Source organism: Mus musculus, chromosome Y, assembly GCF_000001635.26.
Source record: "Mus musculus strain C57BL/6J chromosome Y, GRCm38.p6 C57BL/6J".
Lineage (NCBI taxonomy): Eukaryota > Metazoa > Chordata > Mammalia > Rodentia > Muridae > Mus > Mus musculus.
Genome location: NC_000087.7, coordinates 15,343,042 through 15,415,130, shown reverse-complemented (window position 1 = coordinate 15,415,130; position 72,089 = coordinate 15,343,042).

Here is a 72,089-nt window from a genome sequence, read left to right as displayed (position 1 = left end):
ACTTCTCCCTACCATGCTTCCTCAAGAACTTTACTTCCTCAGGAACTCAGCTTCCTGGCCACCACAAAGCATACTGAGTAACAGGGTTTGGACAGCAGGAAAACAATCTTAGCCAAGCCCATTGCAGATTGGCCCTGTTTACACATTTCTACAAAGGGTGAGAGAGGATTTATCAGTCATCTGTCATCACAGTAGCAAAAAGGAGGTAGTATTATAGCTTCCACTACTACTAAGAGTTTTTCCATTTTTCAAATTTGCAGTGCTAACTTGAAAGTAAGAAAAAAAAAACATCAAAGAAGTCTCTCCTACTTTGTTTTAGTTGAAGGGACTGTCGTGTGTAATTCTAAATTGTTTTATTTATTACCTAACATGTTTTTGCACATTTGTATTTTTACAACATTCATGTCTCGTGTTTATACAACATGCATGTCTGGTGCTCTTAGAAACTAGAATAGGATGGCAAAATCCCCTGGATCTTGAATTAAACATTGTTGTGAGCCATTATGTGTGTCCTAGGAACTAAACCTTGGTTCTGTCCAAGAGCAACAAGTGCTCTTAATGTCTAAGTCATCTTTCATTCCCTGCCCTGTGTGTGTGTTTTAAAGTATGTTGGAACATTTCTCTTGATAGATGTTTAATTTTACTATACAGTGGAGATAATAAAAATATGACACTTTTTTAATATTTTCTATTTCCAGAAAATAAATAAAAACACCATAATTTGAATAGATTGTGTAAATCGTAAAAAGAGTTTCAGCAAAAAACGATGTGTATACATTTCAGTATATGTGTGCATAAGGAGGTCAGAAATAGACAACTGTTTTATCCTTAATTAAATTCCCACTATTTTTTTTTTAACGAGACAGGGTTTCTCTGTATAGATCTGTTTGTCCTGGAACTCACCCTTTATACCAGGGTGGCCACAAACTCAGAGATTTCCCTGCTTTTTCCTCAAAACTGCAGTTATTAAGGCATGTGCCACCACTGTCTGACACAACTTAAAAGTTGAGACAGGATATCTCTGAATCTGCAGCTCAAACGCCACTAGCCTGGCTAGCCAGCCATCTGTATCCACCTACTCAGCACTGGCCTACAGAACGTACTTTTAACGTGGATTCTAGACCCTATCTTAATTCCATATAATTTCAAGGAAAGCAATTTACCAAAATAACCATCTCTGTAGACCCCTTGTGAGATTTGTTCTGCTGTAGTCACTACCATTATTATTTTATTTTTCTATTGCTCTAATCATGCCTAAGTTTAGGCTTCTAAATTTTTTAATGCTGGTTTTGCTTGTTTCCTTACAATAGAAAATTGGTTTTCTTGCTCAGTTTACATTATACAGTTAATTGGGTAAACAAACTTGTCAGACTCATATTTCATTTGTGAGACTTGTTGCTGTGTTTTTTTGCTTGTTAGTTTTTTTTTTTTAATTTGTTGGTTTGGTTGAATTTTTTTGTTTGCTTGATTATTTGGTTGCTTTTTTTTAATTATGTTTTTTTTTGTTTTATTATTTGTTTTGTTTTGGTTTCATTTTTCCACAACTGAAGATGAAACTCATAACTGTTACTTGGTGATTTACCACTGACCTACATCTCCAGGTAAACATTAGTTCTAAATGTTGGGTGAAAAGTCATCTGTATGTGTTTTAAGGAAAACTATGATTTCTGTGAAACCTAAAATTATTCTCCTTTGCTATAGGGTCTATAGAGATGTAATGCCCTCTTCTGGCCTCTTCAAAAAAGTCAAATATCTCCAAAAACACAAGAGGTTTTATTATCAGCAAGCTGAGGATGAAGTCCCTCCACCATGCAGGGCAGGGGAGTTTGACCATGAGCAGTGACAGTAGAGGGCTTTTAACACCTAGGTGAGGAATTGGGAGGAGTTGGGAGGAGAGTTGGTAGAAGTTGGGAAGAGTTGGGAGGTGTTAGGAAGAGAGTTCTTTTCTTCTGGGTGTCCTTGCTGAAATTTACAAGGCAGGAGTGGGGAGTGAGATATTTCTGAATTTTTATCTTATTGTCCTTGGCACAGGAAGGGAGGCATCTCTGGTTGTAAAGTATAGAAACAAAAAGCCTTTTTGCTGGCTATAGAGAAAAAGAGGTTCTTTCTGGCTGTATTTTCAGAGATCAGGGAAAACAAGCTTCGGGAACATCTAGAGGCTTTACCTTCCTGGGAGAAACACTTTAAGTTGGGGTCACACATTCCCCACTCCTTCTAGTATAGAGTTCTTATCTTAGAACTGGGAAAATTAAACCTGTGGCCCAGTTGTCAATAAGGCCAACATGAGTTTGCATCTTTAGGATTTGTAACATTGAGAGCCTCAGAAGCCTCTCAAATGAGACTAGAAAGACTCTAGTCAGTGGTAGCAGGGAGGGAGGAGGTTCCTCTGCAGTGTCTTCAGAGTGTGAGCAGGGCCAGGCTAGTGGACCTCTGTATGATCAGGATGGGTAACCAGGCACATGCTGGAGGAGCATGTGGACTTGTATCTGGGATCAAGGTTCCTGGAACAATAGTGCCAGACCAGGACAGGATCCCCTACTTGACTTTTATGTGGCACTGTGGTCAGTTCCTGGTTCGTTCCTTTTTTTTTTTTTTTCAGCAATTTCAAGGTGTCCTTTCCAAACCAGTTCTAAGACCTTCAAGCGAGCTAGAAAGGGTTGGGAAAAAAGGAACATCAGGGTCACACATTCCCCCTGCTTTTGTTTAGGGGGGCAGTCCCCCAAGGTGAATTTCAAAGGGTGTAATTTTAAATTTTCCTGGGGTGTTCTGTACTTGGAACAAAGTAAAGGGAAGGAGAGTTGTCCAATCTTTTCTACAGTCTCGAAAGCCAATTTATTCAAGGTTTCTTTTAATGTTCTATTCATCTGCTCTTCCTGTCCTGAACTCTGGGTTCTATAAACACAATGTAACTTCTGATTGATCCCCAATTGTCTGGCTAACTCTTGACTTACTTGGGTAAAGAAGGAGGGGCCATTTTCTGAGGAAAGTACCTTAGGGATGCTGAATCTTGGAAAAATTTCCTCTAATATCTTCTTTGCCATGATATTGGACGTCTCTTTCTTAGTGGGGAAGGCATTCTCAACCTGAAAAAGTGTCTATAAAAACTGATAGATATTTATTACTGTACTTGGCTGATTTAACTTCAGTAAAATCTAATTTTCAGAATGCCTCTGGACAGTTACAGCTTAGCCACCTTCCAGGGGTGTTCTTGTTGTGTCCGGTATTGATGAGGACACAGGATTGGCATTTATTTGCACTATCTTGAGCAATGTCAGACATTTTTATAACATAGTAGTTTGAGCTCTTAACAATTTCTTTGAGCTTCTTATTTCCCAAATGTGTGAGCCTGTGCAGACTGGCTACATATTGTTGCTCTTTTCTGGTGGGCAGGTAATAGCAACCATCCTGGGTCTTATCTACTTCCTGAGGAGTGTACCCACATATCTCAGGTATTTTGCCAATTAGTTCCTGATCTTCTGAGTTTATTCAAAGCCTGTGTCTTTGAGTTTATAATGGTATTTAAGGTATTTATTTTTCTCTTGAGCCACCTGTTTTTCAGCCAGGTAAGCCATCTGATTTCCTTTCCCTCTGGCATCAAGTCCTTTCTGGTGACCAGGACAATGTATGGTGGCTAGTTTTTTTTTCGTTTTTGTTGTTGTTGTTTTGTTTTGTTTTGTTTGTTTTGTATTTGTTTTTTGTTGTTGTTTAGTTTTGTTTTATTTTGTTTTTTGTTTTTGTTTTGTTTTGTTTTGTGTTTTTTTTTCTTATTTATTTTCAAGTTTTGGCTTCTAATAAGCTCAATTTTTTTTTTATTATTAACATCTTTCCCAGCAGAAGTGAGTAGCCCCCGTTGCCTATAGATTGTACCACATATGTGAGTGGTGGTGAAAACTTACCTGCTGTCTGTGTAGATATTGTTGTTTTTCTCTTTTGCCAGCTGCAAAGCTTGTGTGAGTGCAATTAGCTCTGCTCTCTGGGTTATTGTCCATTCAGGCAAGGTGCTGGTGCAAATCGTTTGTTTTCCATTGCCCAGTGCTGCCCCTGCCTTTTACTTACCTTTAACCAAAAACCTGCTATCATTCTTGCACCAGTTGGGGCTGTCTGGCCATGGCTGATCAATGAGTTCTTTCTTAGTTCCTGTTTCTTCTGCCAGGATGCCCATACACTGGTGCTCTGGTAAAGATTTGTAAGCTTCTGACAGCAAGGTGGCAGAATTCAGGATAGCAGGGGGTACAAACTGCACTCTCTCAGTCAGTAAGAGTTTCTGATAATGGGTCATGTGAGACTTAGTCATCCAGTGATCAGGCGGTGGTCTACTGATGCTTTCTAAGGCACGGATCTACAACTATCATTCCTTGACCTAGAGCCAGTTTATCAGCATCTTTGAGAAGTAGGGCCAAAGCATCGATAGCTTTTAAGCAAAATGGCCATCCACTGGATACTGGGTCTAGTTTTTTTGTTTGTTGGTTTTTTTGTTTTTTGTTTTTTGTTTTTTTGTTTTTTGTTTTTTGTTTTTTGTTGTATGTTTTTTTGGTTTTTTTTGACCAGTATTCCACAGGTTGTTTTTATGGCCCCAGAGCTTATATCAGAACCCCACTTTTTTTTCCTGCTCATTCCTCTATATAGAGTGACAGGCTTAGTCAGTTCTTACAGGGCTAGGGCTGGTGCACTAAGCAAGGCCTTTTTTTAATCTCTTTAAAGGCCTACTGGTGTATTGGGGTCCATGAGATAGTCCCAGTCTCTTTAGTAAAGGGGTAGAGTGTGGCTGCCAGAGTGGCAAAGCTTGGAATTTAGAGTCTACAAAACCCAGGCATTCCCACAAATTCTCTCACCTGTTTTAAGGTTGTTGGGATGGGGATTTGAGTTACAGTCTTTTTCCAAGCTTCTGTCAGCCACCATTTCCTTTCCCTGACACTATAACCCAAATAGGTTACTTCTGTCTGGCAATTCTGGGCTTTCTTAGCAGATGCCTTGTATCCCAACTCGCTCAATTCTGCCAGTAATTTTCAGTTCCCAGTCTGCACCATTTTTCGGTGGTGGCAGCAAGAAGCAGTTCATAAACATAATGAAGAAGAAAAACTTGGGGGATTTCTGACCTGAACAGTGCCAAGTCTGAGTGGAAGGCTTTAAAAAAGAGAGTAGGAGAGTTCTTGAATTTTTGAGGTAAATGTCTCAAAGTTAGTTTGTCCAGCCTATCCCTAAAATGGGTGTCTCCACTTGAAAGCAAAGTTTACCTGACTCATGGGATGTAGTTTTAGGCAGAAGAATGTGTCCTTCAGATGCAGGACTCTATAACAATGTCTGTAAGGGTTGAGAGAACTAAGTAGATTGTAGGAGTTAGGGACAGTAGGATGAATATCTTTCATTTACTTTTATTAAGTCTTGTACTGGAGATAAACATTAGTGCCTGGATTTTAACTGGTAGTAATGGAGTATTCCAGGTAGATTGACAAGGGACCAAAACACCTAGATATATGAGCCTTTGAATGTGAGGTCTGATGCCCTCTTGGGCTTCTCTGCTCATGGGGTATTGTTGTACCCCAATAGAAGTCACACCAGTTTTCAGCTTCACAATGATGTGGGGCACAATGTTTGCCTCTCCCATACCTTCCAACTCTGCCCAGGCGTGAAGAAAATCTCTCTAACAAGGTCATTGTAGAACTTTTCTCGATGTGGCTTGAGGCTCATATAATCTATTTACTTCTTCTAATTTTGAAACTAAAATTATATAGAGAGGGGCTTATCAAGAGACTGAAGTTCCTTCCAAAGAGAAGCTTATTTGGGATTTTAATGTGATAGTAAGTCTCTACCCAACAATGGCGTTGACATTCAAGAATGTTGAGGAAGGAATGAGTTACTTGGCTTCTTCTTAAATTAACTTTCTTATCAGTGGTCCAAGACTATGGTTTCTGATCAGTAGCCACAATTACTACTTTTTTTGTTTTTTGTTTTTTGTTTTTTGTTTTTTTTGGTGGTTTTTTGTTGTTGTTGTTTTTGTTGTTGTCCTTCAATTTCTCCAGTGGTTCTTTCAAGACTGAAATCTCTGCTCTAGTATCAATAATGAAATCTGTGGGTGTCCCCTCCACAGTTAGGATTGCCCCAGGCTTGGGGAAAGGTCTGAGCCCTGACTACTAGTCATCATCTTTTAGGGGAAAAACCTTGAGCTGTCTGGTATTTGTTTCTTTTTTGGGGAAGTCTCTTGCCCAGTGTTCCTTTTCTTTATAGTATGCACATCGGTCCTTATCTAGAGGTTGTGGAGGTCCTCTGGATTTCTGAGGTCTTCTCGGCCCTGTGTTACCCAGGTAGTCTGTCTGCCTACTTTGTCTACCTTTTCTATAAACTTCTTTATCACCTGTGAATACAGCCACAAACCTAGTTACATTTTAACAAGGCTTCTATCTCGTATATTTTCTCTTTACTCAGCCTCTCTCTTTTTTCTTTGTCTTTTTTCTTCTTCAGTATCAATCTCTTTTTAATATATTTTATTAGGTATTTTCCTCATTTACATTTCCAACACTATCCCAAAAGTCCCCCATACCCTCCCCCTCCACCACACCCCTACCCACTCATTACCACTTTTTGACCCTGGCGTTCCCCTGTACTGGGGCATAATTAGTGTGCATGCCCAATTGGGCTCTTTCCAGTGATGGCCTACTAGACAATCTTTTGATACATATGCAGCTACAGTCAAGAGCTTTGGGGTACTGGTTAGTTCATAATGTTGTTCCACCAATAGCATTGCAGATCCCTTTAGCTGCTTGGAAATTTTCTCTAGCTCCTCCATTGGGGGATCTGTGATCCACCCAATAGCTTACTGTGAGCATCCACTTCTTTGTTTGCTAGTCCCTGGCATAATCTCACAAGAGACAGCTATATCAGCGTCAATTCAGCAAAACCTTGCAAGTGTATGGAGTGGTGTCAGTGTTTGGAGACTGATTAGGTGATGGAACCCTGCATATAGCAATCTCTAGATGGTCCATTCTTTTGTCTAAGCTCCAAACTTTGTCTCTGTAACTCCTTTCATGAATGTTTTGTTTCCAATTCTAAGAAGGGGCAAAGTGTCCGCACTTTGGTCTTCGTTCTTCTTGACTTTCATGTGTTTGGCAAATTGTATCTTATATCTTGGATGTATTCTAGGTTTCAGGGCTAATATCCACTTATTAATGAGTACATATCATTAGCATTCTTTTGTGATTGAGTTACCTCACTCAGGATGATGCTCTCCAGGTCCAACCATTTGCCTATAAATTTCATAAACTTATTCTTTTTAATAGCTTTACTATTAGTAGTAGAACTCCATTGTGTAAATGTACCACAATTTTGTAACCATTTTCTATTGAGGGCATCTGGGTTATTTCCAGCTTCTGGCTACTATAAATAAGGCTTCTATGAACATAGTGGAGCATGAGACTTACTAGTTGGAACAGCTTCTGGATTTATGCCCAGAATTGTATTGTGGGATCCTCTGGTAGTACAATGTCCAATTTTCTGAAGAATCGCCAGACTGATTTCCAGAGTTGATTTAAAGGCTTGCAATTAAACCAAAAATGGAGGAGTTTTCTGCTTTCTCCACATCCTTGCCAGCATCTGCTGTCATCTGAATATTTGATCTTAGCCATTCTTACTGGTGTGAGATGGAATTTCAGGGTTGTTTTGATTTACATTTCACTGCTGATTAATGATGGTGAACATTGTTTCAGTTGCTTCTTAGCCATTCGGTATTCCTCAGGTGAGAATTCTTTCTTTAGCTCTGAGCCCCGGTTTTTAATGGGGTTATTTGATTTTCTGGAGTCCTCCTTCTTGAGTTCTTTATATATATTTGATATTAGTCCCCTATCTGCCTTAGGATAGTGAAAGATCCTTTCACAATCTGTTGGTGGCCTTTTTGTCTTATTGAAGGTGTCTTTGCCTTACAAAAGATTTGCAGCTTTTTGAGGTCCCATTTGTCAATTCTAAATCTTAAAATAAAAGCCATTTGTCTTCTATTCAGGAATTTTCCCCTGTTCTCATATCTTTGAGGCTTTTCCCCACTTTCTCCTCTACAAGTTTCAGTGTCTCTGATTTTATGTGGAGCTCCTTCATCCACTTACTTTTGACCTTAGTACAAGGAGATAGGAATGGATTGATTCACATTCTTCTACATGATAACCACCAATTGTGCCAGCACCATTTGTTGAAAATGTAGTCTTTTTTTCCACTGGATGCTTTTAGCTTCCTTGTAGAAGATCAATGGACAATAGGTGTGTTGGTTCATTTCTGGGTCTTCAATTCTATTTCATTGTTCTACTTCTCTGTCACTATATCAGTACCATGCAGTTTTTTTCACAATTGCTCTGTAGTACAGATTTGGGTCAGGCATGGTGATTGCACCAGAGGTTCTTTTATCCATGAGAAGAGTTTTTCTATCCTAGGTTTTGTTTATTCCCAAAGTATTTGCAGATTGCCCTTTCTAATTCATTGAAGAATTGAGTTGGAATTTTAATGAGGATTTTATTGAATCTGTAGATTTCTTTTGGCAAGATGGCCATTTTTACAATGTTGATACTGACAATCCATGATAATGGACGTAATTTCCATCTTCTGAGATCTTCTTTAATTTCTTTATTCAGAGACTTGAAATTCTTATCATACAGACCTTTCACTTCCTTAGTTAGAGTCATGCCAAATTATTTTATATTATTTGTGACTATTGAGAAGCGTGATGCTTCTCTAATTTCATTCTCAGCCTGTTTATTCTTTGTGAAGAGAAAGGTCATTGACATGTTTGGTTATTTTTATACCCAGCTAAATCACCGACTTTGTTTTTCAAGTTTAGGTTTTCTCTGGTTGAATTTTTAGGTTCACTTATATATGCTATCATATCATCTGCAAAAAGTGATATTTTGAATTCTTCTTTTCCAATTTGTATCCCCTTGGTCTCCTTATGTTGTCAAATTGCTCTGTCTAGGACTTCAAGAACAATGTTGAATAGGTAGGGAGAAAGTGGGCAGCCTTGTCTAGTCACTGATTTTAGTGAGATTGCTTCCAGCTTCATACCATTGCATTTGATGTTGGGTATTGGTTTACTGTAAACTGCTTTTATCCTGTTTATGTATGGGCCTTGAATTCCTGATCCTTCCAAGACTTTTATCAAGAATAGGTTTTGGATATACTTAAATGATTTCTTTGCATATAATGAGATGATCATGTTTTTTTTGTCTTTGAGGTTGTTTATATATTGGATTATGTTGATGGATTGCCATATATTAAACCATCCCTGTATCCCTGGTATAAAACCTACTTGGTAAGGATGAATGAAAATTTTAATGTGTTCTTGGATATGATTAGGGATAATTTTACTGAGTATTTTTGTTTCGATATTCATAAGGGCCATTTTTCTGAAGTTCTTTAACTTTGTTGGATCTTTCAGTGGTTTAGGTATCAGAGTATTTGTGGCTTCATAGAATGAGTTGGGTAGAGTACCTTCTACTGCTATTTTGTGGAATTGTTTGTGCAGAACTGGAATTAGATATTCTTTGAAGGTCTGATAGAACTCTGCATTAAACCTATCTGTTCCTTTTTTTTTTTGGTTGGGAGACTATTATTGCCTACTTCTATTTCTTTAGGGTACATGAGACTGTTTAGATCATTAACTTGATCCTGTTTTAACTTTGGTACCTGTTATCTGTCTAGAAATTTGTCCATTTTGTACAGGTTATCCTGTTCTGTTGAGTATAGCTTGTTGTAGAAGGATCTGATGGTGTTTTGGTTTTCTTCAGGATCTGTTTTTATGTCTCCCTTTTCAATTCTGATTTTGTTAATTAGGATGCTGTCTCTGTGACTTAAGGGATGCTAGGTAAGGGTTTATCTATCTTTTTGATTTTCTCAAAGAACCAAATCCTCTTTGGTTGATTATTTAATGAGTTCTTCTTGTTTCCACTTGGTTAATTTTACCACTGAGTTTGATTATTTCCTTCCATCTACTCATCTTGAGTGAATTTGCTTTCTTTATTCTGGAGATTTTTCCTGTGTTTTCAAGCTGCTTGTATGTGCTCTCTCTGGTTTCTTTTTGGAGGCACTCAAATCTATGAGTTTCCCTCTTAGTAATGATTTCATAAGTTAGGGTATATTGTGGCTTTATTTTCATTAAACACTAAAATGTCTTTAATTTCTTTCTTTATTCCTTCCTTGACCAAGGTATCACTTAAAAGACTTTTGTTCATTTTCAACGTGAATGTTGGCTTTCCATTATTTATGTTGTTATTGAAGATCAATCAGCCTAGTCCTTGGTGGTCTGATAGCATGCTTTGGACAATTGCAATATTTTTTTATCAGTTGAGGCCTGTTTTGTGACCAATTATATGATCAATTTTGGAAAAGGCACCATGATGTGCTGAGAAGAAGTTATATCCTTTTGTTTCAGGATAAAACGTTCTGTAGATATCTTTTAAATCCATTTGTTTAATTACTTCTGTTAGTTTCACTGTGTCCCTGTTTAGTTTCTGTTTCCAAGATATGTCCATTGATAAAAGTGGTTTGTTGAAGCCTCCCACTATTATTGTGTGAGCTGCAATGTGTGCTTTGAGCTTTCTTTAATGAATGGGACTGCCCTTGCATTTGGAGCATAGATATTCAGAATTGAGAGTTCCTCTTGGGAGATTTTAACTTTGGTGAGTATGAAGTGTCCTTCTTTGTCATTTTTGATAACTTTAGGTTGGAAATCAATTTTAATCGATATTTGAATGGTTACTCCAGCTGATTTCTTCAGACCATTTGCTTGGAAAATTATTTTCCAGCCTTTCACTCTGAGACAGTGTCTGTCTTTTTCCCTGATATGGGTTTCCTGTAAGCAGAGACTATTGGGTCCTGTTTTTTTAGCCAGTCTGTCAGTCTATGTCTTTTTATTGGGGAACTGAATCCATTGATATTAAGAGATATTCAGGAAAAGTAATTGTTGCTTCCTATTATTTTTGTTGTTAGAGTTTACATTCTGTTATTGTGGCTGTCTTCTTTTTGGTTTGTTGAGGGATTACTTTCTTGCTTTTTCTAGTGCATGGTTTCTGTCCTTGTATTATTATTTTTTTCTGTTATCCTTTGAAAGGCTGGATTCACGGAAAGTTAATGTGTGAATTTATTTTTTATCGTGAAATAATTTGATTTCTCCATCTATGGTAATTGAGAATTTGGCTGTGTATAATAGCCTGGGCTGGCATTTGTGTTCTCTTAGTGTCTGTATAACATCTGTCCAGGATCTTCTGTCTTTCATAGTCTCTGGTGAAAAGTCTGGTGTAATACTGATAGGCCTGCCTTTATATGTTACCTGTCCCTTTTCCCTTACTACTTTTAACAGTATATCTCTATTTAGTGCATTTCTTCTTCTGATTATTATGTGTCAGGAGGAATTTATTTTCTGGTCCAGTCTATATGGAATTCTGTAGGCTTCTTTTATGTTCATGGGCATGTCTTTCTTTAGGTTTGACAAGTTTTCTTCTATAATTTTTTTGAAGATATTTGCTGGCCCTTTAAGTTGAAAATCTTCATTCTCATCTACTCCTATTACCCGTAGGTTAGGACTTCACATTGTGTCCTGGATTTTTTGGATGTTTGAGATAGGATCTTTTGCATTTTGTATTTTATTTAATTGCTGTTCCAATGTTCTCTATGGAATATTCTGCACCTGACATTCTCTCTTCCATCTCTTGTATTCTGGTGCTGATGCTCATATCTATGGTTTCAGATTCTTGCCTAGGAATTCTATCTCCAGTGTTGCCTTACTTTGGGGTTTCTTTATTGTGTCTACTTCACTTTTTAGGTCTTGGATGGTTTTATTCAATTCCATCACCTGTTTGGTCGTGTTTTCCTTTAATTCTTTAAGGGTTTTTTGTGCTTCCTCTTAAGGTCTTCTACATATTTAGCAGTGTTCTCCTGTATTTCTTTAAGTGAGTTATTAAAGTCATTCTTGATGTCCTCTACCATCAACCTGAGATATGCTTTTAAATATGGGACTACCTTTTCAGGTGTTTTGGCGTTTCCAGGACTGGGTGAGGTGGGAGTGCTGTAATTCTGATGACGTTGAGTGGTCTTGGTTTCTATTAGTAAGATTCTTATGTTTGCCTTCCATCATCTTGTAATCTCTGGAGTTAGTTGTTATAATTGTCTCTGGTTATATCTTGTTCCTCAGTGATTATGTTAGCCTTTATCAGCAGACCTGGGAGACTTGTTTTCTCCTGAGTTTCAGTGTTCAGAGTACTCTCTGCAGCCAAGATCTACTCTTGCAGAGAAGGGGCCCAGATATCTGGTGTTCGAACCTTCCTCCAGGCAGATGTTGTGATCCACTCACTAGAGGTACTAAGATCCCATGGAGAGTCCTGTCGCGACCTTTGGGTTGTCCACAGACTCTGTGCAGAAGGTGCACAGTGCTGTCCTGGCATGGAAGGCACTTGTGACCCTGGTCAGACCGCTTTCTCTGCTTCCCTAATTAATGCAGTCTCAGGTCCTGCATGATAGGATTGGAGCAGAAGTTGTTTTCCACTCACCAAAGGTCTTAAGATCTCGTGGATGATTCTGTGAGGAACTTGAGGCTGTCCTCAGACTCTGCCCAAATGTTGCCCACGTGCTGGCACAGACCAAATGGACTTGTGACCATTGTCAGGCCAGTTTTTCTGCTTCCCTAATTAATGCAGTCTCAGATCCTGTGAGATTGGATTGGAGCAGAGGTTGTGTTACATTCACCAGAAGTCTTATGATCCTATTGAGGGTCTTTTGGGGACCTTAGGGGTGTCTCAGACACTGAGCCCAATGTGCCCTGATACTGGCTTGTCAGTCTCTCTCTTATGGTACACTTTCTCTGCCTCCTTAAACAGATGTTGTAAAGATAATGTTTTCAGACTCTCTAGATGCTGTAACCTTTTCCTAATGTCAGAAGAAGACTGCCCTATAGAAGCCATGACACCTGTCACCTGCTGGCATGCTGAAGGAGGGTCAAATGTAGTTTAACACTTCTATACTGTTAAGAGGTACTCTAAAAACCCTGCTAGGGGCTCCTTGTTCACTTGTACGATCTCTCTTACCTTGGCCAAATTGGTGGGGCTCCTGCCAGGTCCTTTCAGTCCTATATCAGAGCCCAGCAGAAAATTGTCAATTGCTCCATATGGTCAGTCCTGTCAGGACATGTCAGAGGGAAGGCTGAATCTATTTCTTTCAGAGTTTTATTGGTAGTCAATTAGCCCCCAGCATGCTTTTTCTTTCAGAATCCTCTCAGAATCCTCTCAGAATCCTCTCCTACTCCTCTGTGGTGAAAGAACCTGTAAAAATTTATGACAGTCATCCGAAGTAGGCTGAAGAGAGAATATGAGAGATTCCCTTAGATTAGCAAGGCTAGAGGGGTTTTCACAAAGGAGGGTGTGATTTGCTTTCCTGTTATTGAGATCAGAGAATGAAAAAGGCCATTACTGAAGGGGCTGCAGTTTTCTGGGGTCCGCTGGATGAGGGTCATAAGTACATAAAGGCAGTGCGATGGTTGAGTCTGGTCCCTCTGGGCTTTGAGCTCTATGGTCTTGGGCTTTAGCAACTGGTCCCTCCCCAAATATCTAGTGGCACCCTGTTGAGAGTTCTTGGGGGGACCAGTTGGGAATATGCGGGTGGGGTGCTGTGCCATTTTGGAGGTTCTTCTAACTCTGGATAGATCTTGGGAGAAACCGAGGGCTGCAGTTCAACTGGTGCCAGTTTTAACTTTTTTTTAACCCTCTGTATGGCAGAGGGCCAGAACTGGGGAGCCTGGATTATTCTTTTGAACCCAAGGCTTTAAACAGGATGGGAGAGGGGGGGGTCCTGTGCTAATTTTTTCTAGATGAGAATGTTGGGCACTCAATCTGGCTAAGACCCTGGTCCCCTCTGTAAAACAACTTTAAGAGCTGTAAACAGAACCAAACCAAGGGTGCCCTCTAGTGGCCAACTAACATCAGAGCTGGCCATTCTGTAGAGCAGAAAGTTCTCTAAAATCTATTTCAGACATCCACCAAGAAAATGTGTCTTAGTCTTAATTTCAGTCGTGTGCACAAGGGTCAGTCCAAGGGGCATGCTAATAGTCGGTCCCATCATCAGAGTTACATACAGGGGAAAAACCAATATATACACACAAAAAGATTACAATAACCAAGACCAGGCCACAATAAGATGGCCGAGAGAGGACACACTCAGTTGGCACCCAGTAACAGAAACAGACAGCTGAGTGAGCACACTCTCACTTGGCACACTGATAGGAGATCTCCAGGTATCCCTGGAACTCCCTCAGAACACCTGCAAACTGAGAATAGAGAATTCAAACACAGCTGGCACAAAAAGATAGAGACAAAGATAGAGGAAAGTTATAGAAAAAGATAGAGACAAAGATACAGACAAAGATAGAATCCTACCTCCAAGCAGGGTCTCTGAGAATTGGGGTAGGCCACAAATCCTGGTGGAGAAGCCCCCTAATGTAAGACCTCAGAAGCTGGGCCTCCTCTCAAGACCCAGGATGAGCTGGCCAGCACCCCTGTGACCCAAGAGAAAACCACAACTGATGCAAAATGCAAGAGGTTTTATTACTAGCTAGCTGAGGACAAAGTCCCTCTGCCTAGCAGGGCAGGGGAGTTTGACACCGAGCTGTGACAGTAAGGGGCTTTTAACAACTAGCTGAGGAATTGGGAGGAGTTGGAGGAGAGTTGGGAGGAGTTGGGAAATGTTGGAAGGAAAGTTCTTCTCTTCCTGGTGTTCTTGGTGAAATTTACAAGGCAGGAGTTGGGAGTGAGTTCTTTCTGAATGTTTATCGCCATGTCCTTGGAAAAAGAAGGCAGGCATCTCTGGTTGTAAAGTATAGAAACAAAAAGCTTTTTTTGCTGGCTATAGAGAACAAAGAGCTTCTTCCTAGCTGTATTTTCAGAGATCAGGGAAAACAAACTTGGGGAATGTCTAGGGAATGTCTACCTTACTGGGAGATATACTTTAAGTTGGAGTCTCACAGTAGGACATTTTTTCTACAACACACAAAAATTTACACAGAAAATTATTTCAATTATTTATAATAAATATATAATATTTGTTTGAACCAAATGTCATATCCATATAAAATGCATGGTAGAATTCCAAAAAAAAACTTGCAATACTTACTTTAAACAATTCATACATTTACACCCCACAGCACTTCTTCATAACTGTACTACCTTTGCTGAGATCCTTCTTCTTCCCAAATGGTCCCTCTCTTATTTTTATAATGGTTCTCCTTTTCTTTGTATGTATATCTGGGATAATCTCATGCAGGTGGTTGTATTGTACTAGTTGCTATCTTTGTGTAATCACAAGGTCTAAAGGACCAAAATCTGGTCTTGATCTACACATATAAGAGCATCTGACCCTGAATTGCTCTTTTTCCTGAATCTACTTCTCCAGTTAAGGGATCACAAACACCACTTTTGAAGTACTCTATCAAAATGGGAAAAAAATGAAAATATTACACCATATCTTCATCTGTTTTTACCTGAGATGATATATTCTCATCTTTGTCAAATGATGGGCTCTGTAGTGTATGGACAACAGAAAATGGAAACATAATATGCTATATTAGTAAAAGGGAATAAAGTATTAATGATTTGAATTTCTCAGGAAATACTGCCCATGTGAATTTTAGAAACAGGGTTTAGAAATGACATAATTACATTCATGAATTCCGGTATAGGAATAGATGAGAAGTAAGGTTTCCAAATTTTAGGGCCATTGAATATTTTTACCAAAATTATAGAAAAAAACTTCCCTAACTTAAAGAAAGATATGCTCATGAATATACAAGAAGCCTACAGAACGCCAAATAATTTGGACCAGAAAAAAAAAATCTGCCATCATATAATAGTCAAAACACCAAATGCACAAAACAAAGAAAGAATATTAAAAGCATTAAGGGAAAAATGGTCAAGTAATACATAAAGCAAGAGCTATCAGGATAAGACATAACTTCTCCACTGAGACTATGAAAGCAGATGTCATACAGAATGTAAGAAAGCAGAAATGTCAGCCAAGACTACTATATGAAGCAAAACTCTTTTAACATAGCTTGAGAAAACAAGGTATACTGTGAAAAAACCATATTTACACAATGTCAACCAAAGCATCCAGCACTTCAAACGATAATAAAGGGACAATTTTAATATAAAGAGGGAAATTACACTCGAGAAAAAGCAAGAAATTAAACTTGAAGGAAACCTAAAAGAAGATAGCTACATGAACAAAATTCCAACTCTAATAACAAAAATAACAAGAAGCAACAAGGACTTTTCCTTACTATCTCTTAATATCAGTGGACTCAGTTCACCAGTAAAAAGGCATAGAAGAACAAAATGGATGTGTAAGCAATATTCAGCATACCAGAAACAAACACCAAGGACAATGTCAGACATTACCTTAGACTAAAATGCTGGAAAAAAACTTTCCAAGCAAATGATGCCAAGAAATAAGTTGTAGCAGCCATTCTAATATCAAATAAAATTGACTTTCAACCCAAAGTTATTAAAAAAGGCAAGGAGGGAAACTTCATATTCATTAAAGTTAATATTTACCAAGATGGACTCCCGAAACTAAACATTTATACTCCAAATGCAATGACATCACATTCATAAAAGAAACTTTAGTAAAGCTCAAAACACACATTGTACCACACACAATAATATTGGAAGACTTCAACACCCTCCCTCATTAATGGACAGATCCTGTAAACTAAAACTAAAAAGATACACAGTGAAACTCACAGAATTTATGAAGCAAATACATTTAGTTGATATCTATAGAACATTTTATCCTAAAAAAAAGGAATGTCCCTACTTCTCAGCACTTCACGATGCCTTCTCCAAAATTGACTATACACTCAGTCACAAAACATGCCTCAACAGATATAAAATTATTGAAATAATTTCATGCTTCCTATTAGATCACCACAGACTAAGGCTGATCTTCAACAATAATATAAATAATTGAAAACCCACATACACGTGGAATGTGTACAACAATCTAGTCAGTGACAAAACAGTCAAGGAAGAAATAAAGAACTAAATTATAAACTTTTTAGAATTTAATGAAAATGTAGCAACAACATACTGCAAGTTATGGGACACAATGAAAATAGCCCTAAGAGGGACACTCATAGCTCTCTCTGAATACCTCTAAAAAGAAACTGGAGAGAGGATATAGGAGTAGGTTGACAACCCACCTTAACACTATAGAAAAAAAGGAAGCAAATTCACCTAAAAAGAGTTGAAGTCAGGAAATAATCAAACTCAGTGCTAAAATCAACCAAGTGGAAACAAAGGAACAATACAAAAAAAAAAATCAAACAAACTGGGAGCTTGTTCTTTGAGAAAATCAACAAGATAGATAAACCATTAGACAGACTAAATACAGAACACAAGAACAGTATCTAATTTAGCAAAACCAGAAATGAAAAGGGAGAAATAAAAACAGAAATTTAGTAAATTTGAAATATCATCAGATCCTACTATACAAGGCTGTACTCAACAAAATGGAAAATCTGGATAAAATGGACACTTATATAGACAGATATCATGTACCAAATTCAAATCAGGATCAGATAAACCCTATAATTACTTCTACCACTGTGAGGAGCCGGCCTCAAGGTCGCCATTACAAGATGGCGCTGACAACAGCATTGTCACCATTGCTCATGGTGAGTGCACTCAGGCGTCATGGTATCTTTCCATTACCTGAGCCATGCCTCTCCCATGGCGTCATCAGGCTGATGGTGGGCATTAAATTCCGGTGGTGCACATCCCCCACCTTACTTCTAACCATACTTCGCAGCCTATATAAGGGAGGGGATTTCTGCTCACTGTGTCTCCTGTCTTGAAGCTGTTCATCTATCTCTCAAAATGTATTAAAGCTTTACTGCAGAAAGATCCCAGTGTCCTGCGTGCATTCTTGCTGGCAAGATGGTAGCGTGGGTCATCTGGTGACAGAAACCCAGAATCAACATCGCTGGCATTGAGGAGAACCCCTGGAGATGGGGTGGATTAAGAACTGCAGGAAAAAGGTAAGTTTCGTGAACTTCTTATACCTTTTAATTTCGGTCTTAATCTAGATGCACACTGGGAAGGGGCAGTAGAAGCTCTAATGTTGTTTGCCCTGGCCCTCATTCTGTTTCTTATTCTGTCCATCAAGGCTGGTGCTTAAATTTGAGGTCCATTGGGGCTGGTGCTGAAAAATGAGGTGTTGTCAGTCCGACATAGATAAGTGGCGGCACTGATGTATCTTCTAAGCCTTCCATAGATAAGGGAGCAGATTGCTCTCTTTACTTTCACTTTGCTTAAGGAGTACTATAAGTCGGGTGTAGATCAGCTGCAGGCACTCACTCTATCATGGGCTCCTCACAGTCAGTGATCACCACATTACAGGCAGTGCTAAAGCAACGCAACCTGCAGGTCGCCTCCCATATGCTGCAGATCTTTGTTAAGGAGGTGGATTGCATTTCTCCCTGGTATGCCTATTCGGGGACACTAACTGTAGCCTTATGGAATAAGCTAGGAAGGGACCTTGACCGTAAGCATGAAGAGGGAGACTTATGCATTGGCACCAAGGCAGTTTGGAAGCTGATAAAAAACTGTCTAGAGGATGAAACCTGCCGACTAGCCAATGTGGAGGGACAGGGAATACTAGAAGAGGTTCAGGACAGTATGTCAGAAACCTAACAGAATGAGAGAATGGGAGCTCAAAAAAAGAAAGACATGTCTAAGAAAAAGGGCCCTCCCCGGGATTCAGAAGGAAGGGGAGAGAGAAAAGAGGGCAGTAAAACTGATCCCTATACTAAGAAAAAATCCTCACATGTAATTCAACATTACCTTGAAGCTTGGAGTGCTTGGGGACAACCCAAATTTCTTAGAACAGATAATGGACTGGCCTACACCTCTCAAAAATTTCAAAAGTTCTGTCTCCAGATGAATGTAATTTTTTTAACTGGTTTGCCATACAGGGACAAGACATTGTGGAACATGCCCACCACACTCTTAAAACTTACCTTATCCAACAGAAAGGGTGAGTCGATGAGGCTCTGCCCTTAACAGTGAGAGTGGCCATCTACATGGTACTCTTTACTCTTAATTTTTTGAATATTGATGAACAAGGCCACACTGCGGCTCATCGTCACTGTTCAGAACCAAACAGGTCTAGAGAAATGATCAAATGGAAATATGTCTTAACTGGAAAATGGAGAGGCCTGGATCCTATTTTAATAAGATCCAGGGGAGTTATTTGTGTCTTTCCACAGGAAGAAGACAAAACTCTTTGGGTTTCAGATTGCCTCACCTGAAGGATCTCCCCTTCAGAAGATGTGGACAAAAGAGGGAATACTGAAACAACGATGGGTACTGACCCTTCTACTGGAGATCCTGGTTCCTAGTGTATCGGGGGAATTGTGTTGGGGTATTATGTCCACCTTTCCCCTGCCCATGCCTGTCATGCACAATGCACAAGTTTTTCACATTTCTTTATTACTGATAAGGAGCTGGGACTTGCCTTTTTACCATTAGATGGGCAAATTCAGGCTCTGATGGAAAAAAAGAACTTTTTCCTCAAAGGAAGCCTGTGCTTTGTAATGATCTCTGACTTGAAAGACCTACGCCAGTGTATATCCTTATATAACCAATCAGCGGCCTGGCTGAAAGCTGCTGTTGGGGAACCCAGGCTGAAATAATAACTAATGCCTTGATAATCCAAGGCTGGAGGCCTAGTCATAAATCCAGGAAAGTTCTGCCCCAGCAACCCAGAATGGCACCCTTTTGTAAAGGAAGAACCTCGGAGGACTCCATGCTTCCTTGGACTTGGTGCCAGAACAGAAAACCCTCTTGGGTGGTTGAAGGATTTTTTTTTCCTTTTCCCCATACATAAGTGTAGAGATTAATGAAATCCTTTCTGGACATGATGCTAACGCTTTTGGTCAATGGTTACTTTGTTGGGTTAATGAGAGCTGTACAGATCTTTCACCTATGGCCATGATTGGAGGTGGATATATTGAAAAGGGCCAAATGGGTTTTGAGTGGTAGGGCACTTTGAGTGCTGGTTTGGGGTCATTCGATTGGTCCTCCTCTAATACTAAATATAAAGAATTTAAAAGGGTGAATTATACTGTCATCCCGGTTTGTGTTTGACCCCCTTTCTGTGAGTGGTAAGTAATAAAAGTTTAAATAGTAATCAATTAGAGTTAGATTGCTTGCTTAATGAAAGTTTCTATACCCTTTGTTGGGATGCTACTAAGTATCCCTTTGCTTTGTATACTCATGTGCCTAGATTTGATCCAGTTCCTGTGGAAGCCTCTAGAATTTAAGGTTATTTAGAGAAAAGAGATATTTTGGAATCTCTGCTATTATAGTTGGCTTGGTAGCAACAGCAGCAGTAGCTGCCTCTGTCACTGTTTCGGCCCTTGCCTTGTCTGCTACGGTTCAGACAACACAAACCCTAAAATAACCTTTTGGCAAGAGTGACATTGGCCCTGAACAGGCAGGCCATGGCCAACTCCCAGATACAGAGAGACCTCATGTTGGTAAACCAACGAAAGATCTGGTCCAAGAGCAGGTGTATATTCTGTGGCAAATGGCTTAGCTGGGTTGCAAACATAAGCTGTCTAGCGTCTGTATCACCTTAGGACAATTTGAGAATTTTACAAGAGCATCTAACCTGTCAAAAGTTTTGTCTCATTATTTGTTAAAAAATTGGACCATAGAATTTGAACAGACATTCCGGGAGCTGAGGATCACCATCTTATAAGTCAATTCGACATGTCTTGACGTGTCATTGATGGAAGGATTTTCTACGTGAATTTCTGCAGCATTCTCCTACTTCAAGCAATGAGTGGGGGTGGGTTTGTTTGGAGTGGCTGTGTACAGTGGAGTACTGCTCCTACTATGGATGATCTGCAAACTTAAAGCCAAAAAAAGGTGGGGCAGGATGGTAGTAACCCAGGCTCTTGTTGCTTTGGAGCATGGTGTCTCCCCCGATATATGAATATCGATGATGCCCAAGCAATAAGGTTGCTGGCCATCCAGCTCCACAAAACCCTGAGGTGAGTCTTGCTGCATGGGGTGGAGCGGGTGTGCTTTAACAGCCCAGGAGAGTTGTGAGGCTAAGCACTGCACTGGAATGACTTTGTGGTCTAATTTGACTTTCTTCCTGGGAGATATGTCATCTTTCAAGAAGGTTGAGTGTCCTAGTGTCCTTCCCCCAGGAAAGACGACATGGGAGCTGACCAAAACCCCTCTGGGTTACGAGCCTGGAAGGAGGTTTTGTGTAAGGACACTATGCTTGCACACTTGGGATTTGACCTCTATATCCACTCTCAATACTGGGTGGCCTGTTGCTTCTAACATAAAAGAAAAGGGTGAGATGTGAGCAGCCGTCCTCACGGTCACCATTACAAGATGGCACTCACAACTCCATTGTCACCATTGCACGTAGTGAGTGTGCACAGGCGTCAGTGTATCTTTCCATTACCTGAGGCCTGCCCCTCCCATGGCGTCATCTGGCTGATGGTGGGCAGCCAATCCCGGTGGTGCACGTCTCCAACAATACTTCTAACCATACTTCACAGCCTATATAAGGGAGGGGTTTTCTGCTCTCTGGGTCTCCTGTCCTGAAGCTGATCATCTATCTCTCGAGATGTATTAAAGCTTTACTGCAGACGGATCCAAGTGTCCTGTGGGTGTTCTTACTGGCAAGAATGTAGTGTGGGTCATAACACCCCTAAAGAACTAGAAGCAATCGTTAATAGTCTCCCAACCAAATATAAGCCCAGGATCTGATGGGTTTAGTTCAGAATTCTATCAGATATTCATGGAGACCTAATACCAATACTCCTCAAACTATTATGCAAATTTAAAAGAGAAGGAACACTATTTTATATGTTCTATGAAGCAGATTACAACTATACTCAAACCATACAATGACCTAATGAAGAAAGGACTCTTCATACCAATTTCCATTATGAATATCGGTGCAAAAATACTAAATAAAATCCTTTCAAAACGAGTCCGAGTATACATCAAAAAGATAATCCATCATGATCTAGTTGGCCTCCTTCTTTTGATGCAGGGAGAGTTTAATATCAAAAATCCATCAATGAAATACAATACAGAAAAAAAAAACAAAGAAACAACAAAACTCAACTACAAAAACCACATGATCATCTGATTAGATGCTGAGCAAATAGTTGGATAAATACAATGCCCATTGATAATAAGTCCAGGAAAGATCAGGATTTCAAGGCATACACCTAAACATAAAAAAAAGCAAAGAAAGCCCAGGACTTAACTTTAATCTAAATGTTCAGAAACAGGAAGGAATTCCACTAAAATCTGGGACTGGACAAGGCTGCCCACTATCTCCCTGCCTATTCAATAGAGTACTTGAAATCCTAGCCTGAGCAATTATACAAAAAAAACGAGAACAGATGAATACAAATTGGAAAGGAAGAAGTCAAAATGTCTCTATTTCCAGAAGATATGATAGCATGTATCTATGACCCCAAAAATTTCAACAGAGAACACCTAATCCTGATACACATGTGTTTTGCAAATTGTATTTTATATCTCAGGTATACTAAGTTTCTGGGCTAATATCCACTTATCAGTGTGTAAATATCATTTGAGTTCTTTGTGATTGTGTTACCTCACTTAGGATGATGCCCTCCAGGTTCATCCATTTGTCTAGGAATTTCATAAATTCATTTTTTAATAGCTGGGTAGTACTCCATTGTGTAAATGTACCACATTTTTTGTACCCATTCCAATGTTGAGGGACATCTGAGTTCTTTCCAGCCTCTGGCTATTATAAATAAGGCTGCTATGAACATAGTGGAGCATGTGTCCTTCTTACTGGTTGGGAAATCTTCTGGATATATGCCCAGGAGAGGTATTGTGGGATCCTCTACTAGTACCATGTCCAATTTTCTGAGGAACCGCCAGACTGTTACAGAGACAAAGTTTGGAGCTGAGACAAAAGGATCGACCATCTAGAGACTGCCATGTCCATCCATCCCATAATTAGCCTGCAAACGATGACACCATTGCATACACTAGCAAGATTTTGCTGAAAAGACCCAGATATAGCTGTCTCTTGTGAGACAAGGCTGGGGCCTAGCAAATACATAAGTAGATGCTCACAGTCAGCTATTGAATGGAGCACAGGGCCCCCAATGGATGAGCTAGAGAAAGTATCCAAGGAGCTAAAGAGATCTGCAACCCTGTAGGTCCAATAACATTAGGAACTAACCAGTACCCCGAAGCTCTTGACTCTAGCTGCATATGTATCAAAAGATGGCCTAGCCGGCCATCACTGGAAAGAGAGGCCCAATGGAATTTCAAACTTTATATGCCACAGTACAGGGGAATGCCAGGGACAAAAAAATGGGAATGCATGGGTAGGGAAGTGGGGTGGCGGGTGTGGGGGACTTTCTAAATGTGCATTCTAAATGTAATTGAGGAAAATATGTAATAATAAAAAATATTAACAAAATAAATAAATAAGGCTGGTATGAACATCATAGAGAATGAATCCTTATTACACATCGGAACATCATCTGAGTATTTGCCCAGGAGAGGTGTTGCTGGTCTTCTGGTAGTACTATGTCAATTTTCTGAAGAACCACCAGACTGGTCCAGGTCTCTGCCGAGTGTATTCTGCAAAGGCCTCATACATCCGGTCACTTTCATGGCCAGAGGAAAGGGGATCCGCCTGGTGCAGATGTGCTTTGCCTGAGCATCAACAACAGACATCTTGGTTCTGGGACCCCGCCAGGTGTATCCTGCACAGGTGACAGTACGGACTACAGAATCCAAAAGCTTATGGGAGAGGCTAGAGCCACAGAGCTTCTAAGGCAGCCCCCTTTTCAGGCCCCAGACAGCTGGCCACTGTCCCGGCCAGAGGAAAGGTGTCTGCCCTGTGCGGGAGCGCTTTGACTAAGCATCAACAGCAGATATCTTGGTTCCAGGACCCAGTCGAGAGCATTCTGCACAGGCCCCAGACATCTGGCCACTTTCCCAGCCAGAGGAAAGGGGTCTGCCCAGTGCATGAGTGCTTTGCATGAGCATCAGCTGCAGACATCTTGGTTCCAGGACACCTCTGAGAGTATTCTGGACATGTGAGAGTGTAGAATACAAAAGCTAACACCTTCTGGGAAAGGCCAAAGCAACTCAGCTTCAGGACAGGTCCTGCTTTGGGCCTTCGTCTTCGGCCAGGAGGGAGGTCTTAAGGCCATATATCTGTGCAACTTCCCCATGAGATTAAAGCTTGCCTGCAGAGAGTGCTCTGACCACTGAAACTCAGAGGAGAGATCTAGTCTCCCATGTCTGCTGATAGAGGCTAACAGAATCACCTGAAGAACAAGCTGTAACCAAAGACAACTATAACAACTAGCTCCAGAGATTTCTAGATGGCGAAAGCCAAATGTAAGAATTGTACTAACAGAAATCAAGACCACTCACCATCATCAGAACACAGCACTCCCACCCCACCTAGTCCTGGGAACCCCAACACAACCGAAAAGCTAGACCAGGATTTAAAAGCATATCTCATGAAGATGGTAGAGGACATCAAGAAGGACTTTAATAATTCACTTAAAGTAATACAGGAGAACACTGCTAAAGAGTTACAAGTCCTTAAAGAAAAACAGGAAAACACAACCAAACAGGTAGAAGTCCTTAAAGAAAAACAGGAAAACACATCCGAACAGGTGATGTAAATGAACAAAACCATACTAGACCTAAAAAGGGAAGTAGATACAATAAAGAAAACCCAAAGTGAGGCAACGCTGGAGATAGAAACCATAGGAAAGATATCTGGAATCATAGATGCAAGCATCAGCAACAGAATACAAGAGATGGAAGAGAGAATATCATGTGTAGAAGATTCCATAGAGAACATCAGCACAACAATCAAAGAAAATGCAAAATGCAAAAGGATCCTAACTCAAAACATCAAGGAAATACAAACCTACAGATAATAGGAGTTGATGAGAATGAAGATTTTCAACTCAAAGAGGCAGCAAATATCTTCAAAATAATTATAGAAGAAAACTTTTCAAACCTAAAGAAAGAGATGCCCATGAATATAAAAGAAGCCTACAGACCTCCAAATAGACTGGACCCGAAAAGAAATTCCTCCCAACACATAATAATCAGAACAACACATTCACTAAAAAAAGATAGAACATTAAAAGCAGTAAGGGAGAAGGGTCAAGTAACATATAAAGGCAGGCCTATCAGAATTACACCAGACTTTTCACCAGAGACTAGGAAAGCCAGAAGAGCCTGAACAGATGTTATACAGACACTAAGAGAACTCAAATGCCAGCCCAGGCTACGATACCTGGCCAAAATCTCAATAACCATACGTGGAGAAAATGATGTATTCTATTTCTCCTTCCCTGTGTAATTTGTTGACAACTTTATGAAGTATTATAACTATCCTAAATTTTAACATTTTTTTGTTTCATATTATTAATCAGTAGTTTGAAATACGTACTTATTATGGCACTACCCAATGCAGATAGAAAATATTCATAATTATCATTTTTAAACAATATTGTGTATTTATGTTTAGGTAGGCATGAAATTATTAAGACAAAGTATTCTCTCCTCGTTCTAAAATCAGTTCTAGGTAACAGTAAAATAGTTTCTATGATCTAGAAGTACACACAGAAAAATAGACAACAGGAATATATTACTTTAAACCTAGATGATATATATGTACACAGTATATTTCATATGAGTCACTAATCTTGTTGTCAGGGGTCACAGATGTGTAATCTGCTTGATTACTTTCTCTGCTAGTAGCAAAAACAGAACTTTCTGCCACTATATAACAGCAAGCCCTAAGAATTAAATTTCAAGATTGGTTATAATTTTATTTATTCATGTTCTATTACTCGAGGATGTGGTTTCTTCAGAAAGTGTTGTAGTATCAATTTTTGGACTCTAAACAAGAGTAATGCAACTTAACTGTAATATTTTAAATAAACTTCGTAAATTGTGGCATTCCATAAGGGAATAACAAACATAATCCTATCCTCATGCTTACCTAAACTTGTAATCTCTAATGTTTCCTCCTCCTATTATGTTGCATGTGCTCTGTCTTTCCCTCCTTCCATAAAGGCTTCATCTTTTCTTCCATGCCATGTGCCACTTTGGGGTTCCTTATCTCCACAGATACTCCAAGTTAAACATAAAATCTAAAAGTTGAAGCTAGACCAAATGTGATTACAGACACGTAGCATTTCTCTTTATAGGCCTAACTTAACGCATTTACTATATAGTATTTTCAAGTTCCATATACTCTCTAGCAAATTTAGTTACAACTGATTGCATCTCCTAGATAATTTGAAAACAAAAGCAACAAAAATGACTGAGCAAGTATCACTAGTTAACCACGCTATCTTTTCTACACTCAAGTGTGATATAGGTGAGTCACCAGTTAGTTCTATTTTTAGATATTTTAAGCAAATTCAACACTGATTTTATCCTGGATGTACCAACTTAAACACCCACCAGCAGTAGAGCTGTACTTTATTCCCACATCGCTAATGCTTCTTGACTTTTGTTTTCCTGATTGTACTCATTCTTCAAGGGATGAGCTTGAATTTAAGTTTAGAGAAAAAAAGAGCACCAGAAAAATTTTTTGTGGGAGCCATAGCTAGTGTTGAAAGATATAAGGAGTAATGTAATAAAGGGAATTGTTTCCTCGAGGTGAGTATCCACCAAGCTAATCCTGCAACTTGTGCAAAGAAATGTCCTAAGGATTTGTCTGTTTATAGCAGAAACACAACATATAAAATTTATAAAAAAAAGTATTCAAGGAAGCAGGCAGGTTCTATCTTAAGAAGGCAAAAGAACTTGGCAACATCCACCATGTAGTTCTTTCATGAGATTAATGAAGGATACAGAAGTAAAAGAGCCATGGAGTCTTCCTACGTGGTTATGGAAAGCCAATGAGGGCATCCAGGTTGCAGCGAAGTCCCTGAATAGATGCCTAGAGAGGCTTTCTGTGAAGGTATGAAAGGGAAGCCTATATTGTGATATAGCACTCAGGATGTAAGAAGGTCCACAGCTGTGGGATATCTCTCAAAGAAAGCTACAAACAAAGAATGGAACCAGCCCAAGACAGAGAAATATATTGTAGTCATGAAACTAGATAGGAAGAGTTTTTTAAGCCACAATGTACATAAATTTAGTATTTGGGGTTTGTCTAGCTAGACTTGATCTTGATTTGTTCCAGTATTTCCTGTTTATGTTTCTTTTCCTCTTATTTTGAATGAGAATGTACATTCATATCAGTGTACTTAGAAAGTAAACAATACTTTGAATTTGATTTTATATGGTGTTACAATTAAGAAATTGTAATCTATTCTAAAAGATAAAATATGATTGTAGTTGTATATGGAATTTTATCTCATGTTAAGCATGATTCTGCCCTGGAAATTCATATACTTTATTTGCAGTTGTATATTGTATATTGGATACTTTGCTAGGCATAACTATTGCTTTCCTTTGGAAATTAACATAATATAAGGAGATATGATTGTATGTCTTATTGACAAAAGTACACTTATGATGGCTAGTCTTGGTTGTAACCCTGATAATATTAGGAATTCACTAAAACTCTGGGAATTTGGGGCACCTATGAGGAATTTTTTTTCATGGTCTGATTATGTGAGATAGGAAGACCAAACCCAAATGTAGAACGTTTGTTCTGTTGTAAAAACAACTCTACAATATAAATTTCATTGATGTTAGATTTTTCATAAAAGTGTGTAGCTAGGACTAAATTCTAGTAGTTTCAATCAAGATAGTTTTTATGATCTTACACTGTTTCTGTCTTTTATTACAGTGTTTTCTGAACACTGAGGTAGAGATTTGATTGTGACCTCCCTTGTAGGACTGAATGTTAGAAGTTCCCTCTGGCTTTGCATATTGTCTGGCTGCAAGTCTCTGTATTTGTTTCCATCTGCTGCATGAGGATACTTCTGTGATGATGAATGAGCAAGATACAGATCTGTGAGTATAGCAAAATGTCAACAGGAGTCATTTAACTGCTATACTCCTTTAGTAGAATAGTAGTATTTGGTCTTTCTCTAGATCCCTGGCATTTCTAATTCCAGGTTCTTGGCCATTCAAGCATTGTTGAGTATGGATTCCACTTAATGATATCTGTGATTGTATATGCTTGGCACAGCGAATGGCACTGTTAGGAGATGTGGTCTTGGAGTAGGTGTGTCACTATAGGTGTGGGCTTAATACCTTCATCTTAGCTGTGAGGAAGTCAGTCTTCCACTAGCAACCTTACAGACGAAGATGTAGAACTCTCAGCTGTGCCAACTCTATGCCTGCTTGGATGCTGCCATGTCCCACCTTGATGATAATGGACTGAACATCTGAACCTGTAAGCTAGCTCCAATTAAATGTTGTCCTTTATAAGGCTTGCCTTGGTCATAGTGCCTGTTCACTGCAGTAAAACCCTAACTAAGACAGCATCTTTAGAGCCTCTTTGTCTAAGAAAGTTAACTTTGGGTATTTTGTTTGTTTGCTTTCCTATCATACAGGTTCTTTGTGTATATTATGTTTTCTGGTTTGGGGTTTTGATTAGATAGAGTATGTGAATGTGTGTTTCTGTATCAATATAAGATTTTTTGTTTTGTTTTGTTTTGTTTTTTTATTTTGTGTGTGTGTGTGTGTGTGTGTGTGTGTGTGTGTGTGCATTTGTTTATTTTCTTTAGTTGTTTTGTCCTATTCAGTTAGTTTGGTTTATTTCATTAGTATTCTTTAGATAACTATTTGTTTCCTAAAAAGTGACAGACAGTAGGAATCTGGATTAGAGGAGAATTGGGAAGGAACCTGAAGGAGTAACTGTTAGGGGAAACTGTAATCAGAAAATACATCTCAAATATAGCTTCCCCTCCCTCCTCTTTCTGAAGTCCTTCCCAGTAGCTCACCTTCCCCAATGCATTCCTCCTCTCTTTCTCTTCAGAAAAGCAGAGACCTCCCATGGATATAAAACTGCCTTGTCATATCAAATTAAACACTAGAAACATCATCTCCTATTAAAGCTAGAAGGGGCAGCTCAATCAGTTGAAAATGTCTCAAAGGCAGGCAACAGAGACAGGGAGAGACTGTTCTCACATTGTTAAGGGTTCCACATGAATCCAAAGCTACATAAATTTTACATATGTGCCAAGGGCCAAGGTCATTCTCATGAATGCTACCTTATTGTCTCAGTGTCTGTGTGGCCCCAAAACTCAGGTAAGTTGATATTGTGAATTTTCTTGTGGTTACCTTGACCTCCTTGACTCCAGTAAACCTTCTTCCTTTTTCACAGATCCCCTAAAGTCAAATGAAATTTTGGCTGTGGTTCTTGCATATGCCTCCATCAATTGCTAGTTGAAGTCTTTCTCATGACAGTTATGCTAGACTCCTGTTTGCCAGTATAGCAGAACATTGTTAACAATATCAAGGATGTGCTCTATTTCTTGGCATATGTCTCAAGCTGGTCCAGTCATTGGTTGGCCATTCCCTCAATATTTGTTCTAACTTTACCCCTGCACATCTTGTAGGCAGGAGAAATTGGATGATGAAATTTTTATAGTAGGATTGGTGTCCCATTCCCTCCATTGAAAATCTTGCCTGGCTACAGGAGACGGACATTTCAGGCTTCATATTACCCATTGCAAAGAGGGATAGTTACTGTTACCCTCAATTCACTGTCTTAGAGTCTGAGGAATTTCTATTTCTGTAGGTTTCTAGCTCATTCCAGAGATGAATTCCCCCAATCCAGTTGTCTCTTCCAGTACTCCCTCTCTCAATTCTTTCCCCTCATGATCCTTCTGGTTTGCATCCAAACACCAACTCTTGTCCAGTGCTAGTCCCATGTCCAATGAAAATGCCTAGTCTATATTCCAATCTCAGTGAGATATCATTTTTGGCATCTTTGGATTACAACATGGTTATCCTTTATAATCTGTACCAACTTATATGTGAATATGTACAATGTTTGCCTATGTGGGTCTAGGTTACCTCACTCATGGTGATATTATCTTGTGCCATCTATTTTTTTGTACAAATTTCAAATTGTCTTTGTTTTTAATAGCTGTGAAGTATTCCACTGTGAAAGTGTACCACATTTTCTTTTTTCTTTTTTTGATTGAGGGATATCTAGGTTGTTTGCAGTTTCTGGCTATTATTAATAATGTCTCTATGAACATAATTGAGTAAGTACTCTTATGGTGGTAGGATGGAGTTTCCTTTTGATATGTACCTAGGAGTGTTATAGCTGTATTTTTTTGTTTTTGTTTGTTTTTTGTTTTGTTTTGTTTTGTTTTTTTGTTTTGTTTTTTGTTTTTTGTTTTTGTTTTTGTTTTTTTTAATACAATTACTCCCAATTTTCTGAGACGCCACCAAATTTATTTCCAAAGTTGTTGTACAAGTTTACATTTGTACCAGCAATGAAGGAGTCTTCCATTACTTCCACAACCTCAACATAATGTGCTGTCCTTCCTGGACTTTTTTGATAACTTTGTTTTGGAAGTCGATTTTGTTTGATATTAGAATGGCTACTCCAGCTTTTTTCTTCAGACCATTTGCTTGGAAAATTGTTTTCTAGCCTTTTACTCTGATGTGTTTTCTGTCTTTGTCCCTGAGGCAGAATGTGCTGTCATTTAAGTCTTAGATATTAGCCATTCTGATGTTTGTAAGATAAAATCTCTGGATCATATCATTTTGCATTTACCTTATGACTAAGGATAATGAACATTTCTTTAAGTGCTTCTCAGCCATTAGATTCCTCTATCAAGAATTCTTTGATTAGCACTGTTCCCCATTTTTAATGTATTATTTGCTTTGTTGATGTTTAATTTGTTGAGTTCATTATATATTTTGGATATCAACATTCTGTCAGATATAAGTTTGGTTAAGCCATTCTCTAAGCTGACATATTGTTCTATTTGTAGTGCCACATGCCTTACAAAATATTTTCAGTTTAATGAGGTTTCATTTATAAATTGTTGATCTTAGTGGCTGAACTACTAGAGTTCTGTTTAGGAAGTCATCCTCTGTGCCAAAGATTTCAAGGTTAAGCTCCACTTCCTCTTTTATCGGATTTAGTATATCAGGGTTTCTTGATCAGATCGTTGATCCATTTGGACTTGAATTTTGTGCAGGGTAATAGATATGGATCTACTTGTAGTATTCTAGAAGCAGATATCCATTACTACCAGCATCATTTGTTGAAAATGTTTCATCTATTCCACTGTAGAGTTTTGGCGTCTTGTTAAAATCAAGTGTTCATAGGTACGGATTCACTTCTGTGTCTTCACGTCAATTTATTGATCAACCTATCTGTATTTATGCCAATACCATGCAGTCTTTACCACTTCTTCTCTGTAGTACAGCTTGAAACTGGGGATAGGGAACTGGGGGAAGCCAACAGAAAGTTCCAGATTCCAAGAAACAAGAGGATCACAGGACCCTACGGGGATGACATTAGGTGAAATCCCCAACAAAGGGGAGAGAGTACCTGTAGAAACCATATCCAGAGGTTAGGAATTGGGTCTGGTTGAAAGATGGGTCCCCTACCATTTTCAAAAATTTTGACCCAGAATTGTTCATGTTGAAAGGAAATACAGGGACAAAGAGTAGAGCAGAGTCTGAAGGAAAAGCCATCCAGAGACTGCCCCACATGGGGATATATCCCATATGTAGCCACCAAGCCCAGGCTCTATTGCTGATGCCAACAAATGCTTTCTGAGAGGAGCCTGATATAGATGTTTCCTGAGAGGCTTTGCCAAATCCTTACTGATACAGATGTGGATGCTTGCAGTTATCCATCAGAATGAGCTTTGGGACCCCAATGTAGAAGTTAGGGGAAGGACTGAAGGAGCAGAAGAGGTTTGCAATATCATAGAAAAAATAACAATATCAACCTACCAGACTCCTCAGAGCTCCCAGGAACTAAAGCTCCAACCAAATAAAACACATGAAGGGACCTATGGCTCCAGGTGCACATGTAGCAGAGGATGGCCTTATCTGGCATCAATAGGAAGAGAGACTGTTTATAGGAAGTATACTGTTTATTTTCAGTTAATCTTGCATCATGTCACTTATGTATACTACTGTATCTGAATAGCAATAGTTTGACTTTTTCCTTTTCAATTTGCATACCTTGATCTTCTTCCTTTCCTTATTGTTGATGCTAAAACTTCAGGTGCTATACAGAATAGATATAGAGAATATATACTTTTACCATATTATTACTTTTTAGGGAATATTTTTTTTCTCTCCATTTAATTTGATATTGGGTGTCAGCTTTCAATGTATTGGCTTTATTATGTTCAAGCATGTGACATGTATCCCTCATCTCTTTAAGAATTTTTCATCAAGGAGTGTTGGATTTTGTTAGAGTCTTCTTCAACATTGACTATGATAATCTTGTGGCATTTTTTCCTTTTAGTTTGCTTACATGGTAGATTACAGTGAAAGATTTTGGTATGTTGATCCATCCCTGCATATGTAAAATGAACTCTAATTCATCATAGGGGTGATATTTTTCATATATCTTTGAATTCTGTTTACAAGTATTTTATTGAGTATTTTTAAATCGATGTTTATAAGGGCAATTGGTCCGAAATTCTCTTTTTTGTTGAGTCTTTGTGTGACTTAAGTCTCACATTGACTGTATTCCCATAAAGTTAATTTTGTCAATTTTCCTTCTGTTTTTATCTAGTGAAATAATTTGTGTATCAGTATTAGCACTTTTTTGAAAGTATGGTATAATCCTGCTCTAAAACCATCTGACCTTATCTGGTTTTGTTTGGGAGATATTAAATGATAGGTTATATTTCCTTTGGCTATAGGACTGTTCAAGTTGATCTTGATTCAGCTTTACCAAATTGTATCTATTGAGAAAATTGTCCTTTTTATTTTTTCTATTTTGGTTTTCCATGTTTCTGGAGTACAGGTTTTGAAGTGAAACCCAATGATCTCGGTGTCTGTTGTTATGTCTTCCTCTTCATTTCTAATTTTGTTAATTTGTATGCTTTCGCTCTCTTTCTTTTAGTTAGTTTTGAAAAAAGGTTTGTCCATCCTGATGATTTCCTCAAAGAACCAAATATTTGTTGCCTGATTCTTTGTCTTGATCTCTTTCATTTTTTTTTATTGATTTTAGTTTTGAGTTTGATTATTTCCTGTTGTCGATTTATCTTTGGTGGCTGTGCTTCTATTTGAACCAGAGCTTTCTGACATGCTGTTAATTGGTGAGTATGAAATCTCTACAATTTTTTATGAAGACACTCGTAACTATGAACATTCATCTTAGCTCTGTTTTCATTGTTCCCCATTTACTTGGAATTTTGTGCAATTCATTGAATTCTAGAAAATCTTTAATTCCTCTTTCCTTTTTAAATTTCCTTCTAATTGCCCTGATGGTTGAAAGCTGATGGCTTTTGGAAGCTTAAAACTTTCTGGCTTATTTTGTGGTTAAATTTGCCCACCTTTGATGATTAATACCTGTGGTTTAATAGTGGAGTATTGATTTAGGACACAGTGCCTTCCCTGCTCAGTGCTAAAAGTTCTTTAACATTGTGTAGCCAGAGAAATTCACATTCACAAGAAAAAGTACTTGCTTCAAAAGAAGGCTTTAGACTTTATTTCTAGGAGAGTGAGAAAAGGGGGAACCTATTTTCTATTGTATTCAATTCTCACACTTTCTCAGAATACATGATCATATGGTATTCCAAGCTTCTATTTTATACCTTTACTTTTGTACACAACATTACTACAAGTCAATAAATCAAATAAGGAATGTCAGGAAGAATGTTTACCTGCAAGTCCATTGTGATTGGCTATTAATTATATATTCATTAGCTGCTAGTAACTCCACAAGTTCATACAAGTTTTAACTTAATTTTATGTCAAGGGTGTCAATCATCTGCCTAGTGTCTCTTTTATTTTGAAGTTTTATACAGATAAATTTGGTCAATATTTTATCTTTTGTCTTTGAACGTCCTAGAAATTGTTCATTCTAAGTTTGTGAAAATACTTATCAGATAATGCATTCACATCTATCATAGAAGGAATAGTTTCTCTGATTATAAATTTGCTCTAAGCCTGCATTTTATCCTTAATGACACAAGAAGTCTTACAGAACTTCAACTGCAGCTTTTCAATAAAGAGCTCAAAATTACTTATGTACATTTAGTAATTCTATAAAATTATATAAAGTAGTAAGAAATCATTAATTTATTTACATAGCATTACTACAAGAGTGTACATGTTTGTTGAACTGCATCCAATAGGATGGGCTATATGCCAGGGAAAATTATACTCTAGAATACTTAGAGGAAAGATCGATGCCTCAAATGAAATGTAAGAAAGCCTTGCAATTCAGAGATCCATCATATCTGTCCAAAATGTTGGACTATCTTCAGAAAGTCACTCATTACATTTTCTCTCTCCTAGCGCCTTTTTTAATTCTTTATTTTTTCTATTTCCAATTTCAGTTCTTAAACAGTTTATTCAATTACTTCACCTTTTTCATTGTGCATGCCTCTATTTCTTTAAGGGACTTCTGCAGTTCTTCTTTAAAGACATCTACCATCTCCATAAAATTGGATTTAAGATCATTTTCTTGTGCTTCACTTATGATGGAACAGCCAGAGTGTTCTACAGTAAGGCATCTGTAGCTAAGTGCTGTCAGGTTTCCCAAATTGTTGTAAAGTGTGTTCTTAGATTGTACTCTAGCTACTTGTATTTTGAGATTATTATAGGTTTATATATTTATTTCTACATATGTAATTGTCAGATGCATGGATTTTTGTTTTGTTTTGTTGATGTTTTTATCCCCTTGGTCTCTGTTTCCTCCAGGTTTTCTTGTCTTAATGCCTTGGGGTTCTAGTGACCAGGAAGTCTTCAGGTCCAGGAGGGAGTCTTTGCTGAGAGTTTTGTGACTCCTCTGTCTTCTGAGGTTTTGGGTGTCAACATTACCTCTGGGTTCCCTAGATAGGGCCTCCAAAAAAAAAAAAAGCAGAGATCTTCAGCTCAATTTGTGAGAAGGAATATGGAGTCAGGTCATGGGTTGCACTTTATAGTTGTTCAAAATACTTGAAGGGGAGTTGGTGAGCCTAGAGCCTAGAGTGGAATGTTACCTGGGGTGCCTGAAGTTGGTCTATACTTTTTGTTTATAATTTCAGCAAACATCCATGTTAATCAAAGGGTGTGTAGAAATTATTGTGTGTAAAAAAATGCCACAGAACTTGAAAAGTACATGATGAGAACTTATAACTTTGTCCTGTTACTACCTCTGGCCCAACATGGTCCATATTAGCCTATTCCACTTTTTTGATATTGCTCATGTAACATAAGGACCTGTATAGTGCTGACCCTCTGTCTAATAAGACCCATTATTTTATTAATTATGCATGAGCCTATAATGAGTATTAGAAGTAGGATTAATAACGGCCCCATCAATGCTGACAATAAGGTAGCCTTTCATGAGGTTTTTGTGAACCATTCTTTGAACCATCTTTCATTCGCCTCTCATTGTCACTTTTGTTTCTTTAGCCTCTCTCTGAGTTTGGCCATGAAGTCCCTTATCACCCCTGAATGATCTATATAGAAGCAGCATTTTTTCTATAAGGGCTGCACAAAGACTTTCTTCTTTGAGGAATTGCTGCAGTCTCTGACCTGCAGAGACAAGAACAACAGGGACACCAAGATAGCTTCATGCAACTTCCTTCTTGATTTAGGACAAGGGCTATTCTTATACATTCCTGGCACTTGAACTCATCTCACTCCAAACCACCTAATCTAATCAGAAACACACACACACACACACACACACACACACACACACACACACACACACACACACACACACACACACACACACACACACACACACACAATGCATGAAATGGGCAAGAGCTCAGGTCAGTCACAGATAGGCTGACAGATCCCGATCACTAGGAATAACCTAACTGGGTAGGCAGCTTACATATGCAGTTTCATTGAGCACATTCGGGCAAGGCAGTAAATGTGTGGGGTTCACAGGGCCTGGCAATGTTTCAGAGCGCCATCTTGCCCATGTGGCCATACCTGGTTCCTGCATCTCCCCCTTTTTGTTGTATTAGTTGAACTGTGATCAGCATCTGTCTTAGGTCACCCCCATCCATTCCAAATCCTTACCCATCAATGTAGTGACAACTCACTTTCCCCATACTGTCTTTGGTTGATATGTGCATGTGAGGCTCTATCCTGTCCTTGCTTTCTGAACCAGCATGTTGAGCAAGTATTGGGGAGATGTTCCTGCTTCCAAGACTGCCATAGTCTTTACTAAGTTGTTTATCATCCCTGTACAACCTTCACATACATGCCATACACCAAAGCATTCTTCCACACACAACAAACAGTAGGAATGCCCAAAAGGCCATCCCTCCACAATTTTTTAAGAATTCCACAGTTACCAGGATGATCTCCAGCCGATAATTTGCAGTTGCAATGTAAACACGGGTGTTGTTCACAGCAATAATCTATGCTTGCAGTTCCTTCTTCTTTGTGTTGAGATCATTACTCCAATTTCCTAGCAGCATCGCACCAATTGCATGCAACAGTTTTGCAGCTCTGTAAAAATTCTGATACTGAACAGATTTTACAAACATTCCTGACTTATGAGTAATGCAGGAATCAAACACTAACTGCTCCAAAATATTCACCTGTTCCTGCAACCAATCCACTCTTTGGTTAACCATAAGGACAGCTTTCAAATTTGTATTAATTTGCTCTTGTATGGCAAAATCACTGGCAGTATTAGAGGATACATCATTGGGAACTGAAACAGTTCCAACTGAATTAGTATACAACTGCCTCCACCCTAAGTGGCATTGGCAGAGGGAGTGCTTTCACTATTCCCCATAACATTCTTTCTTGTGATGATACCACTTGCAGGTGCATCAGGATCAGGCAGAGGGTCTTCAGGTGTATCATCTTCGTCCACTTTGCATTCTCTCCATGGCCTGTAACAAAGACTGGGTTCTCCTAATCCTTTGGAAACACACAGACAGCTACTCGGAACCATACCAACATCTGATGTGAACCTTTCCATTTTGCCATGAGGACAACGTTCCATACTATAGACAGAATCACACCCTGCTGAGGGGTACAATGCTGGTCTGCAGCTGATTTTCCATTCTTATCCAAATTATTCTTATAAGAATAAAGAGGCTTACATTTAATTTTTCCCTAGGGGATTTAAAATGCAATCCTATTCCCACTTTTTGTTTTAAAATGTGTCTTTGATGTGGCATTGGCTCTTTCTACAATTCCTTGTCTTTGGTGGTTATAGGGTAATCCATGAATAACTTTTATACCTAATGCATTAATAAAAAAAATGTAAAATCTCTGGGAGACATCAGCAGGTCCATTATTAGTTTTTATCTGTCTAGGCATCCTCCATGCTTCAAACAACTGAAGGCAATGAGATATATCATTAGGGGCTTTTTCCCCTGTTTGGGCGGTAGCAAATATAATGCCTGACTATTTATCAATTCTCACATGAACGTATTTAAGATTTCCATCTTAACATGTGGGTAATATCCAAGTGCCAAATATGAAGAGGCTTAATACCTTTGTAATGAACTCCAATGGGCCTTTGTGACAACAAGGACACACAATGTGCACATTTTAACACAATCTCTCGAGCCTGTTCTCTGATAATCCTAAATTTTTGTTTCAAGGTGCCTGCATTAACCCGAAAGTTTCTATGGTAATCTGCAGCAAGCTGTACTGGAGAGGCACTCATAAAAACAAGCAGGTAATGAGTACATTCATCTGCAACAGAATTTCCCCTGGCTATAGGCCTGGGCAATCCTGAATGAGATAAAAAATGTACAATGCAAAAAGGTTGTTTTCATTGCCAATTTTTTTTTTTTTGCAAGGAGGAGAGTAAGGTACATACAATGGAAGTGGCTTTAATTACCCCAAAGGTTTCTAACTGCTGCACTGCCTGGACTACATACTGACTACCTGAAACTAGATTAAAAGCTTCCTCAACCTCTTGAAACAATTGAAGGATAGCATATAATTCAACAGCATGTGCAGATTGATAGGGAAATACCTGAGCTTGGCGTTGATTTCCTTCAACATCCACCATGCCCACAGTGCCTTTGGATCAATCAGTAAATACATTAACAGTACATGGGATTGCCTCAGTCCAGGCAATTCTGGGTTATATTATAGGATTTCTCATGACAAACTGAAGCCAAGGACTGGTGGGATAATGATTCTGGAACTGCCCAGTCATGCTGGTGCAAACATTGGCCCAATCATTATTAGTGGACACAAGTACCTCAATCTATTTCGGAGTATAATGGCATGATTATTACATCCAGTTGATAACCAAAAGCTCCTAGCTCAACCTTTATCACTTAAGAATTAGCTGGGCTATGCTTTTAGGGTAACATGGCAGTACCTTGGCTGGGGGAGTGATATAAATATACCCAACATAAAGACCCTTTTTGCTAAAATAGTCCCATGGGAGACTAATCAGTAGCAATAACACAAAAAATTATAGGCAAGGTGGGATCAAACATATCAACTTGAGCCTTGGCTAAACCTTGGTCCACCTTTTGCAAACAAGCTCTGGCTAAGGGTCTTAAGTGGCCAGGAGATTGTAAATAGGAATCTACTTTTAAAATATCGAATAAAGGGTGTAATGCTGCATTGGCAAGATTACAATAGGGCCAAATCCAATTGATATCTCCTAACAATTTCTGAAAATCATTCAAGGTATGCAATTTATCCATCCTAATTCCAGTTTTAGTGGCTCGACAACAGTATGTCTCAATTTAGTGCCTAAATAGTGTTTTACTTCTGTCTTTTGAACGTTTTCTGGGGCTATCACCAAATTCACTTCTCCAACTGTTTAGTTAGGGTCCCAAAACTTCTTCTACTTCCACATTAAATGATCAACAAATCAAAATATCATCCATATCGTGGTATAAATATACTCTAGGATACTGTTGTAGGATAGGTCGCAATGCCTTATCTACATAAAGCTGGCACAGAGTAGGGTTATTTGCCATATCTTGGGGTAGAACCCCCACTCATATCGCAAATGAGGGGCAGAATGATTAATTGATGGCAAAGTAGAGGCAAATTTATCATCAGTCGGATGCAGAGGAATGGTGAAAAAGCAATCTATCAAAATTATCACTATTGAGGTCCAATTTATTTGTAACGATGAAGTCATTCGTAACCCTAATTGCACTGACCCCATGATTTCCATCTGGGTAATGACTGCATGTAAATCATGGAGTAACCTCCATTTTCCTGATTTCTTTTTTATAATAGAAATAGGTGTATTCCATGGTGAAATAGATTCTCTAATATGTCTGCATCAAATTGTTCTTTAACCAACATGTGGGCAGCTTCCAGGTTTCCCTTGGGCAGAGACCACTGAGACACCAACACAGTCTGATTCAATTTGATTTTAATAGATATTTGCTCAGTGGACACCAGGAAAAACCCAATACCTTCCTGTCACTTTGACCTCTAGGAGAGATAGGTGAGAGTCACCCATCCTCCTTTTTGCCAAGACTTTTACCCTTCTGATAGTTAATCCCAACCATGATACCTTGAATCTGCAAACTATGTCTTTTCAGAAATCATTTTTACACCCATCTTGGTCATAACATCTCTTCCCCATAATGACATGGGGATTTGAAGAACATATGGCTGAAAACTATCCCTATGTCCTGCCTCAGCACTGCAGCTGGAGTCTTGTGCAAATCCAAGACTTCGAAGAGTTTGAGCCGTGGTCTAAAGGGGCCAAATTTTTGGCCAATCTGCTTCTTTTATGATGCTTTGCTCATCCCCTGAATCCAGTAAGCCCTATATAGAGACTCCCTGAACTTCAAGTTTATACATAGGGTGATCCTCCGTAGTCATAGAAAACCACATCCCAATGTCTCCAGTGGAGCTGAAGCCCCTATTACCCCTTCTCTGTCCCCTTGATGGGAAGCTAGCATGGTGACTAGGCAAAGGCAAAATTTGAGCAATTCTTTCTCCAGAGGAAATGGCAGACACCCCTGTGGGGGAGGAAAACATGATCTTAATGTCTCCCTAATAGTCAGGATGAATGACAAAAGGATGGATAATTAATCCCTTAATGGCTGCTGAACTATGTCCTAATTAGAGGCCAACAGTGTTTTTTAGGCAAAGGAAGCTTAAAGTCTGAAGCAATCATCTGCCCACCCATATCTGGGGTTAATACGAGTCTGGTGGTGGCACAGATGTCCAGCCCTGCACTTTCTGTTGTGTCTTTGCCGGGAAACCCATAGACTATTGGGGAATGTGTTGAAGGTTCGCCCATGGTGTGGGAATCTGCTGCATGGCCCCATAAAATTGTGGGCCCAGAGGCTGCCACCATCCCCACAAAATCTGTTTTTTGGCCTAGTGCCTGTTGAGTGAGACGTTAGGGGATGACCATCTACATCCCACTTGGATTGACATTCTCAGGCCCAATGATTTCCTTTGCAACTGCAGGGACATATCTTGGGCTGCAGCATGCCTGTCTGAATCTCCAGTCTTCCTTTACTAAGACAGTCTCCCTTGAAATGTCCTGGCTGCCAGCAAGAGCAGCATCTCCAGTTGATTCCCCTCTGCCATCCACCCTAATGAGGAGTTTGCCTTTGAGCCTGAACTATGGCCCTGCTAAGCCCTGGTTTTTCAGTGGAGTGTCCACCACATCTTGGCAAACCTTTGGCCATACATCCAGCAGATTGCTCTTATAAGGGCATATGGTGTCTCTGCAGGGTTTCTTGGCCTGCTCATAGGCTAATTGCTTGATCAATGGCATCGCCGCATCAACATTCGGAAATATTCTCCTGTCTGTTTCCACTAGTTGTGGTAGGAAGTCTGCAAACTTCTCATTGTGTGCCTGTATCACCTTCGACAAGCTGGTCTCAAGGTCTCCAGTGCCTGATAGCATCTTCCAAGCTGTAAGAGCACAGCTATTAATCTACTAATAAACTTGTATAGGGTAACCTGTTTGATTGTTAGCAAAATTCCCTTACCCCATTAACATGTCTATATTCCAGGCTGCATTGGGGAGTCCAGTGGTAGCATTAGCCGCAGCCTGCTCAAGGGCATGATCAATATAAGCAGCCTTACATGTTAAATAACCTCCTCCCAAAAGAACAGCCTTGCAGAGGTTCTTTCAATCAAAAGGAATCATACAGTACTGCTGTAGGGACTCAACTTGAGTTATGGTCAACACAGCCTGGACCCCATAATTCAAAAAGTTCCTTCAATCTTTATACAGCCTTCCAATGCAAGGTATCATGATACCGTTGTCCCTGTAGATACTGAAATAGTGGGAAGGTAACTACAACAGAGGGCATATTTTCCAGAGTTCTGCATGAATTTATTCCTTTTGTCTCCCTCATCTTTATATGGGGGATGAAAAGGCAACATAGGGGCTGAGGGTTTGGGCAGTCTAATGTGCCTCAAACACAAGAGGTACATCCAACTACAAATGTCATTGCTGCTATCGGTTCTGTCACTGTCACTTGTAGACCCTTCATAGCTAGAATCCTTCTTCTCTTTCTTATCTTTCGTTTGTTGTTTAAGCTGTTTAGGTTTTCTGCTGCTAACCTGAAAAGCAATCTCCTTAGCCTCCTCAAATGCCACTGCTCCTTCCTCTATTTCAGCTGTGTACTTTCCACTGGTGTCCCTCAAGCATGCCCTGACCAAGTTCCAGATGGCTAACATCCCTAACACGTAGAGGACTTTTCATATTGGTAGCTTGGAGATCCCTTCCCAAACACTCTCAGCACAGTTGATTAATATACACTTTCTCTAAAAACCATGGGGCTTCCTTGGAGGGGGTGTCTTGAAATTAGTCCACTGTCTCTGCTTTCATGTTAATATTGCTTGTTTTAAGAAGCTGGGTCAACGCCATTTTTACTTTCACTTTAGATGAAGTTGAACCCATATTGTATAAATTCCCTCCATCTCTCTATCTGAGATCCTTAATGCATTATCCCTTCCCCCCCCCTCCCTGGGAACATGACAGACCTGTGCTTTCTTTACTTACCCTTGCTTACCATCATGATGTGTTCCCTGTACGGGCCACCACTTGCCAAAAGACAAGACGACAGGGACTCCAGACAGGTTCACAAAGCTTCCTTCTTTACTTGAGGCAGGTGCTATTCTTATACACTCGTGGCAACTGACTTCATCTCGCTCCACACAACCTCATCCAATTAGAATCACACATGCTCCATGCATGAATTGAGCATGAGCTCAGAGTGGTCACAGATAGGCTGACAGATCTGGATCATGAGGAATAATATAACTTGGCAGTCAGCTTATGAATGCAGTTGCACTGTGCATGTTTGGGCAAGGCATTAAACATGTGGGGTTCACGGGACCTGGCAATGGGCCAGGGCATCATCTTGGCCCATGCAGCTGCACGTGCTTTCCACAGGAACAATAAATCTAAGTCTCTTACTCTCTAAGACTATTGCAGAGAGTGTAATCCAATATTCTTCTAGATGACTGATTGACATGTCTGCTGTTATCGCTGTCTGCAATCATTCTAGACCTAGCTTCAGTTGTTGGGGTCCAGTTACAAGGGCAGTAGTCCCCATACGGACACCAGCTGGTAGCCTGATCCCCAAAACCATTGAGAGGATGAGAGAAATAGCTTCTTTCTTTTTCCTGGTATTTTTGAAGTCATAAGTGTCCAGAATTTCACTATTAGGTTGGTAGTAAATCCTAGGTGTGGGGAGCCGTGAGCAGTTGCCATCATGAGCCTCCGCTGTGCCTAACTGGTAAACAAGTAATGTGCGCAAATGCAAGAGTAAATTCGTGCCAAGTCACTGCCCATCCCGGGGCGTAGTAGTGGGGTGATGAGTGAGCAGCTAATCAGGAGCTGACACGTCACATGGAGGGGTATATAAGCAGCATCATTTTCCTTGTTTGTTGTTCTTCTTTCACCTGTGCAATCAATGCTCTCCCAATAAATGTGTGCAGAAGGATCCTGTTGCAGCGTCGTTCTTCCTGGCCAGTTGAGAACCTGCAAGAAATGGTGCCGAAACCCAGGACGAGAAACATCTTCGGGCACGAGGGAAGATCACCTGCTACAGGGAGGATTCAGAACTACATCGCAGGGAAGGAGTGGTTGATAAAGGTTCCCGTAAAACAGACTGTTGAGAAGGATCCGGCATGGATTCAGAACTCTTCAGCTGGGGAACGGTGGTAATGAAGTGTTCCCGCAACACAAACTGTTGAGAAGGATTCAACTGTGTGGATTCAGAACTCTTCAGTTGGGGAACAGAGGTACCCGTAATTAAAAGAAAATTAATGTGAGTCTCTGAGAGGTATGCTTTCTTAGGCAGTAGGTCCAGTAATTTTCATTGGGGTTGTGTTGCTTGCTTTCTTTCTTAGCCTTGATATTATGCTATTGCCTTAATTTTTCATCACACTGGACACGAGTGTATCTGCTGGGGGTAGCTCAGCAGACACATAAGATCATACAGCAAGTGTAGATAAACTTGTGGATCGACCTTGGGGCTAAGAACCTCACGTAGATAAGTGAGTACCTCAAGGACACTTTATCCAGGACAAGAAATGTGAGCTAGCTGTTAAGGAAGGGCAATGACTTTTGCAGGAGCACCAGGGAAGCATATCAGAAACAGAGAGAAATGAAAAAGAAGGCACAGATAGAAAAAATAAGTAAAATAAATAAATAAATAAATAAATAAATAAATAAATAAGTTATTTTGGAGCTCTCCTAGGAAAAGAATAAAAACGGGAGACGTCCTGCTCTGGCTCCTATGGAGATATTTTTAGCTTTGGAAAACTTTATCTGCTGGCTGTCCATCCTTTAACTTGTTTGAAAAGCAGCCTCAATTTGCACAGCAGAAAGTGTTAAAAGCACTGTGGCTGGGCCTTAGGTTCAGCTGAAAAAGCCCTGCTGAGTGCCAATTGCAAATGGAGCTCTTAAAGGGGCTGGCAGCCACATATAGACGGACCTTCTGTTCGGGGATTTGGAGAGAGATTAGATTCTCCTTGCTGGGATGTCCTATTTCCACTGATCAAGCTGAATTTGCATGGAATAGAGATATGCTGCTTGATCAAGGTTGATTTGCACAAATAGAGTATATCCAGTGCAGGTATTTGAGCAGGTGAATCAGATTGCCATAAGGGTATGCAAATCATTGCCCACCGGTGTTGACAGTGTTGTAGAACTCCAGAGGGACAATGAGGCACTGAATCAGGTGAGAGAGGAACACTCTCAATTAGTTTGGGAGAGAGGGTCTGTTTGTGTTTCCTCAGGACCATCGACAACAGCTGCAAGTCCCAGAGAGGCTGACCAGAGAAATTCAGGGCAGGTGGAGCTGTGAGGACGTGGATGTTCCTGTGGCTGGAGGTTCTCCCGCTAGTGAAAACTGAAGAGCTCTGTGTTCCTGAAAATTATGCTATTGACGAATTAGGGTGTTTCCTCAATTCTTTACATCTAACGCCAGATTTTAAGCCTTAGTGGAACTCGAATAGCATCCATCATTGTTGCAATTTTACCTCTGCTTTTTCTTACTTTAAGGAATGGGTAGGGGTAATTTTGTTTGCTGCTTCCATCTGCTGTGGGCTTGTGTCCATGCTCTGATTGGTCTGCAAGCTCAAAACCCAAAACAACCAAGACAGTGGCAAAGTCGTTATCATTCAAGCACTTGCAGCCATTGAACAAGGGGCCTCACCTGAAATTTGGCTATCCATGCATAAAAATTAATTGACATCTGAATTTTCTGCTCTTGCGCTCCTCGGTTCTGTGGAAAATGAGAGAGACTCAACAATTAAAGCTCGCCTTAGGCCATACTCAGCTCTTGCGCCCCTAGAGGCTAGATTCATTGCACAGGTATGAGTGAGTAGGTCGTTGACTCTTATGGATTGTTGGGCTAAGCACCGCACAGGAGTCGCTCAGAGTTTTGGGCACTACTAGAAGACAAGTAGATTTGCTTGAGGGTTGAGTGTCCAAGTGTCCCTCCCTTAGGAAAAAAACGGCACGGGAGCAGGTCAGGTTTGCTCTGGGTAAAAGCCTGTGAGCTTTAGAGCTAATCCTGTACATGGAGCCTAATTCTGCACACTATTGAATCAACGTCTATCTTCATCCATTAAAGAGTGGCTTGCATTTTAATAAAATAAAAACGGGAAGATTTCTTGCATGTGCTCAACTGGCCAGGAAGAACAACGCTGCAAAAGGATCCTTCTGCACACGTTTATTGGGAGAGCATTGATTGCACAGGTGAAAGAAGAACAACGAACAAGGAAAATGATGCTGCTTATATACCCCTCCATGTGATGTGTCAGCTCCTGATTAGCTGCTCACTCATCACCCCACTATTACGCCCCAGGATGAGCAGTGACTTGTCACGAATTTACTCTTGCATCTGCGCACATTACTTGTTTACCAGTTAGGCACAGCGGAGGCTCATGATGGCAATTGCTCACAGCTCCCCACACCTAGGGACTAATTGTGTTACTGCACAACAATCTCTTGACTGGACAAAGACAGCTGTAGCAACACATGGGGCCAATCTGGAGCTACAACCCCCCAATAATAATTACCAGGTCATAGAAACTGGAATAGTCCAGGTATGATTGCAGATGTGTCTATGAGAAGTAGGCATATCTCCTATATATTTCCCTAACCCTGAAATTTCGGCTAAAATAAACCTATTTTTATACTACCCCCAGGGTCTAGGGCTTGCAACTGAAGTCACAGCAATTGATCCATCTAGTACTTCTCCTTCATAGTAAGTGGGCCCAGCTGTTTGTGATATTGGTTGCTGAGAAAGAGTCAGAAAATCTCCCCAACAACCATATCCTGGCTAATCCGGAGTTGCTACACCTGCACCAGATTCTTTCCTTATACCCCTCCCATACCCATATCTTTAGAATAGACATTTTTTTTTTTTAGATCTGGAAATCCCCAACTCCCCACCTTCTCCTTTCCCCGTGATGGCATATAAAATCTGGAAACTCTTTCCCCTCGTGGTCGACTCCTCTACCCCTACATGGTATCTGAGTTGTCCCCAGAGCTCTGACTTTCCCTGTATAAAGCCTCATGTGGTTTACATCAGTCTTGGTCTATCGTGAATTCTTGGGTGTCTGATATTGTCCAGAGGCCTGAGCAAGGGGCTCTTCTCAGAGTCTTTCATTTTGGGGTTTGCCTTGGATCAGCGTGACCACCCATATCGCCAAAAACCCACTTGGAGGTGAAATTTTTTGTCTAAAATTATTTATGTGAGCTGGCGAGTTTTAGTCCTGAAACTGGCAGTAGCTACATTTTGTGAGAAACAGTGACTTTGCCTTGGGGTTAGGCACTGAGTGTGAACAGCAGACATGCTGGAATCAATGGCTGCTGCTTGCTCTGAGGGACACCGTGAGCGAGGGCGATGACTCCAGGATTCCGTCTGGAGCAGATATTGCACTTTCCCGACCTTCTGCATTTCTAAGTTGATTTTGCTTGTACGTTAGAAGATGGGCATTTGTCAGAGTGTATTTGTTTTTTGAGTCTGTTTTCAGGTATTTGTCAGTGGCTGTGTGTGTTTTGTGTCTGTTTTCCATGATATTGGACGGACTGTAATGCCCTCCCCCCCGCCCCCAAGTTTGACTTTAGGCCACTGGACTGAAGTTAGATCAAGGCCCATAATTATTCAGTAGAAATTAAGAAGGAACCTACACAGACTTTCTTGAGCCTCTGAATGCCCTACTTTTAATGTAAAATGGTCACTAAAGGGGACTTTTGTTTTGAAGCTTATCTTTGAAGTTAAAGCCATTGTTTTTCAGAGTGGACCTGGGTCCTACTTGGATCAACAGCCTTTCAGAATCCACCACCATAAATCAAACCATGGATTCCCACATGCCTCTCAGAGCTCTCCCCCTGCTGTTTCCATGCACATGGGTGGGTCAGCACAGTGCCCTCGCTTTCTGCCCTAAGAAGCAGTAAGCACAGTGGTGATGGTGGCAGCAGTGGTGATAGTGCAGACCCTGCCTGAACCAGTGCGATTTCTGGCCTGGCGGCGAAAAGGCATACAGGCCTACTCCTCAAGCCACTCCCACTTCCCAGGTCCCTGCACCCGGCTCTAAGTTTGCTAAAGGCACAGTCTGAGGACCGAGTACCTGCAGCTGGGTCCCGGAGCTGACAAGCCCAGAGTCCCCCAGCAGATGAAGCTCCTGACACCACTTTTGCCTTTTCCTTTACTAGCTGTGGGCAACCCACACACAGACAGGCAGTCTCTGCAGACTCTCCAATATTGGCCTTTCTCATCGGCTGATCTGTACAATTGGAATGCTGCATTCCCTCTTGACCGGCCAGATTAGAACTACAACATGGCTCAAGGTAGGCTGAGGTTGACAGTTTACCGGCCAGGATCTAGTCTTAAAGGGAGCGATGAGACACCCCACAAATTTGTCTAAGGTAATAGAAGTGATGCAGGGCCCTACAGAGCCCCCATCTGTTTTTCTAGAAAGTTTGATAGAAGCATATAGATACTATACTCCTTTTAAACTTACCTCTGATGGTCAACAAGTCGCGGTCGCTATGGCTTTTAAAGATTACATGCCATGGCTTTACAAGATTTAGTTAAGGAGGCAGAAAAGGTATATCAAAAGAGAAAAACAGAGGAAGAGAAGAGTGAGAGAGAAAAGTGAGAAGAAGAGAGGGAGAATAAGAGGGAAAGAAGACAGGAGAGGAATTTAAGCAGAATCATGGCCCCAGTAGTAGGGGAACGTAAAGAAAGAAACAAGCCAGATAATAGACAGACTGGTTCTAATTTTTTTGTTTTTGTTTTTCCAGATGAATTTAAGAACTGCTCTTTCCAAATCTTTGAAGATTTATGTTACAGTTTTGTTGAGGATTGTGTGTTTTTTTTTATAGATTACTTTTGGTTGGATTGTCATTTTTACTATATTAATTCTACAAATCCAAAACATGGGAGATCTCTGTGTTTTCTCAAGTCTTCTTCCATATCTTTCTTGAGAGACATAAAAATTTTTTTCATACATATTTCACAGTACACTAATCAGAATGCCCAAGATCAAAAATTCATCAGATGGAAAAGAGTAGAGAAAGTAAAACACTTCTCCATAATGTTGTTTGGAGTTCAAAGTGGTAGATCCACTCTGGAAATCCATCTGGAGGTTCCAAGAAATATATCTACCTGAAAACCTAGAAAACCACTCTTGGTCATATACCCAAAAGATACCCCACTATGCCACAAGGGTATGTGCTCTATTATGTTCATAGAAGTCTTATTTATAATAACAAGACAGTGCAAACAACCCAGATGTCCCACAATGAAAGAATATATACAGAAAATGTGTTCCATTTACACAATGGACTACTATTCTGCTATTAAAAATGAACATATCATAATGTTGCTGGAAAATCCATGGAAGTCGAAAATATCATCGAGAGTGAGGTCAGCCAGATTCAAAAGGACATTCATGGTTTGTACTCACTAAAAGTTCATATTATTCAAAAAAGTACTGAATACTCTGGATGCAACCCACAGGACTCAAGAAGTTTAACAGCCCGAAGGGCCAAAGTGAGGATGTTTCAAACCCACTTGGGAGCAAAAGAAAGCACTCACAGAGCAGGGGACAAAAGGGAGGGAGGAGATAGAGAGGCGAAATTGGGAAAATGATGAGGTATTGGGCAGGGAACATCACTGAATCTCTGATAGTCAGCAGACCTAATTGAAACAGGCATTCTCAGGAGGTAGAAGGTGGGAGAACCCCCAAAATGCACAGTAGATCTGGGATGTAAGAGACTCTCAAAACTCAAAGGGAGGGACCTTCCTATGTTCTACAGTATGGAGAGGGATCTTGTAGTTCCCACTTCCGGTGGATGAACAGGACATGAAATGGTGAGACGCAGTTGACAACTCACAGTCAAAAATCTGACCAAGAATTGTTCCTGTTTGAAGGGGAAAAATGGAGAAGATAATGAGAGAAAGGAGGTCCATTGACAGGCCCATATTGGGATCCAGTGCACAGTGAGGCTGGGAATCATGACACTCTCTATTGATGCTGTGGTGTGTATGCCAAAAGGAGCCTAGCAAGGCTCTCTGCTGAGAGACTTACCAATTACCTGAAAGAGTCAGATGCAGATATTAGCTGACCAATAGACAGAAGTTGGGGACCCCTGCAGCTGAATTAGGGAAAGGCTGGAAGAAACTGAAGAGAAGGACGACCTGTAAAAAGATCGTAAGTCTCAATTACCCACGATAACAGAGACCTCTCAGACACTGAACAACCAACCAGGCAACGTATATCACCTGATGTGATAGGAGGCCCAGACACATATACATCAGATTACATGCAGACATTCTGGTCTGTCCTGAATGAGAGAAGATGCAACTAATTCTTGAAGGACTTGAGGCCAGAGAGAATAGGGAGGTGTGGTGGATTGAGAGTAGTTGTGAGGACATCCTCCTAGATATGGTAGGGAGGGGGAAACAGAGGAAGGAGGTAAGTGATGGAAAACAATTTGGTGTCAGACTAGGATAGGAATGAAATGTGAAGTTTTAAAATGATTTAAATAATAAAAAAAGAAAAGAAAAATTGCTTCAGACCAAGTTCTCTTCTGAACATTGATGAAAAATCCTCAATAAAAGACTCATAAACTGAATCTAGGAACTAATCAAAAATATCATCCAAAATAATTCTCGTAGATTAGAAAGGAGATGGCTACAAGCAAAATTGGATGGATGAGCACTTAGGTATTCCAAAGAGCAAATGGTGCTAGACTAACCTCCCTAAGCTATCTCCCTCTATTCTCTGGGACTGGTTGTTGCTAGTCTATTTCTGTTTGTCCTTATATATCAGATTGATATTCCCCAAGTGTTGTTCCTCCATGCCCAGAACCCTTATTTTTATTCTTGCACCTGAGCAAGCTTCCTTTCATTTTCAGCTGATCTGCTCAGGTTTCAGTATTAGAGAGCATCACAGCAGAGCTTGCAGCTCTATAACCCTGCCACTCCCACTGCTGCTGCTTTCCAACTAGCTGTTCTGGACCCATCATGTGTTCACCTGCAACTTTACTCCAAGATGATTTGGTGGGAATCAGGTTCCTACCCCTGCTTCATAAACGAGTTTCAGAAATAGTAAAATTGAGCTTTGTTCAGAATTTTGATTTAGCTACATCTTTCACTTCTCTGCCTAGCTCCCTGTTCTCTTCCAGGTTTCCAAGATTCCTTTCCAGATTAGAACCCAGATATGTGAGCCGCTGGCCAGACACAACACATTTGAATTGGTACTTGTGTGTGAATTACACATCTACATGCTCCGAGGCTGTCAGGAGTATAATCTGTTTCACACTCAGCAAAACTGAGTCTAGGAGGCTAAAGGCAAGCTAATGGCTAACAGAAAGAAGGTATTGAAACAAAGTTGCAGAGTATTGAGTCCTGAAACAATGAAAGGCAGAGATGACCATGCCTTAACTGCTTTTCTCTCTGACAGGCAAATACCAAAAAGAAGTCAATCTCTTTCTTGATCTCTTGAGGTTCTATGCTGCTTCAGGGTTCTCATTCTCTAAGCTCTGCATGCATGCCCGACATGACTAGGTTATGTTTTGTCTTCTGCTGATCAGAGGAAATATTTGTCCTGCTTTAGAGTCCGGCCCCAGGAAGTTAGAACCCGATAAAAGCAGACCTAATGATTTATATGAACTCAGGCTGTGTCCTTTATTATCATAGCACAAGGAATGCTAAAATATGGATAGTTATGGTGAATTCGATCCTGGCTCATTGCCACAAGACTCTAGGTGGCTGTGTAAAGGTTTCTCTTGGCTGCATGAGATTTGCTAATTTAGATATCTGAAGCCTTATGTCAGGGACCTTGGCCCACAAAAATCCTGATTCCTTTTCTCCAGTTTTTTCCAGCATGAATCCTAGATACTGCTGAAATATTACTTCTGAGTCAGACATTGAGCAAAATTTTGTGTATGAGACCTTACCAGAGAGCTTTATACAATGCCCAAGTCTGCCTTCAAGATAAACAGGCCAGATCAGATCTACCTTTACTGGGATGTTCCATATTCTCTACCCAGAAATCACTGTATTTTCCCCAGGACCACTTTTTCTTTTCTCAGCTGGAAGTCTAGATTACTTCTGCCTCTCTCTGATCTCTATGCTCCCCATTCTCTCTCCCAAGTAGATGCTTCAGAGATGAATCATCTCTATAGAAAGTGTCTGAATGAATTAAGAGAAGTTCAAGTTGCTACAACAGTAGTGGTATCAGAGTGGATGACCAGAACTCTACAGGTTACAACAGACTATTCAGAGAAGGGACTGCAGATATCGTGGTGAATTGTGGAGAGCTGGTACGTGCTGCGAGCAATTGCCTCCATGCCGCCAGTAATCTCTGAGAAGAGCCACGTGTGCCGCGAGCAATCACCATTATAAGATGGCGTGGGCCTCCGCTGTGCCTAACTAGTAAACAAGTCTTGTACGCAGGTGCGAGAGTGAAATCACTCCTAGTCACTCCCATTCTTGGGGTGTAATAGTGGGGTGATGGGCAAGCAAAGAATCAGGAGCAGTCACGCCATATCAGGTGCTGAAATGTCACGCTGCGGGTTATAAAAGCAGCGACATTTTTCTGGTTCGGGATCTTCCTGAGAAGCAAGCAATAAAGCTCTTGCCGCGGAAGATTCTGGTTTGTTGTGTCTTTTTCGCGGGTCGAGTGGGATGCAATAAGTGGTGCCGAAACCCAGAAACTGTCATCACACTGGCGCAAGGAAGATCCCTCGTTCGCGGGGCAGAATCAGAACCGTGGGACAAAAGGCTCTACAAGTTACATACAATCTTGAAATTTCTCCAGAGTTAGAAGCCCTTTTGATTGTTTGCACAGCGATTACAATTTTCCTTTCAGTTTCGTTTTGTTTCCACCACTGGAATTGCTGACTGGTTCTTAGTCGCGGTCAGTCCCGGTCAGGCCTGGACAGCGGCAGTATGGGAATCTCCCATTCTATAGTAGTGGCTTTATGCTCGGTCCTGTAGCAGTGTGGCCTAAAAATCACCACTAAGACTTTAGACGGATTTGTCAGAGAGATAGACGGTGTCACACCATGGTATGCTTGCTCATTGTCATTAACTGTCGCCTCTTGGGACAAATTGAAAGGAGTTCAAGTTAGGGAACAGCAGAAAGGCAAACTTAAAACAGGGATTATGCCACTATGGAAATTGGTGAAATCTTGTTTAACAGATGAGGATTGTCAGCAAATGGTAGAAGCAGGTCAGAAAGTTCTGGACAAAATTCAAGAAAGTCTATCAGAGGTAGAGCGGGGAGAGAGAGTAAAAGAAGAGAGGAAACAAAGTGCACTGAAGAATTTAGGCCTTTCCACAGGCCTTGAGACGGAGGAAAAGAGAATGTCAGGGAAAAATATCTGGGGAGAGATTAGAAAAAGGGATGGAAAGGGAGAGAAGAAGGGAGATCGAGCTGGAGAGGCACATAAGGAAAGTAGCCTCTACCCGCCACTAGATGAGTTTAAGCAGCTAGCTGTCAGTAGCTCAGAATCAGATAAGGAACTTAGCTCCTATGAGGAAACAGACTTAGAGAAGAAAGTGACAGGCTGTGAGGGAGAAAGATACCAGTCAGATGAAAGACGAGTTAATCAGTTACAGAATAACATGAAAGCAGCTAGAGACAAATGTCAAATCGTTGCACGGTCTTTGGATATGCAACTTCAGGGTTCTAGTGTACCTCCGCCTTATGTGCAGAGGCACCATTCGGAACCTTATGTGCAGAGGTATCATTCAGACTCATTTATTCCAAAAGAGGAACAGAGGAAGATGCAACAGGCATTTCCAGTTTTTGAAAGAGCTGAGGGAGGGAGTGTTCACACTCCAGTAGAATATATACAGATTAAGGAGCTTGCAAAAGCAGTCCGTAATTATGGATTCAGTGCGATTTTCACTGTAGCACAAGTTGAAAGGCTCGTGACTCATGCTATGACTCCTGGTGATTGGCAGACTGTAGTAAAAGCTGCAGCCCCCAGTATGGGGATGCATCTTGAATGGAAAGCTTTGTGGCAGGACTCCTGTCAGACGCAGGCAAGGGCCAATGCCACCGTGGAAGGAGACCAAAGGACATGGACATTTGAATTGCTTACATGTCAGGGACAGCATGCTCCTAACCAAACAGATTATCATTGGGGAGTGTACGCCCAGATCTCAGCTGCCACTCTTAAGGCATGGAAGGCACTCTTTAAGAAGGGAGAGGAAAGTGGGCATTTGACCAAGATCACTCAGGGGTCCCAGGAGTGGTACTCAGATTTTGTGACTAGAATGACAGAGGCAGCAGGGAGAATATTTGGAGATACAGAAGCAGCTATGCCTTTAATTGAACAGGTGATATATGAACAGGCTGCCCAGGAATGCAGGGCGGCTACTACACCTAGAAAAAGCAAGGGATTGCAGGACTGGTTGAAGGTTTGCCATGAACTTGGAGGGCCACTCACTAATGCCGGTTTAGCAGCTGCCATTCTACAATGGCAAAAATGCCCTGACATGGCTGAGCTCAAACTCTGCTATAATTGTGGTAAACCGGGACACTTAAAAAAGGACTGTAGAGCCCTTGTCAAAAGGAGAGCACCAGGATTGTGCACTAAGTGTGGAAAAGGATATCATTGGACTAGTGCTTGTTGTTCAATCAGGGACATTCGAGGCAGGCCCCTGCAGCTAGGATTCCCTCAAGCAGTAGATAATGACACCATTTCAAAAAACCAGTACAGGGCCCTCAGGTCTCAGGGCCAGAAAACATACGGGACCTCGACAGGCGAAAGGTGGACCCCACAGTCCGCAGGTCAACAAAAGGCTCAGCTGGATTGGACCTCCGTACCACCACCCAATTCATGCAGATCCCTCAAATGGGAGTGCAGCCTATTCCTACTGACTATAAAGGACCTCTGCCATCTAAGAGTGTTGGCCTAATAATGGGCAGTGCTTCCCATACACTACAAGGTCTTATTGTTCACCCTGGAGTTGTAGATCAAGATTATGAAGGGGAACTTCAAGTTCTCTGTTCCTGTCCTCAGGGTGTCTTTTCTATTTCACAAGGAGATAGAATAGCTCAGTTAGTAATTCTGCCAAGCCTACATGGCTGTTTTCCCTCTTCTGGTGTCCCTCAAGCTGCCAAAGGGATTGGTTCTACTGGAAATGATTCGGCTTATTTAATAATGCCTTTAGATTCCAGGCCTTCTTTAGAGTTAGTTATAGAAGGGAAACAATTTAAGGGGATTTTAGACACAGCAGCAGACAAAAGTATTATTTCTTCTCACTGGTGGCCGAAAATTGGCCAGTTATTCAGTCATCACATTCTTTGCAAGGTTTAGGTTATCAGTCCTGTCCCACTATTAGTTCCCGTTCTTTGAGCTGGACAGCGCCTGAAGGTCAAATGGGACGATTCACTTTTTATGTCTTACCACTCCCAGTAAATCTCTGGGGGAGAGACATCTTACAGGCACTAGGACTGACCTTAACTAATGAATGCTCGCCACAAGCTGTTCGAATGATTAAGAAAATGGGCTATAAAGAAGGAAGGGGATTAGGAAAAGGAGAGCAGGGTAAACTTGAACCTATCCCTCAAAAAGGTAATAATGGGAGACAAGGTTTGGGTTTTTTCTAGAGACAGCTGTTGAGGGTTCCATGCCCATACCATGGCTTACAGAGGAATTTGTATGGTTTCTTCAATGGCCTCTCTCCTCTGAAAAATTAGAAGCAGCCACAAATCTAATTTCTGAACAGCTACACTTGGGTCATTTAGAGCCTTCTACCTCACCCTGGAATACACCTATTTTCGTAATTAAGAAAAAATCTGGCAAATGGCGCTTATTACATGATCTTAGAGCAATTAATGCACAAATGCGTCTGTTTGGACCAGTTCAGCAAGGGCTACCATTACTTTCTGCCATACCCAAAAATTGGGAAATTATAATCATAGACATTAAAGATTGTTTTTTCTCTATACCTTTATGCCCTCAAGATAGGCAAAGTTTTGCGTTTTCCATCCCAGCCATTAATCACTTAGAGCCAGATCAAAGACACTAATGGAAGGTCCTACCTCAGGGGATGGCGAATAGCCCCACCATGTGTCAACTGTATGTACAATTGGCACTTAAGTCAGTTAGAGAACATTTTCCATCATTACAGGTGGTAATTTATATGGATGACTCTTACACGCTTTCGCGACCGGCCAGGAAAGACGCAACAAACCAGAATCTTCTGCGGCAAAACTTTATTGCCTACATCTTCAGGAGCAAGAGTGCAAAACACCAAAACCAAAAGCGAAACCCCGTCCCTATTTAGGAGAGTTATCTTTCGCCTAGGACGTATCACTCTCTGATTGGCTGCAGCCCATGGCCGAGTTGTTGTCACGGGGAAGGCAGAGCACATGTAGTGGAAAACTACCCTTGGCACATGCGCAGATTATTTGTTTACCACTTAGAACACAGCTGTCAGCGCCATTTTGTAACGGCGAATGTGGGGGCGGCTTCCCACAGTTCCCCCTTTTCTATTAATAAGAGCAATAGGCCACCCATATTAATGAGAGTGGAGATAGAGGTCAAATCCCCAGTGTGCAGGTAAAGGAGCCGTACACATAACCTCCTTCCAGGCTCATCACCTAGAGGGGTCCTGGTCTGGTCCCGTGTTGTTTTTCCTGGAGGAAGGACACTTGAACACTCATCCTTCTTGAAAGATGACATGTCTCCCTAGAATAGGCCCATATATGCCGCAGAGCCCTTTTACTGCAGTGCTTAGCCGTGCAACTCTCTCGGACTGCTGAAGCACACTCACTCTATCCCGTGCAATAAGACTAGCCTCGTGGGGTGCAAGAGCTGAATGGCCAGTGACCTATTGCTTAAGCATAGATAACCATATATCAGGGGAAGCACCATGTTCTAGAGCTGCAAGTGCCTGGGCAATAACCACCTTGTCTCTCCTAGTTTGGGCCTTAAGCTTACAGACCAACTAAAGAAGCAACACTAATCCACAGCAAAGTGTATCTCCAAATAATATCAATCCCACCCATTCTTTAAAGAAGGAAAATGCTGAGGAGATCCAATTGGGTAATCCTTTGGTCAGGGACAGGTCCAAGCACGTGGAGTTGACCTGAAGTCTCAATTCCCGAATGATCTGTTCAAATTTAGCCGTCCAATTCTGTAACATATACTGAGAAAGACTTTTTGACAAATTAGCTGCCCTAGTAAATTTCTCATACTGAATGGAAGTAACACACAATCCCGGAAACTTTTGTTCACATCCCAGCTAAGCTATTTGCCATAATACATCTAGTTGTTTCTGGACAAGATCTATGAGTTGATTAACCAGCATGAGACCACCCTGTATCTTGACATTAGCTGAGGCCTGTTTATACTGTAGTCACTGAGGCTGACAAAGTGTTAATGGTGTCAGTCGTCTGGACCTGTCCAGACAGAGCCAAGGCTGTCTGAATCAAGGCCAAACCCAGTTCCTTGTTACTGGTAAAAAAGCAGGGGAATACTTGAGCATTATACATCACCGGCATTGGGAGTGGAAATGTCGACATTATCTCTCAACGCTGCTCTCTCTTTGTTATTGTCACCCTGGACATCACTAAGACGAGGGACATCAGTATTCTCTTGGTCAGTCTGGATTTTTCGGGTGAGTCTTTCTGGTATCCAAAATGGGTTGTCTTCATTTTGTGGAAAAACACAAACAGCTCCCCTGGATCTTATCAAAATAGGATCTGGGCCATACCATTTATTATCAAGGACATTTTTTCATTTAACCATCTTATTGGGCCTATCTGGCTCTGAACAATGACGTTCAGCCGCAGTATGGCCATGAGCATCAATATTTAAAAAATTGAGTGTAAAGAGTGCCATAGACACAGACACTCTTGGTACTCGGGGTAGAGCCTCGACTCCCCTCTTCTGTTTTATTAGATAGGCTTTGAGGGTGCGATGCGCATGCTCAACAATACCCTGTCCTTGAGGGTTGTATGGAAGTCCAGTCAGGTGGATCACGTCCATCTGATGGCAGAACTGCTGGAATTTTTGAGATGTATAAGCTGGTCCATTATCAGTCTTAAGGAGTTTGGGTTTTCCCCAACCCTCCATGCCTCAAGACAATGTTGAATCACATGTGAGGCTTTTTCTCCGGTTAACGGAGAAGCAAACATGATGCCAGAACATGTGTCAATGGACACATGGAGATATTGAAGTTTTTTAAAGGAAGAAACATGTGTAACATCCATTTGCCAGACCTGTAGAGGTTGAATACCGTGTGGGTTAATTCCCACATGAGGAACTGGCAAGAACTCACAGCAGCTTTGACATTGAGTAACAATGTCACGGGCTTTTTTTCTTGTCAAGGAGAAACGACTGCGTAATGTTTCAGCCGTCACATGAAAATTGTTATGAAAATTTTTTGCAGCCTCTACCGGGGATGATAGGGCAGCAGCCACCACTTTAGTGGCCTTATCTGTCAAATCATTTCCCAGAGCCATGGGGCCAGGTAGGCCTGAATGGGCTCTAACATGAGTAATATAAACAGGAAATCTTCTAGATAACAAAACTAATTGTATCTGTTGAAAAATATTGGCAACTCTACTGGAAGGCTTAATCACTCCAGCCACTTCTAAAAGATTTACTGCATTAACCACATAACAGGAATCTGACACAATATTAAGGGGTTCTAAAAAGGTTTTTAAAACTTCTAAAACCACTAAACATTCTACCACTCGAGGTGAATTTTCATTATATTGTTTGGATACCACTTTACCATTAGCCACATAGGCACCTATGCCAGTTTTTGATCCATCAGTATATACCACAATCCCATTTTTAAGTGGGTTTCTTACTGTTATTTGTGGAAACACAACAGATTGATTTTGGGCAAACTGTAAAATTGGATGTTTTGGATAATGGTTATCTATCTGTCCTGAAAAGGAGGTAACAAAAACTGCCCAATCATTAGATGTGGCTGCCAAGGTTTGAACCTGTGCAGCGGTATAAGGTACAATTAAAAGATATGGACTTCGCCCAAAGTGGGTGATTGCTGCTTTTAGGCCTTTAAGGGCAAGCTGTGCAATTGCATCAGGATACCAATCTATTATTTTAGCTGGGGATACGTTTGGATGGATCCACAACAATGACCCATTCTGCCACAAAACTGCGGTTGGCAATTGTGCTGTCTTAAAGACACACAAACACAAAGGCTGTGAATCCTCAATACGTTGTAATTGTGTATTCTGTAAGGCATTCTCCACCTTTTGTAAGGCCTGGTTAGCAGCTAGAGTAAGAGCCCTAGGGGAGGAGATATGAGGATCTCCTTCTAAAATACTAAACAAAGGCCTTAACTCAGCGGAAGGAATCTTTAAAAAAGGTCTGAGCCAATTAATATCTCCCAACAGCTTTTGAAAATCATTTAAGGTATGGAGGTGATCTCTTCTTATCTCTACCTTTTGGGGCACAATCTTATCTGGGGACACCACAGAGCCCAAGAATTGTCCTGTATCAGAAATTTGGACTTTTTCTGTGGCTATCTGTAAACCCCACTGACTTAAAGTTTTAAGTAGAAAAGGATATGCCTTTTGTAGCATGGTAAGGTTTTTATGGCACAGGAGGATGTCATCCATGTAAAGGAGCAAAATTAAAGAGGGGAATTGTTCCCTCACTGGCAAAAGAGCTTCTTGTACATAAAGTTGGCACATTGTAGGACTATTGGACATTCCCTGTGGTAAGACCTTCCATTGATACCTCTTATCAGGTTCCATGTGATTAATAGAGGGGATGGTAAAGGCAAATCTGGGCCTATCCCTTGGACACAAAGGTATAGAAAAGAAAAAATCTTTAATATCTATAATAATTAAATTCCAGCCACGTGGTAAGGCGGAAAGTACAGGGAGACCCCTCTGTACCGGGCCAAATAAGTTCATTTGCTCATTAATGGCTCTGAGGTCATGGAGCAGTCTCCACTTTCCTGACTTTTTCTTAATTACAAAAATTGGAGTATTTCAAGGTGAGGTAGATGGTTCAATATGGCCTAGTTTTAATTGTTCCTCTACCAGTTGAATCACAGCTTCCAGTTTTTCAGAGGATAGGGGCCATTGAGGAACCCACACTGGATCCCCTGTTTTTTATGGTATGGGTCGTGCTGCCCCAATGGCCCCTAGGGAAATCCCAGACCCTGTCTGTCTTGGTTTCCATTAGGTGAGATGGGCTCTATCCTTCCCTGTTCTTAATGTCTTAACCCTTTTTCTTCTTTATAACCCATCTTTGCCATGATATTTTTTGCTTTAGCTGAATACCCTCTCGATGGGGCGTTTTCATTGGACAAAATAAGGCCCAAATGCTGCATAATATCCCTTCTCCAGAGGTTAACCGGGAGTGGGAGTACATAAGGTATGAATTTCCCTTGCTGCCCTTCAGAGGATTCCCACATCAAGGCAATGGAGCTTATAGTGGGACATGATTGATAACCTAGGCCCTGTAATGAATGAGATGACTCTGTGGTGGGCCATGCTTTGGGCCACCAATGTGTAGAAATTATACTTTTATCTGCTCCGGTATCAAGGATGCCTTCAAACTCTTTTCCGTTGATCTTAAGGCGGAGCTTAGGTCTATCATTCAAAGATACAACCAAATAGGCAGAATCATTTCCCGAGGAGCCCATTTTCTTTATCTCAGGTCCTGCAAATTTTTCCCTGGTATTATCAGGGAGGAGCAGCAGCTGAGCTATCCTATCTCCTTTACTAATAGAAAAAACGCCCTTAGGGCTTGAGCACAGGACCTGTATTTCAGGGGAATGTTGACAATCCATAACTCCAGGGTGGACTACTAAGCCCTGCAAGGTGAGTGAACCCCGGCCGAGAATAAGGCCCATGGTTCCCGGGGGCAAGGATGGTATAGGCTCCACTGGCACCGGCTGAATACTCATTTGAGGCATTAGTAGGAATTCGGAGGCGGCACGCAGGTCCACCCTTGTGGGTCTTTCTGGGTCGCCTCTCTGACTGCTTCTTGGGTCCTGACAAACCGGTTCCCATATCTTTGAGGGCCCTGGGACCGAGGGCCCAATGACCCGTTTTTTGGCACATCAGCTGATTGATTATCAGGTGGGGGAAGGAGTCTGCCCTTTATATCCCTCACAGAGCGACACTGGTCGGCTCTATGATAACCCTTGCCACACTTAGAGCAAAGAGTGAGAGTCCCCCCCTGTTTATCTGGAGCTCTGCAATCTTTTTTAAGATGTCCAGGCTTTCTGCAGTTAAAACATGTCCTCTGATCATTTCTGCCCATGGAACGGTTCTGGGATTGGAGGATGGCGGCCGCTAAGCCTGAATTGGTGAGAGGTCCCCCAAGCTCCCGACAAACCCTGAGCAAGTCTTGTAAGCCTTTGTTCTTTCTTGGGGCTATGGCCACTCGGCACTCTTGTGTGGCTTGTTCATAAATGAGCTGTTCTACCAGAGGTGCGGCTTGCTCTGAATCTCCAAAAATACGCTCTGCTGCCTCTGTCATTCTGGCCACAAAATCTGAGAAGGACTCCTGAGGTCCCTGGACGATCTTTGTTAGTTGTCCAGTGGCTTTACCTGCTCGGGAGAGCGCCTTTCAGGCCCTAATAGCCATGGAGGAAATTTGGGCATAAGCTCCCCAATGGTAGTTTGTTTGATCAGTAGAATAAGCTCCCTGACCCGTTAACAAGTCAAAAGTCCAATCTCTCTGCTCTGGAGTCAAAGTAGCTGCGTTTGCTCGGGCCTGCGCTTGTGCAGCCTCTTGCCATAGAGCTCTCCATTTCATATATTTGCCCATACTAGGGAGAGCGGCTTTTACAATAATTTGCCAGTCGGCAGGTGTTAGTGCCATGTCGGCAAGCCTGTCTAACTGCACCAAGGTAAAATTAGCATTGGTTCCATATTTACGGACCGACTCGGCAAGCTCTTTAATCTGCACATATTCTACCAGAGCGTGGACATGCCCACCCTCGGCTCCTTCAAAGACCGGAAATGTCTGTTGTATTTTCCTTTGTTCCTCTCTGGGAATGAATGAGTCTGCGCATTGCCTCTCTGTGCATTGTCTCTCTGCGCAGGGCTGACGCACTACACAGGGCAGGGGCTCCGCATAGGGCGGAAGTGCACCTTGAAGCCGACTGCCCAGAGGCCAAGTAGCAAACTGGCCTTCGCCAGCCGCTTTTGGCTTTTTCCTTAACTGATTAGCTAGCACTTTATCTGGCTGGTACCCTTTTCTCTCATAATGAGCTGTCAAAACTGTTGTCAAATTTTACCTACTCCTCATGTAGGGGCGTCAGGAATTACAGGTCTGGCAAGTGGATGTCACTAATATTTCCTCCTTTGTGAGAAATCAATATTTACATGTTTCTATTGACACCTGCTCTGGTGTAATGTTTGCCACACCTTTACCAGGTGAAAAAGCCTCTCATGTTATACAACACTGCCTAGAAGCGTGGAGTGCTTGGGGCAAGCCCACAATTCTAAAAACGGATAATGGGCCAGCATATACTTCTACTTAATTTCAACAATTTTGTCATCAAATGGATGTCACTCATTTGACTGGCCTTCCTTATAATCCTCAAGGACAAGGCATTGTGGAATGTGCTCACCCCAAACTCAAATCTTATCTTATAAAACAGAAATGGGGAGTTAATGAGACTCTGCCCTCAGTGCCAAGAGTAGCGGTATCTATGGCACTCTTTACACTTAATTTTTTTAATCTCAACGAGCAGGGACACTCTGCAGCTGAGCGACATAGCTCAGACCCTGATAGACCAAAAGAAATGGACAAATGGAAGGATGTTTTAACTGGTCAGTGGAAAGGCCCAAATCCTATCTTAATCAGATCCCGGGGAGCTGTTTGTGTTTTTCCATAGAGTGAAGACAACCCATTTTGGCTGCCGGAATGACTCACCCGTAGGATATTCATCAAGGATTGTGGAGAAGATGCTGACCTCCCGAGGACTGTTCCTGATCCTGACAATGCTGAACTTGTCTCAGGTTACTAGTATAATGGGCGAGCAGAGATGGGCTATTCTCTCGACTTTCCCTAAACCAATGCCAGTTCGCCATGATGCTATAGTTTTTCCAAAAATCTTTACTACTGATAAAACAGTGGATTTGCCATATTTACCCTATGATCCCAACCCGAGCACCATTAGGAGAAAATCGCACTTTACTAGAACAGGGTTCTTTATGTTTTCGAATTAATGGACCAGGAAATTGTATCAACCTCACAGCCCGAGCTTTGGGGAAGTTTAATGAGCATTGAGGAGGTTGCGTGAGCACAACCCAAGATACTTCCAATGTAGAGATAACCTTTACAAATCGGACCTTTTGGCACGAGGTAAATTGGGTTAATGGTACATTTCTACCACCTAACTTTTCAGACAAAAAACGTCCACACCAACCAAAAATAGCCCCTCATTGTAGTTTGGAAGATGAAGGGCTGATCCTGCTTTGGTCTGATTGTCAATCCTCCATCACCCATTGGGCAGATCAGAGTAAAACCTTTTCCTTTTCTCCCAACATGATAGATAACCCAGAGAAGGAATTTGTTATGAAAAAGGGACTTTTCATACAGGACATTAGAATGCATCCCTTTCACAAGTGGGTGCTTTGTGGAGACAATGGCAGTTGTACAGAACTCAATCCTTTGATCTTTATCCAGGGAGGAGCAGTTGGAAAAGCTTCTTTTACTGGCATCTCAAGATTTGTTCAGTATTGGGGAATACATGATGCCTCCCAGGACTCTTATAGATATAGTAATACCAGTGTAGAGATCACTGGGTTCAATAAAACTTTGGTAAACCAGATTAATTATCCATCTACCCCAGTCTGTGTTTACCCCCTTTCTTGTTTATTCTTTCAAATGATTCATTTTAAGTCTGTTCCAATGATTCTTGTTTGGTTTCTCAATGTTGGGATGTAACAAAGAACACCCGTGCCATGGTGGCACGGATCCCACATTGGATCCCTGTTCTGGTGGATACACCCTCCACCTTATCTATGTTTCAACAAAAGAGAGATTTTGGCGTTACTGCTGCCGTGATCATAGCAATTTCAGCCAGTGCAGCTGCTGCTACAGCTGCAGGGTATGCTATGGTTAGTGTGGTTCAATCAGGCACAAAATTAAATCAGCTTTCAGCAGATCTGGCTGATGCCATCACTGTCCAAACTTCTGCTAGTACCAAGTTAAAGGGAGGGCTGATGACTTTGAATCAGCGACTTAACCTGGTGGAGGAACAGATAGGTGTTCTATACCAGATGGCCCAGTTGGGTTGTGAAAGAAAACTGCAAGCTCTGTGCATTACCAGTGTCCAATATGAAAATTTTACTTATGCAGCTAATCTGTCTAGACAGCTTTCTTTATATCTTGAAGGAAACTGGTCTGAAAGATTCGATGAGACCCTTGAGGTCCTTAGAGCGGCCGTTCTAAAGATCAACTCAACACGAGTGGACCTGTCATTGACAGAGGGCCTCTCCTCCTGGATTTCATCTGCCTTTTCTTATTTTAAGGAATGGGTGGGAGTAGGTTTATTTGGCGTTGCCACCTGCTGTGGACTTGTGGTCATGCTCTGGTTGGTTTGCAAGCTCAGAACCCAACAAACATGTGACAAGGTTGTGATAACTCAAGCACTTGCTGCCATCGAGCAAGGGGCCTTCCCGGAAATCTGGTTATCTATGCGCAAAAATTAATTGACATTGGTGGCTGGCCTCTTTTATAGAGTTCGCCCTAGTTCATTTAGTAGTTAATGTCACATAGCACTGTGTTCTCCAGTGATGGGCAACTTTCCTCATGCACAGATCAACCTAAGACACAGGGCCCGGTGGCAATAGGGTTACCCTATGACAGGAAAGGCTGTGACATTGGAGGAATGACCTAAGACAGGAGCTACAGCGGATGGGCAAAGTTACACAGGCCTAGACCAGCCTCAAGTTTTAATAAAATAAAAAGGGGAAGATGTGGAGAGCAGGTATGTGCTGCGAGCAATAGCATGCGTGCCACCAGTAATCTCTGAGGAGAGCCGTGTGTGCCACGAGCAATCGACATTATAAGATGGCGCGGGCCTCCGCTGTGGCTAATTAGTAAAGAAGCCTTGTACGAAGGTGCGAGAGTGAATTCACTCCTAGTCACTCCCATTCACGGGTGAAATAGTCGGGTGAAGAGCAAGCAACGAATCAGGAGCTGTCATGCCATATCAGGTGCTGAAACGTCACGCTGCAGGTTATAAAAGCAGTGCCATTTTCCCGGTTCGGGATCTTCCTGAGAAGCAAGCAATAAAGCTCTTGCCGTGGAAGATTCTAGTTTTTTGCATCTTTCTTGCTGGTTGAGCAGGACGCAATAGTGAATAGCTTTTACCTCCCTGCTGTTGCTCTCCTAGTACTGACCAGAAACTGAGGTGCCATTTCCAGCAGACTGTGCTAGGACATAGTCATAGAACATATATTCCTTCGAAAGCAGCTTCTAGGCTTCATTGGAAAAAACTTAAATCTGTGAATATTGGGAACAGAGTCTGTACATAACTCAGTTGACAGAGTGACTGCCTAGCATTTAGGATGCCTAGGACTCAGTGATTAGTGCTGTCTTTACTTTATTGCCTTTGGTGGATCTACTTATTATCTTGTAATCCACTTGGGATCATAGAAAGGGATATCATGATGACCTAAGGTCAAGACTGTCAATGATGTTGGTTAGAGTCTTCTCTTGTATCCTCAGGCTAAAGAGACCTCCTACCAGAGTGACTCACAATACTGAGAAACTCAAGTTTCTATTTCATTTTTTTGAAGGCCTCTTAATTCAAAGAGTCATTGCCATTACAAGGTGTAACCATCACACACTTTATCTCTTTTATCTAGGCGATTTCCCAGTGTTCTTTACTTGGTTCATCAGCTCTAGGATTAAATGGAAAATAGCAACCAATATTATTAAAATCTTGGATAGAACAGATATATAGCAGTAATTACTTTGCCTGAATATATTAGTACAAAATCTTACATAACTGAACAAATGGAAAATAGGCTTGTGTCATGGATTAGAGGGCCTAGATCTTTTTCACAGCAGGTTATGCACCCTTTAGGATCCTCTGTAGAAACAATGAGGTACAATGGTCACTGATCATTCTTAACAAAGAAGCCCTTCTCTAAAGGTAACAGATTCCTAGATCCACATTAAGTTAACTCCTGCTAAGACGTTCTATAGTGTATGACCATGTTAAATTCATGCAGGAAGCTACTGAAAAAAAAAAGCATTGTTCCAATCAGCAACAGACAGGACACAGAGCTCTGAGTATACATCCAAGGGGAAATTTAAGTCATAGGGGTTAGGCTAATATCCTCTGATCTAAATTGTTATGATCATGTCTTAATAGCTATGTATCTTAGTACCTGAAAACTATTTCCCTACATTCATTTGCTTATTCATGATTGGAATATATATTGTACGCTTTCTCATTTCATGGTATGTTAAATTTGGAACTTTGTATGAAACTGTTAATAATCCGAATGTGCAGTCTTCAATTGCATTATATATGCCTTAAACACCAAGACGGAAGGAAATGAATATAATATTTTTTTTTTTTTGCCATGTAAGACAAACTTATTCAGAAAACCTACTGAAAGACACCCACGGGGAGTCCCTTCTCAGGGAAGCGCGCACCCGATAGGAAACTGAGCCCGAACTCGTTATAACTATACAAGGCTTTAATGGCACACAAACACACAAGCAACAAAGGATCACTCAAGCCATCATGCTGGGGATGAAACTCATGCACTGCCCAGGGGACAGGGGAGATCAACCCCAGCCCAAACTTTTTACAGGCTTATAAAGGCTAAAACCACAAACCAAAAACAGGGGAGCCAAAAGAATTCGTGCCATTACACATAATTGGCTTATTTAAATGGCTGTGGGATGATTACAAATTAACAGTGTAATATGTGCCTGCTAAGATGTAGAAAGACACAAGGGCTTGGGACTTCTCGAGGTCAGCAGGATACCTGGTCAATGTATGATTTATGGGAAGCTATAGGAAGTAGCTGCCTGGGGGGGCGCCATCCTGCACGTGGCCATATGGTCCGTCCTGATAGCAGTGGCTAGTTCCTGCATTCTCTTTTTTATCTTTTATTGCTGGACATTCTTAGCTACAGGGTGGGTTTGGCTGTGCCTGGACCCACCTGGGTCTATTCTTCAGCCCTGAATTTCTTGAACTTAGATACCACAATGCTATAAGACCCAAAATTATAAGTTTTTGCTGTTCATTATCCACTTCTTTTAGTGGATAGCTCTAATCTTAGAACGACCTTTCTTCTTGTTGAAGAGTCTGATATTGCTGTCTGAGGACCATGATTTGTATGGTGTTTATTTTATCTTTAACAAAAGCAACCAGCTTATTTAAAATACATGGCCCAAAAGAAAGCAGGAGGAAAAAATAATCAGAGGGCCTGCCAGGGTAGATATCAGTGTTGTAACACAGGGAGACCTGTTAAACCAATTTTCATACCATCCTTAATATGCTTCTCTTTCTTTGCTTCATTTTTCTAACCTTTCTCTGAGCTTAGCCATGGAGTCCCTGATAAGACCAGAATGGTCTACATAAAAACAGCACTCTTCTTTTAGTGCGGCACAGAGTCCAACTTCTTTGAGAAAAAGTAGATCTAGCCCCCTCCTGTACCACTACCTCTGATAGTGAGGTCAAAGATTCTTCAAGTTTGGTGATGGACTGCTCTAGTACTCCTAGGTCTGCATCCATAGCGATTGTGCAATTCATGAAAATAGTTGGGGTTCTGTATCAAGGCAGTTGTGCCTGTGCCGACCCCAGCTGCTGTTCCTAGACCCAAAAGGACTGCTAAGGTCATGGTAATGGGTTCCCTTTTATACCGGGTCCAGTGGTTGAATCCATTGACAGAAAAAAAACTGTCATCATGACACAGAAGCCTCGGAACACTCTGAACAAAACGACAATAATCTTTAGAAGTATTAAAAACAGAAGTAAATACACAGGGAGTGAGTCCAGTGTTGCAAGCCCATACTGTGTCTAAGGGAGGGACTAAGTACTGACCTCTATTATTGGAAGACTGGAGATGATGAGTCTGATTACAGAGGTACCGTTTGTCATGTGGGACTTGTTCCAGGCAAAGTCCATTTCCACAGACAGCTGCTAATGTTATTTTTCTGTTTTCTCCCCAAGGACACTGAGAATTGTCCTCAGCCTTATTGTATGTCCTGACTTGAGCAACTCCTTCATAACATGGGGGATTGGAGTCATAACACAGCCAACAAGACTTAGTGATGTTGGGATTGGTACAATTGAGTACCAAAAAGCCCCCTGTACCAGAATAAACAGACAGTTTTCAGAATCTGGGGGAGTAGGGGCAATGTAAGTTTCATGTCTGAGGAAGGGGTATAGACTTCTGTTGGAATAGCTGGACCAACTAGGGTAGGTCCGGGAAAGGTAGGTCTGGGAAGGGGCATTGGAAGTTTTTTAACAAGAAAGGGGATAGGTCTTACTGCCTGGTTTAGGGGACACTTCATCTTTAGCCGAATCTTAAATGTGAATCCAGGGCCTGTCCCTGTCACATAAAATGTTAGGCCCCACTGTCTTTCCTTTATCCAATCTTTTTTGTCTCTTTTGCTTTTTGAGTAAAAGTGATGTTTAAGAAATCATGGCCCTTATTTCATCTGGATACTATAATAATATAGAGCTAGAGGAAGGGTCCCAATGAGTGGTACCAGTGGTTTCACATCTTTACTAACTACAGAAGATGCCCTCTATTCCCCCACACCAGCAAGCCTCTTTTTTATTTACCCTATCCCTGGGACAGACATAAAAGGGCTCCTGACCAAGTCTCCTCTGTTTAGACCTACTACTACAGCCTGCTATATCTGCAATGTACTTTCCTTGGGAACTTAACCCCTGGTGATATGGCAGCTTGTGATAGATTACCTCATCTTGGGGCACCGTTTCATGTGACTCTTCAGGGATATCCCAGGCATCTAATCCATCTATCAGGGCACAGATTTCAGGAAACAGAGGGGGCCACCATGTATAAGGGGGGTGGGGCACCTTTGAAGTACTCCATACAGTATCTCCAGCTTGAGAGATGACCTCCCATGTCAGGGTCATAAGAGTGTGAGGATTATTACCCAATGTTGGGTACAGCGAAGGCACAGTTTAAGAGAATTATCAGTGGCGGCCACTGTCCAATTTTCTCCGAGGTCGTCTTCATCCTCGTTGGGTGCCTTTTTTTATGTGGGATGTGTGGATCCAGGCAGCGATCCTGTCTACCTTTGTGACCTTGGGGGTGGTCAGCAGCACTAGATAAGGTCCCTTCCACCGGGGCTCAAGCATGCCAGCTCGATGTTTTCAGACCAGAACTGAGTCCCCGACCTGGAACCCGTGGGGTACTGCAGTGGTCCCTGGTGTGTAGGCTTCTTTGATCTGGTCCCAGATCTGTGTTTTGAAAACTTCTAAGGCCTATAATGGGTAAACAGAGAAGAGGGTGAGGAAGAGTCATCACTGGAATCCAATATCCCATCAGACTCGGTCAAGGCGGGTGGTCCCCCATGTAGAATTTCATAAGGAGTAAGGCCGAAACACCCAGGTGTGTTTCGGGCCCTAAGGAGCACAAAGGGAAGGAAGGTCACCCAGTCTTTACGGCTGGTCTCAATAGCTAATTTAGCTAGGGTTTCTTTTAGAGTCCTGTTCCTTCCTTCTACCTATACTGAGCTCTGGGGTCTATAAGCACAATATAACTTCCAATTGTTCCCCAATTGTGTGGCTAAGTCCTGACTTACCTGGGCAACAAATGTAGGCCCATTATCTAAGCAAATTACCCTGGGGATCCCAAACCGGGGTAGGATCTCTTCAAGGATCTTCTTGGCCACCACCTGAGCAGTTGCAGACTTGGTGGGGAAGGCTTCTACCCATCCTGAGAAAGTGTCTATGAAAACTAGTAACTTTTTATTACCATATTTTCCATGTTTGATCTCAGTGAAATCTACTTCCCAGTAAACTCCAGGTCTATCTCCCCATTGTCATTTTTCTTGTTCATTAAAGGGGCATGCAGCATAAATTAGGGCAAACACTTGCAGGATTTAGTTACTTGTTCGTCTAGTAGCCTGAGCACATAATAGTTTGAGGACTGATTAAATCACACAATTTCTTTGCCCCCAGATGTGTCAGGGGATGGATGCATTTTACTGGGATTCAATTCCCAGTGATCATCCTGTGTGTCACAGCCACATGTAAGTCCTGTTCCAGGGGATTTGATACAAGCTAACCTCCATGTGGTCCAGCAATGTTGACATCCAACAAATACACTCCTTCAGGTAAAAATGTTCATCCAATAAAATTAATGAAAAGTATACTGTTTACCAATCGCCATGTAGAACTTGATTTCCAAATGAACACACATATTATCAAGAGCAGACTTTAAAGTATGCATGTAGGTCAACCATTGTGATATGTTTGGTACTTATTTTTTTTTTCTTTCTTTCTTTTCTGTTTTGCATCCCCTAGGACCTCGCATCCCTATGACTTGGAGAAAAGTAATCCAGAGTTCTTCCATAGTCTCTGCTTCAGTTTCTGCCTCTACTTACAAGCTCTGAATCAAGTTCTGACCTGACTTTCCTAGGTCATGCAATTTACAAGCTGAGACTTGTAAACAGAAAGAAACCATTACCTCCTTTTGTAGTTTTGGGCCCCGATCTTTATCACATTGAAATCATGACAGGCTAGCATACTTACACTTATGCTATCTGCCTGTGCTTAAACTACTGGTTACAAACAGTTTGTTCAGAACAGTGGAGTGACTGTTGAATGCCAGACAGTTACCTAGCAATTGTTGCCCTATGAATTTGGGTTACATCTCTCATTATACTGAAGATTCAAATTCAATCAAATGGTTTTAGTACAAGGTAGAGAGGCAACTTAATGTTCATAGAAAACCAATTCCACAGTAGATCAATTCTAAAACTAAACTAACCTGTATGTTATCTCAGCACTAATACGTAGCAGTGGGACAATCAAAGGCATAGGAAGGTGCAGAGGCAGAGGTTCAGATACAGGCTGAGGTAGAGAATGTAGAGGCAGAAAAAGAAGGAGAGGCAGAGTCACAGGGACAGTCATAGGAAGATTCAGAATCAGAGAATGAGTCAGAATTTGTGGTGTGCATGTACGTGGTGTGTGTCTTTGTAATTCTTGGACATTTTAGGAAGTTACATTAATTCAAGTCCTCAGAGGTGGGATGATTGGTTACGACAAAGCTATCAGATTGCAACAGGTATACCAAGACATGGTTTCTGTTTAATTGGCCACGCAGACACAAGGAATACTTATAAAAGGAGAGATTCCAATATAATGGCTTTCTTCCTACTGATAAGCCTGCCTCCCGGAGTCTCAGCATAAACGTTAATTATGATTCATTAGAAAAGAGCACACACAAGACTGCAGAATCTCAGCCAACACTATTGAGAACACTTTTTTTTTAAATCACAAAGCCCTCACACAACATTTTAAAAATCCATTACTGGATTCACCTTCTAAGTATACACTATATGTTATATTTAGTGTATCACAAAATACTAAAGAGGAGTATCTACTTATGAACACTGAAAGTGTGCTTCAAACAGAAAGCATTAATACTGTTACTCCATAGATGAAACATGTTTATGAAGTAACACTAAGGGAGATTTACACACAATATTTGCATTTCATATGAGGTCCCCAGAAGAAACTTAATTGCATCAAAACACATGGCACAGCATGGAACAGGTATGACTAATATTAAAATAGTGAACAGCTGAATGCAGGAAGTATGGAATACAGAGTTACTAAGTTTGGTGGAATACTATATTTACAAACAACATACATTAGTGAAAAACTCCTGCTGCATTAACTTTGCACAAGATTGAGTGTCAAAGCTAGTACTTTTTGTCTGGTGTTTGGTGGTTGGTTACGCAAGTTGGTTGTGGTTTTTTCATATCCATAGTTAAAGAAGAAGCACTAGGAAAAAAATTAGATTCAGAGATTTTCTAATTCCTCTCTCTACCCTTATTTCTGTCCTACCTAGTGTTTTGGAGTATAAAAAGAAGAACCTAGAAAATATCAAACACAAGCTATAAAAATGAATCTTCCTTGCCCTCCACCAGAAATCATCAACTGTGAAGAAATACACTTCATCTTCTTTATTATAAATTTTAAAGGACTCTCTTCAATAGCTTCTTGACTGGACTGTTTCTTTTTACTTTTGTGTGTGTGTGTGTGTGTGTGTGTGTGTGTGCCTTGCTGTGCATAATTCCTTCCTGTGTTGCTATCCATTCATGTTTGTGGATTTACTCACAACAAAACATATACAGCGCATTGGAGTATCTATTGCTTTTTTTGCTTGCTTGTTTGTTTGTTTGTTTGTTTTTGTTTTGTTTTGTTTCTTTTCTGGTGGTGGGGAGTGCATCTATGCTTTTTGTTGGGAGCTATTACTGCAACACTATTGTCCTGATCTCTGAATTGGGTCCCCCCCCCCGATAAGAAAAGAGGGTCAAAAGCAGGCCACAGACACACTGCTCTGAGAACAACTACAGATTGTTCCAACCCTAAGTCAGTGCTGGATATCCTGACCTCAAGATGTACCCTGATAACACCAGTTTCCTGCTTCCACCAGTAGTCGCCAAAAGAAAAATGTCGGCTGCCCCTTCCTTCCTGCTGAGAAGTACTTCCTCCCCCCCCACACACTGCGGCCCCATCCCTCCTTCTGAGGTGCATTGCTTCTGCCCCATTCCTCCTGCTGAAAGGCACTTCCCCTTTTGCTTGTGCATTTAAACCTTGGTCATGGCTAATACATTGGGGTCCTGATGTAATTCACAACGTTTCCATATCTTTGTTCGCACAATACCCTCATCTCTCTCTACACCCCATTTATTTCTTAGGAGAAAGTCCTCTCGAGACCCTCGAATAACTGGATCTGCCTGATGGGTCAGCTTTTGAAGTTACAAATCAAATA